The following is a 72,089-nucleotide window of genomic DNA, read 5'->3' as shown; positions in this document are numbered from 1 at the left end:
TAAAGTGCAGAAAATCAAAAGTTGAAGATATTTTTTTATCAAAGAATGCCCCTAACAAAATAAATTGGTTTTAAAAATATTCTTATTTTTGCAAATACATATATACACATGTGTATGTATGTCTGTGTGTGTGATGTGTATGAATGTAAAAAAGCAACTTATTGAACGTGAAAGGAACACTTTGTGCTTGGATGATGGAACTGGTCACATTTATCTCATGCTGGAATATTGGATTTGGATGCTCATACTTTTGACAGCTGAAGCCTCTAAATGAGTTGGCATTACAACATCGGTTTCAACTACCAAAGCCAGATTAATTAATAGAAAGTATCATTTCATCTCTAATCACTACCAAACTACTAAAAAGAGTTCTACATGATAGGCTTAATGAAAAAATGATAATGTGTATTTTCCTATTAGGAATGTTTTGGATTAACATTAAATAATTAAATGTCATAAATCTTCAACAAAAGTTTTTTAATGAAGTGATCATTCAGCAAGAAGAAAGCGTAAGTGAGTGAGTTACAAGGCCTAGCAATTCGATCGTTAGTCCCTTACAGTCTCCTGATTAGGTGGTCATTAGGAATTGTATAGGCATTTTGCTTCTCGGGCCGTTGGTTTTGATGCTTATCTGATTGGTGGTCTGCTTTCGTAGAAACTCAAGGCGACGTAGATGAGACAACTATCTTCCAGGAAAATGTACTGCAAAACAATAACACAAATAGTTTTCAAGATATTCCTGATGACACCTGGGAAAAAGGCACTGAGGTGAGTATCAATAATCTGCGTATTTTCTTAATGTTCCTTTGGTTGGTTTCTTGGGCGATGTCATGTTTAGAATTTTTTTAAAAAATTTGTCTGTCTGTAAGATTGTTCTTCTGAAAAAAGAGCCGGAAACTCAACCATCTCGCCCTTACCGGTATCTCAAAGTGACTTGTCTACCAACTGAAGCATGTGTTTTTTTGAAGTACTAACTACTGTTAAAATTTTCATCTTTGAAGTGGTTGCTTTGTGGTCAAGTGTTAGAGTTTATTGTAATACAACACCAACATTATTTGATTTCAAATTCAGAGCAATACCTTTTGTACTTTCTTCAAATTCTACTAATTTACCCGCCATTACTTCATCAAGACCATGAATACAAGCAATACCATCACCCACTTGAAGTACGGTACTGGTATTTACAATCTTGACTTCTCTATTATATTGTTCAATACATTCGCGGATAATATTACTAATTTCGTCGGCTCGAATGGTTACCATGAGTTTTTCTTTTGATATCTATCATATGCTATGGACTATTTTGAGAATCCTTTAATGTATAGTTTTTAGTAGAGATGGCACTCAATTTAAAAACTTCAGGAATTTTCTCCATAGCTCATAATTATATGTTTTTCCTAAAACGTGTCTATTACTTGTGAACCTTATAAATTTCTTGTTGACTTGGTTTTACAAGAAAGGCGCCATCATTAGGCCAAACAAGCTTGAAATGATTTCTGAATAAGCCGCACATATTTTCGTCTTTTGTTCACTTTCAACAAAAGGTTTGGTACTTAAATAACTTGAAGTATGGCTTAATAATAGAAACTTGTGTGGTTTCTACATTTACCATACCATGCCAACATGAGCAATATGCAGGAGGCTTCTCTTTCTTTGCAAGTAGAAGACCCCAAAGCAGATGTACTGGCTAATCAGAGACCTGACAGTAGTCATGCTAACTCTAATCCAAGGCAGATGATCTCGGAGGAACAGAGAGCTCGCATTGAAGCCAAGAAGTTGAAAGCGTTGGAGAGAGCTGCTGCTAGAGGCAGATCGTCACGCCCTGTTTGATGGCTCGGCTTTTCAGTCTTAATCTTGGAAATGTGATGTATTTTGTCGCGACTGGTGACTCGTTTTCATATGAATCGCGTTTCATATAGAAGTGGCATGGTGGCTCCAGGATATCTATAATCTATTTACTTCTGCTTATAAATACAGTTGATGTTGTAGACTTAAATATACATTGATTATGTGACAGCCACTTTGTGCTTCTTAGAAATGTTACTACGGTGCTGTTTTGGCATTTACAATTCACCTCTAACTATTAAAGGGACAAGTCTGAGTACATATTACTTATATTTTTGAAAACAAAGGGCTAGTAATTTTGCAAGGCAAATGATAGATTCGAAAAAATTTAAGTAGAGTTTGTAAAAGTTTATTTCAATTGTTTTCGAGTTTTTAATCCATAAAATTTTTTGGAAATTACATATTGAAGTTGGAAAACACTTAAAGCTTTTGTCAACAATAATATATGTTTGCAAACTCGAAAAATAAGTTATTAAATATTTTTTTTAATAATTTGTTAATAAACAAATCTATAACATTGTTTTAATGATTTTTTAACTTTTCTTTCACAAAATTAAATTTTGTTCGTATCGATGACATGAATTGCTTTACCAACTTTAGGGGCCACCATAAGCGACGTATTTCCCAAGCACCTAATCCAAATGGCGCACTCGGCACTCGTTTCAATCGCCGACTAAGAAGTTTAATTCAAACTTAGTTTTCAAAATAAATAATTAAATTCACCCAAAAATCAACTCGGCCAGCTAAAGTGGCAACTGTAGCAATCACAAGAAGGACAAAATTTGGCTATTTTCTTTGACTTTGACAATTCCATTTCCATCCACATTTAGTCATTGCCTACTTTTAACAACTCTACAAAAAATCAACACGTTTTTTTACCAAAATAAAAATAGATCTTTCTTGAAACAAAAAAAAAAAAAAAAAAAAATTTGTTTTGACTACTAGTACATGGCATATAACAAGAATTTGAAAATGTCAACTCCCGCAAAATTTCTCATTTCTAAAATTTTGTATATATGTATAATAATAATAGTTAAACAAGTGAAATGAGAAATCTAAAACAGTCATTTAGCTAGATTCAAGAATTAAAAGAGCAGAAGCACGACTGGAAACCATTTTTTTCTGTAACATATTCATAATTGTAACAAAAAAATAATTCAAATTCATAGACACATGTCCGGGAGTAACATCTTCCGTATTCGGTATTCATGCCAAAATTATATACACTGGATTTCATAACTTACTCATGATTAAATGGGAGAAGATCCATTGGGAATGAGACAATCAGTCTTGCACTGATGCGGTCGAAAGCTAGTCGTCGACTCAATGTTGTCGAGCCAAGTTACTAACTGCTGAGTACAAGGCCTTATCCTAGGACTCTCACTCAAGCAAAGACAAGCAATCTCGAAAACAGCCAACATTTCCTCTGTGTATTGTTTGTCATAAATGAAAGGATCAAACACTTCGGTTTCCCTTTTCTCCCTTTTCATCTGGATCACCCACGAGATTAAATCACGGTATTCTTTCGGTCTACACATGTCCATGGGTCTCTTGCTGGTTAAAAGCTCCAAAAGAACCACCCCGAAACTATATATATCTCCCTTGTAAGTAGCAACAGAGGCTTGGCTATACTCAGGAGGGATGTAGCCCAGTGTTCCGACAAGATCAGTTGAGACATGGGTGTCATATGGAAGAATGAGCCTTGCAAGACCAAAATCAGCCAAATGAGCTTCAAATTTCTCGTTCAAAAGGATGTTGCTCGACTTGATATCTCGGTGAAGGATGCGAGGTTCACAAGATTGATGCAAGTAAGCAAGGCCCCTCGCTGATCCTTGAGCAATCTTCAACCTGGTTTTCCAATCCAAATAGGGAGGGCCATCATTTTTCTCATGCAACCAATAATCGAGGCTGCCATTCTCCATGTACGAGTATATCAGCAGCCTGTCATTCTTGTACTTGCTATATCCCTGAAGATGAACAAGATTTGGATGTTGAGCTCTCGAAAGAGTCTCTATTTCAGCATGAAATTCCCTCTCCATCTGACAAAACTCGCCTGAGAGGCGTTTTATCGCCAACTTCCTTCCACAAGGGAGGATGGCCCTATAGACCAAACCGAATCCGCCACAGCCGATGATATTGGACTGATCAAAATTATCAGTAGCCTTCAAAAGGTCATCCAGAAAAATTTCTCTATCATTCTCGTTCTGACGAAGGAAAACAAGACTTGAACCTAAGTCATCAAAATCCTTCTCATTAGCAAGACCATCCTCCATTTCTGGATCCACAACTTTTCGCCTTATCCCCCGTAAAATAATGACAACGGTGATAGCAAGAAAACTAACGGTTCCCAGTCCAATTCCAACGGCCATTGCTATGATAGCACCTCTTGGTCGTTTCTTTGATTTTTCAGGTAATGTGCTGGAGACTCGGACACAAGGATGAGAAGCATGTTCGCCACACAGCAGTGGGTTCCCTTCAAAGCTTGAGTTGGGAAAGGTACTGAACTGAACTCCAGGGGGGATTTGCCCGGAGAGATCATTGTGAGCGACACTGAACTTTGACAGAAAGCTAAGGCTACTCAAAGAAGACGGTATTGTTCCGTTTAAATTATTGAAAGACAAATCCAAAGTCTCAAGGCTCCTCATGCCAGACAAACTGCTTGGAATCGGTCCAGATAAATTATTACATTTCAAATCGAATATATGCAACTCTTTCAGATTGCCGAACTCTGGCCAGATTGGTCCAGTAAGAAAGTTATTGCCTAGTTCCAGAGTGGGAGGAAAACTGAGGATTTGTTTATAAGGGTACCCTCTGAGACTTGTGTTCTTTTTCACGAAAAATGTAAAATCTGGTGAAGGTTCCTCCAGCGTAATATTACCGTATATAAGGGTCTGCAGTGTAGTAAGTTCTTTTGGAATGTTCCCCGTAAAAGAGTTGTTCGACAAATCCAAGTAAAACAACGATGAAAAGTTTCCAAACCAAGACGGAATGGTACCCTCCAAGAGATTCCATGACAAATCTAACAGTTGCAATTTTGTGCAGCCTTGCAACCACTGGGGAATAATACCAGTGAGTCTGCAATTGGCAATAACTAGAGCCCTGAGTCCCGAAAACTGTAGACTAGGATAACTAGGCATTGATTCACCATGAAAATTCAATGTAAGAACTAGAGTGGTCAAGTTCTTGCAGTGTTGTAAAATCTCCAGTGCAGCAGTAAGGTTCAAAACACTAGAATTTGAAAGGGAAAGGTAAGAAAGAGACTGAAAATTCATGAAACTTTCAGGGACTTGCCCCTTGAAGTTAATCTTGGCAAAATTTATGGCTTTCAATCTTGGACAGGCTGGAAGATTATCAGGGATGTTACCATGAAACTGATTGGTAGCCAAATCAAGTGAAACAAGATTGACCATTGCTGTACAGTTGAAATCAATGGTACCACCTAAAGAATTGTTTCTCAAACTAAGAGAAGTAAGAGTTCCAGAACTTGTCAATGAAGTTGGCAGTGTACCATTAAAATAATTCGATTGAGCCGAAAATGATTTCAAACTCAGAAAGTTGTGAAAAACATCTGGAATGTTTCCTGAGAACTCATTGAAGGATAAATCCAGGTGAACAAGATTTGAAAGATTACCAATGAGACCACTGAGCTGCCCGGAAAACCGATTTTCTTGAAGAGCCAAGTTTCTCAAATTCGAAAGACGGAACAGGTCTTCAGGCAATCTGCCAGAAAGATCATTTGCGCCTACCAAAAAATCCTGCAATAAAGTACAATTCCCAAGCCCCGGCGTAAGAATCATACCGAAATAATTGTCTTCCAAATTCATAACAGAAATCTTGGCTGAATTGCTGCAAATCCCAACAGGAACAGGGCCTGTCATCGAATTTTCGGAAACATCAAGAACCCTGATAGAGGGCAGGTTTATGTCGCCAGGAAACCACCCAGAAATGCGATTATAGCTCAAATCCAAGACTTCTAACAAAGGCAAATGGAACAGTGATCCAGGGACAGGGCCTTTAATAAGATTATGCGTAAGATTAAGGGTTCTGAGCTGGTCCAAATTCCCTAAAGATTCCGACAGTTTCCCGGAAATCCTCTTCCTCCCAAGATCCAACTCAACCACCCTACCGGTGACATTAGGATCCATCAGACCAAGAGATGACGAGGAATTGCAAGTGATACCTGCCCAACTGCAGCAATCGCGTGAAGATGAATCGATGTCCCATCCTTCAACTCCAAACTCCAGGTTCTTGGAGAAATCCACCAACGCAACAAAATCATTAGGGTTGCATATCAAGCTCTGGGAATTGAGAATCTTTGCTTGCAAAGAAAACCCGAAGATTACAAAGATAACACAAAATCTGAGCACAGTCATCTCACAGAAATGGAATAAAAAGGGACACAAAAGCACCCTCGAATCAAGAATCTGTGCTTGCCATTTATTCTTTCGATCCAAGAACATGCAGTTCCAAGAACTGAACCAAAGGAATGGCAACCGAAAAAGGAGAGCTTTACCACAAATGGGTTAGGACTATAGGAGGAAGAAGAAAGCAACAATGAGTAGTGGCTGAATTATAAAATAAAAACAATAATAATTACAGTTGGGGAAGAAGAACTGATTATCTTTTTGACTTCAAGAACCACTTCGTTGGTCCAAATGAGGCAGCTGTAGAATGGTGCGCTGCTGCCTTTTCTTCTTCTCATACACACACATATATATACATACATATCATGTATGTATATGTATATGTGCGTGGTAGAAAAAAGATGGTGCGTTGGTTGGGAAGCGAGTGTTGGTATTAAAAGTAAAACGCATTCGCCGTTATATTTGGACAGCTGACTTTACTTCATTATGCAACGGAACGAAAAGGGAAACGAAGGAATGAATTAAGTTGAAATGAAAACATGACACAAACATAAAGAAAGGGATCGAATTTTCCAAATAGCTAGATATTCATTTATGATGTTAAAAGAAAATTAAATATAATATAATATAATTAGATATTTTGTGGATTATAACAAAATTATTTTGATTATAAATTGTTGTTTTAGCATTGACAAGTAACCATTTTTATGGACTTTTGTCTATTGCATCTCAGCTACATCAAATGGCAAAGACTGACTTTTGTATTCTCAACTAGTTGAGCGTCAAGTTCGGTGTCGAGATTTCAAGTTCGATTCTCACCAAAATTTTTACTCTTTGAGTCTTTTGTAACATATTGCATATATTTACAGTTTACGATGGGAAATGTGAATTCCACTTCAAAAAAATCAGTAAAGGAGGAGCCAATAGTTATCATACATGATAAAAATGGTCCATGATTGTAGTAAACACAATCATGTATTCTAATTTATTTATAAAAAAAAAAAAACCATATCATAACTTTCACCTAATATATCACAAAGTTTAAGTTGACGAGATAATTACACAATGAAACCACTAGTATCTACTTTTAATTTTACTATGGAAAAAATAAAGAGCACAAAGAATTTATCGAAATTTTATAATTAAGTGCACCATGAGTCTTCATCTTATTAACGTGAGTGCGTTTCATTAGAAATGATGGTTTGTCACTTTGGTGGTGTAATTTAAATGTTTATTGTCAATGCTTCCTTTTTATTACAATGTCCTATTCACTTCCATTGTTTATATATATAGTGGCCACTCGATTACAATACTTAAATGACTGTATTAATTTGTACTCTATTTTGTGCTATATGTGTTTCACAATCGTATTTAAAAAAAAATTTAAAATGAAGTCATTATGGGTTGTAGATAAAATAAAGCCAATAGTAAGAATTTGATAATTTTTTGGCATTTGATAGTAGACTTTGACATTACAAGGGTCCAAACTTACAATTGGACTAGATTTTGTCGCTTTAATTATATCATAATCGGAGTGCAGGAAAGGTGGAAGGTTTTGACTTTTGAAAGGAAAATTAGGATCAAATACTTGAAAAATGGAATTATTCAAACATTATCAAGTTTTTTATTCCTTAAAAAAGGAAAGAAAATAAAAATGGTGACATTATTCCTCAACAATGATTTTTTTTTTTGGGTGAATTTTTGTGTGTGTTGAAAATCACTAAATCTAATGAATATTATTTATTTGACGTCGATACTATCATATGTAAAACCTATAATACATATATTCAAATCGACTTAAGCAAAATGAAAAATTATTTTCTTTCAATTTTGAAATATTGAATGTTGTTTTGGTTTATTTTTTTATATTTATTAATGTGCGTAATATGAGCTTCATTTGTATCATATGAGACATATAATAGAGAATCGATGTCAGTTACTTCCTCCATCAGTCCATCTCATTCATTTAGGCTTGTTTGTGTTCATATATATTAAGAAAGTGCTTGAAAAAATAAATTTTGTAAAGTAATTTTTAATTTTGCACTTATTTCATGAAGATTTAAATGGAATAAATTAGTTGTATAAATAGTTAATGATATTAATTTAAATTAATAAGAGTAAATTGGTAAAAAAAATTAAAAAAATAATATGAAAATAGAAACTAGACTATATAATTGGGATGAATGAAAAAAAAATGTAACATAAATGAATGAGACAGGTGGGTAAGTAATATTCGATAAATTTAGTGATTTTCAATTAAAAAGTAAAAAAATTCAAGTTACTAAATGGAAATCTAATTTTAACAAATTACATGGCTAAAATCCAAAATAAAATACCAAATTAGAGTACTAAAACCCTAATTGTCCCACTTAATTAATATTATGAAAAATTCGCATGAATCCCACTATTGAAACTTTTCTGTCAAAAAGTCTTATGCAATAAAAGTCGGGCTATAGCATCTAGGTCCAATTAAAATCTTAATTGTCGTAAAATTCTCTATAAAAATTTAATAGTCTAATATGTCCTTGAACTTTTTAAAATTTTGCTCACAGCACCCCTCCAACCAATATTGCAATTGCATGCTTTGTGATGCATTTATTTATGACATTTTAATGTTTTTTTTTAACATGATTTGACTCAATTGCCAATTTTGAGAATAAATATTAGTTTGCTTCTTTAGACCATGTTTAGATGCATTTTTTTAAAAAATATATATTTTTAAATCTTCATTGATCTTCGTTCTTTCAAAACAAATTACATTTGAGACACATTATTCCAAAGATCAATATTTATGACAACTTTGATAATATCACTTTGTATCAATATATAATGATTTCTCAAAATTATATAATATAACTCTAAAATAATATATATTTGTCCAAATGTCTAATACATTATTAAAAATAAAATACAACATATGTCAAATAAAATCATGTTAAAACTTTCTCAGGGCTAAATTATATATATATATATATATATTGTATGAATATTTAATTTTTTCCCCTTATAAATTGATAATGTTACTCTTTAATTGATTAATTATATATTTAATAAATTCATTAATAATTTCCATTTTGAAATTAAAATCTAAGAATATTAATTACTCAAAAAATTATAATTAAATATATATATCATTAATATAAAAAATTATAGAATTAAATATTGATTGTTAATTCTATTCTATTCTATTCTATTATATTCTCATCTTAATTTATATTTTATTTTAAACTCTTGAAAACAAGTTATGTTTTGTTTTAAATTCTAAATTTTTGTATCTCATATTTTTAAATTTTAAGCTAAAAATTAATTATGTAATTAATCATAATATTTTATTAAAAAGATATAGCCACTTCGTAAATTGTTATTTTAAAATAAAATATCATTTATCAATACTTTAACATTCTTCAAAATAATTGTAATTAATTAGTTTTTTAACATCTTTCTTCTTCATCAAGATCTCTCTCAAGTTACATTACATGGACACTGACGTCTTCTCCAGCTCCTATCAGTTATCACTATCAACTGTGAGTTCTCGCCTTTCTTCATCCTCCATTTCCACCAGATCAAAGACGGACTCGATATATATATACTCCTCCCAGGATTTTCCTGACGGCCTCTTTGTCATGAATTCCTTCGTCAAGTTGGAGGAGCATCGAATCACCTCTTCTTCTCCAGGCCGTATTGGAATTAGTTTGTTCGTATTCTGAAGCTGAAGCTAATATTTCCAGTAGACCCTTCAACTAATTTGTATAACTGATCCTGATGTAATAATAAGAAGCAATCATGCCAAGATTCAATGGTGACAGCAAAAATTCATCCTCTACGGCAACACGTTTACTTGCTTCTAGATCACTGAGTGAATTCTTTCCACAAGTTCGGACTGCAAAATTTTTTTTTTCCAAAGTACTAGACACGGATACGGTTACGACACGCCGACGTGTCGTTGACTTTTTTATGTTTGTCCAGTCGTGTTATGACTTAGCCGAAGAATTCAATTGTTTAGAAGAATCACAATTTCTGAAGCAATTCACGCAAATCGATTCGAAACACAAAACGATAAAAGAAAAACACGATAACAACACAATTACTTGGTTCGAATTGTGATCAATCCTACATCCAAGGTTCTGGGAATAATCCCATTCAAATCCACTATATACCAAGAGTATTAATCGATACAACCCTCACACGAGAACCAATATAATCTTGACTAAGAACAAGGAAGAAAGAACTTAGCAATATAATCCAGAATCCAGAAGCAACTCCTGATCTTGTGCAATAGAGAAGATGATGAGCTCGATTCTGATTATGTGTTTCTCGAATTATCCCAGAGAGTTCGATTCTCTTCTTGCCTCTTTCAACCGATCTGAAGATTTCATAGATCTGTTAATTAAACCTGCTTAGGACTTATATCTTAAGTCCTTTAACCAACTTAACAGATTAATGAAACTAACTCCTAACTCGATCTCAGCCGTTGGATTAGACTTAACTTCCAAGAATAAATCCAAGCCATCCAATGACAACTAATTAGAAGTCTACTGTATTCTCCACAAATCTCCACCTTGGACTGAAATTAGATGTTCATAGTAGATTTAAACAATGAGATCCCAATAAGCTAGTTCCAACTTATTCCAGCATATGAAGCATACTCAATGTTCCTTGAAGTTTGCTAACCGGTATTACCTTCTTCATCATGTCTGCCGGATTAAATGAGGTATCAATCTTCAGAATATTCACAGTTCCTTGTGCAATGATATCTCTCACAAAGTGTAATCTAACATCAATATATTTTGTTCTCTCGTGAAACATTGAGTTCTTTGACAGATGTATAGCACTTTGAGAATCACAAGAAATTGCAACCTTTTGTTCAAAGCCTAACTCAGAAACAAATCCTTTTATCCATAGACCTTCCTTGACTGCTTCAGTTAAAGAGATATACTCAGCTTCTGTTGTAGACAAAGCTACAACATTTTGAAGACTTGATTTCCAACTAACTATGTTTCCACCAACAGTAAAAACATAACCATAAATTGATATTTTTTTATCAAGGTCAGAAGCATAATCAGAGTCACAATATCCTTTGACCTCACAAGCAACTGCAGAGTGATTCAAATATACCAACTTCATACTTGATGATCCCTTTAAATATCTAAATAACCAATTGACTGCTTGCCAATGTGTTCTACTTGGTTTGCTCATGAATCGACTTACAAGGCCCAGTCCATAAGAGATATCAGGCCTAGTTGATACCATCAAATACATAATGCTACCCACTGCATTTGAGTATGGTATATTTCTCATGTGAGCTGATTCTATCTCCTCTTGATCACCTTCTACAACCATTAGCTTGAAATGAGCGCTCACTGGAGTGCTAACTATCTTAGCTTCTGTCATATTAAAGATGCTAAGAATTTTATTAACATACCTTTCTTGAGACAACATTAGAGTACCTTGCTTCCTGTTTCTGCAAATTTAAACTCCCAAAATCTGTTTAGTTGGTCCAAGATCTTTCATCTCAAATTCAATATTGAGAAGTTGTTTTAAATTTTGTATCTCAGTGTGATCTTTACATGCTATAAGCATATCATCCACATAAATCAAAAATAGATGTATAACATACTAGGCAGCTGTCTAAAGTACACACAGCTATCATATTTTGACCTAGTAAATCCTTGTAACAACATAAACTCATCAAAACATTTATACCACTGTCTGGGAGATTGCCTTAGTCCATAGAGAGCTTTCTGTAATAAACAAACTTTTCCAGCTTTAAAGTCAACCTCAAAACCTTCTGGTTGTGTCATGTATATTCTCTCTTCTAAGCTTCCATGTAAGAAGACTGTCTTAACATCCAATTGTTCAAGCTCCATGCCTAGTGAAGCTGTAACTGATAGCGAAATTCTAATAGAGGTATGTTTTACCACTGGAAAAAACACCCCATAGTAATTTATTCCTTCGACTTGTGAAAATCTCTTTGATACTAATCTAGCTTTATACCTTGGTCTTTCAACTCCTGGTATTCCTGGTTTTCTCTTAAACACCCATTTACACCCTATGATCTTCTTATCTTTTGGTTTATCAACCAGCACCCATGTTTTGTTCTTCATAAGTGATGTATATTCTTCCTTCATTGCTATCTTCCACTGATTACAGTCTTTGCATCTCATAGCTTCAGTGTAAGTTGTTGGATCTTCTAAGTCCATTAAGTCAGCCACATTGAGTGCAAAGGCAGTGAATTCAGATGAAACAAATCTGGATGGTGGTTTAAGTTCTCTTCTTACTCGATCTCTAGCAAGAAGATATTTATCAAGAGATTGATCTTGATTTGATTCATCTTGATCTCCTCGTTTTTCATCCATCATAGCACCACTTTGATTTGCTGCTGCATTTTCATCATGTTGAACTTTAGATAAGTTTTCTGGTGTATTATGATTTGCTCCACCTTCATCTTTATCTGCCTCAGTTTTGAGATTTTGCAAATAATCACTGTCAAGAAGGTTCTGCTCAGCTTGATTAGAGCTGGCTGTTTCTGTACCATGCTTGTTAGTTTTATAGAATTCATGTTCATTGAAAATAACATCCTGACTAATTATACATTTGAGATCATCAAGTAACCAAACTTTATAGCCTTTAACACCTATTGGATAGCCAAGAAAAATTCCTCTCTTTGCTCTAGGATTTAGCTTGCCTTGGTTCGAATGAGTAAATACAATTCAACCAAAAATTCTAAGATGTTTATACACTGGTGTTTGTTGTGAGTATTTTTTCTCAGGAACCATAAGATCGATGGCAGAAGATGGTGACAGATTTATCAAATAACAAGCTGTTGAAGCAGCTTCTGCCCAGAATTTTGGAGTTAAACCACTCTCATTTAACATGCATCTAACTTTGTCCATAATAGTTCTATTCATGCGTTCTGCAACACCATTTTATTGCGGTGTATAAGTACAAGTTCTATGTCTCATTATACCATTTTTAGCACAGAAATCATTGAACTCATGGTTACAAAACTCAAGGCCATTATCTGTCCTTAGTATTTTTATTTTATTACATGGTTGATTTTCAACAAGTGTTTTCCGCTCAAAAAACTTATTAAAAGCTTCATCTTTTGTTCTTAGAAAATAAATCCACACTTTTCTAGAAAAATCATCAATCAAAGAAATAAAATATTGACATTTTGAAAGTGAGAGTGGTACCGTAGGTGCTCCCCATAAATCTGCATGGATGTAATCAAGAGCTTGCTTTGTGTTGTGAGTAGCTGTACTAAACTTGAGTCTGTGAGCTTTACCAAGTACACAGTTTTCACAGAAGTTTAGGTTGCTTATCCGTTCTGTACCAAGGAGCCCTTGTCTACTTATCTCTTGAAGTCCTCTAAGACTCATATGACCGAGTCTTTTGTGCCAAAGATGAGTGTTGTCTTTTGTTGGTATAGTTACATTCACCTCTGCTGGTAAAGTGGTTCCTTGAAGTACATAAAGGCCTTGAGTTAAAGTTCCTTTCATCACAACTAGTGAACCTTTGATTACCTTAAGGATGTCATTTTGGGCTTTGTAACTTAGTCCTTTTAGATCCAGTGTACCTAAGGAAATCAGATTCCGTTTCAAGTCAGGAATGTATCTTACATCAGTTATCATCTTCACAATACCATCCCACATTCTTAATCTTATTGATCCAATGCCATGAATCTTGCATGATTCATTGTTACCCAGCAGTACATAACCATCCTCAACTTGTCTTAAATCTGAAAACCAATCTTTTCTTGGAGTCATATGGTAAGAACAGCCTGAGTCAAGATCCAATCCTCCTTTGTATCCTCAGATGAAATGGTTAGAACTTCAGCAAGTTCATATTCTTTCAATACATTTGCTGAATCAGTAATCGAGGCTGCTTCTTGCCCCTGACTTTGTTTTCTAGAAGGGAAGAACCTCCTGATGTGTCCTTCCTTCTTGCAAGACCAACATACCCTTTTAGGCCTTGACTTGGATCTTGATCGAGGTCTCCATTTGCCATTTTGTTCTTTTCTTTCCACTGATCTACCCCTCACATTCAGTCCGTCACCAACTGGTTTATGAAGTTTGCCATTTGCTTTCAAGTCTAACTCCTTGGAATATGCGGCACCTGTCACTTCTTCAAGGGTGAGATCTTATCTTCCATACTTAAGAGTATCCCTTAGCTGGTCATATGCTTTAGGCAGGGAGTTCAGTAGAAAAATGGCTTGATCCTCATCATCAATGGTCACATCCATGTTTTCCAGATCTGCCAACAGCTTAGTGAATTCATCAATTTTTTCATCTACTGTCTTACTTTCATCCATTTTGTAACTGTAGAATTTTTGCTTCAGATATATCCTATTAGGCAGAGTCTTTGTCATGTAAAATTGCTCTAGTTTCAACCACATATCGGCAGCTGTTTTTTCCCATACAACTTTTCTTAGGATTTGATCGCTTAGACTGAGAACGATCGTGTTCCTAGCCTTTTTCAAGATCTCTGCCTTATTTTCTTTTGAGTCTGGAATCTTGGATTCCCCATGTAAGGCTTCATCCAAACCCAAATTACCAAGATGAGCTACCATCTTCTCCCTCCAAAGATTAAAATCATTCTTTCCATCGAACTTCTCCACATCATACCTCGATGTGTGAATTGCTAACGAATGTCCTTTGTCAGTAGACATCTCCTGTCAGAAGTGATCACAAACAAGATAAAGAGATATGAAGATATATTTAAAAAAAAACAGTAACATAGAGGATACAGTAGCACCCCAAATGAAAATTCTTTAGCCCCAAGATCTTGATCTTGAGGCTCTGATACCACTTGTTATGACTTAGCCGAAGAATTAAATTGTTTAGAAGAATCACAATTTCTGAGCAATTCACGCAAATCGATTCGAAACACAAAACGATAAAATAAAAACACGATAACAACACAATTACTTGATTCGGATTGTGATCAATCCTACATCCAAGGTTCTGGGAATAATCCCATTCAAATCTACTATAAACCAAGAGTATTAATCGATACAACCCTCACACGAGAACCAATATAATCTTGACTAAGAACAAGGAAGAAAGAACTTAGTAATATAATCCAGAATCCAGAAGCAACTCTTGATCTTGTGCAATAGAGAAGATGATGAGCTCGATTTTGATTATGTGTTTCTTGAATTATCCCAGAGAATTCGATTCTCTTCTTGCCTCTTTCAACCGATCTGAAGATTTGATAGATCTGTTAATTAACCCTGCTTAGGACTTATATCTTAAGTCCTTTAACCAACTTAACAGATTAATGAAACTAATTCCTAACTCGATCTCAGCCGTTGGATTAGACTTAACTTCCAAGAATAAATCCAAGCCATACAATGACAACTAATTAGAAGTCTACTGTATTCTCCACAAGTCGGATACGACATGGACACGTCAAGGATATGTTTTCGGATACGTTTTTGGCAAAATTGCAAATTATTAAAAGTTTTTGGGGTTAAATTGGAAAAAATTAAATTTTTGAGTACTAATTAATAAATAAATTAAATGAATTGGGCTTAAAATCCCTAAATTAAATAATTAATAGTTAGTTTCTGTTCTTTCTTGTTTGACTTCTCGCATCGTTGATCATCACAATTCAAAACACCACTCTTTGAAGTTCGCCGCCGCCGCCTGCCTGCCGGTTTCTGGAAAGATTATTAAAATATTGTTTTCTATCTCTATAATTTTATTTTTAATACTAAATTTATATATAATATTTATATATTTTTTAATAATTGTCGTATCCTAGCCATATCGTATCTTATATTTTCCAAATTTGTCGTATCGTTGTATCCGTATCGTATCCGATACGATACCCGTATCCGTACAACACAGTCTGATAGTTGTCTGTGACTAAGGGCATCCCCAATGACAGCTCTTTGAGCTGCCATTTGAGTGAGTTGGCACAAAAAGATCTTCTCCCATAGCTCTTTGATTTGCAGTCCAAATCAGAGCGCCCTTTGCACTTTACTTTTTATTTTTAATTTATTATTTAATAATATATATTATTATCGTTAATATGTATATATATATATATTTATTTATTTATTTGTAATAAATAAATGTATAAAATAAATTGGTAGTTGTTTTTTTAAAAATAAAAATATGTATTTAACCTTACAAAAACTTTGAAATTGAATTAAAATTATATTTATTTTTTATGAAATACAATTATTAAATATTTATAAAAATTAAGTTTATTTTTTAATGATAAAAAATACACAATTTCATTAATAAAAATAAACTATTTATTTAAATTATGTATATATAAATATATAAAATAAATTGAAATTTGAGATATTTGAATTGAGTGTGGGGTCAAAAAAGTTGTTTGTGTTTTTTTGTTATAGTGAAGAATTAATTAAGATTTTATGTTTTTGAGGTGACGTTGATGTGGCGGAGTGATAAGCACGAAAAAGCTCTCCGCAGCTCTTTACTATTGTGGATGCCCAAACACCCTGAAGATTATAGTAGTTCGGATTCTGAGCGAGCCTTCTGTACATAAATGTCCAAGTGATGTAGTCCACGACATCTTGTTTGTTTTGAATCACTCAAACCACAACTAGGGATGACAATGTGTCGAGTCTAAACCCGATCCCGCATCAAACCCGTTCCGACGGGGAGGGTCTAGACCCGCCTAAATGGGTCCACAAGCGGGTTCGAGACGGGTCCCGAGTTTGGCCAAATCCTCTCCAGATCCGCCCCGCCAAAGTATATATATATATATATATATATATATATATATATATATAAATTTAAAATATACATGTATATATATATAAATATAAAATATATATATTAATAATATGTAATTATATTTTTATACTAAATAATTAATATATTATTCATAATTTGAGTGTATAATATTATTGGATTGAAATAAATTTATTTTATCATGATAGATTTAGTATAAAAATGTATCATTATAATGTTTGTTGGCTAATAATTATTAATTAATTACAAATTGATAAATTTTAACTTGTGAAAATATTTTTTTTGTCTTAAATATTATAAATATATATTTGCAATTAAATTTAATGATTTTCATTAATTTTTAAACTTTTAAAATTTAAAATTTTAAATTTAAAATTTTAAATTTATTTAATTTCTGACGGGTCCAACCCAGATTGGACCCACTGGGTTTGCGGGGCGGGTCCAAAGTGTGGAGACCCCGGGTGCGGACTACAACACCACAAAGCAATAAACCAAACCGAAGTAAATTTTTTTAAAATATACACGGACTCCGTGCACACCTTCGTGCTAGGGTACGTGCATACATAAAAGTTCAAACCCAAGAGCCCACAGACCCAGGCACGGAGGTCTGTACAGGGTCCGTGCACAGCTAAATTTTGTTGTCCAAAAACTGTTCAAAGCCAAGGGCACACGAACCCGTGCACGGAGGGATGCATGTGGTCCGTGCCTTATTATTCTTTGCATGATGGTTCAACCCCGAGGGCACACGGACCTAGGCATGAAGGTCTGTCCGGGGTCCGTGCCCTCCTAAAATTTCATTTTTCAAAACTTGCTCTAGATTTCAGAATGGTGCTAATACAGTACAAAAATCAAATCTGATCATAAAAGGAATTCTAACATATTCAAACAAGTAGAAATCCAACATGTTCAATAGATACATTTATTCAACATATTTTAAAATGAGTTCAACATCGACTCAACTACTAAACCCAAGCTCCACCGCTACTCTCAAATATTTTGCTATCACGGTCGTCTCTGACTTGTTCCTGTCCCACTTATTGTCATGCACACATACAAAACACAACAATAACCAGATAAATCTGGTGAGAATAATATTCACAGTATAAACGACATAACATGAAACGTAATAATCATAATGCAATGCATCTTTAGAAACAAGACTATCAAATCTGTTATCAAAGAATTCATGGTTCTTGGGATCCCGGGAAGAAAGATCTTAAACATAACCACCGACTCTCCCACTTGAGGCGGCGTCCAGTATCTCAATCCCCTGACTTTGGCGCAATGATAATGAGTCATATAGCTCTAGGAGTAAATCTACATCCCTTGCTACTCAACTATAGCTCCCGAAACGTCTTCTGCAATCTATGCCATTCTGCCTTCTTAGCTTTTAGGTTATGGCTCAAGATGAATGCAACATAACTTTGATGCATTAAGCTATAAAAATGAATGCAAAACATGTTAATCAAATAAGAACATCTCATCAAGCAAACATATTCAATTTCAGCAAGTAAGAGCAAGCAAGTAATCAAGTATGTGGTTTCAAAGGGAAACTCGAGAATCTTATCTATCTCGAGTGTTCTATCCCGCCTTGAATGATATTTATACCTTTAATCTTGATTCTTAAGGTGCTCCAAATCTGGACACTACAACAAGAACTATTATCACTGCTCAAGTTTATATCTCAATCTTCAAAGTAGAAAATGGTTGCAAACCTTGCTCACTCGCCTTCTTGGCTCGGATTCTGATTTTATCGAGTTCGTAAAGCTTTGTTAAATCTGAAAATGTAGTGTTCATAAGCAAATAATATCAGTTTACAACTCAAGTAATTCTCAGCTCAATCAACAAGACTTAAAACTCAATCAATTTTTTAACCGATGGCGTAACAACTATAAACCGACAATCCAAATTATATCTATATCACTCCAACAATCCAATACAACTCATACACATCTCATATAATCAAAAACAACTCAAATAGCAGCATATCAGAAGTACCCCTTTTTCGAAAATAATCTGAAAATTCATAACAATTCCAAACGTTGTTCTTTTCCCGATCCGTCTTCGAATATACAATCCATGCTAACTCAAGAACATATACAACCAATCAAAATATGATTCCATCCACTTATAAAACTTCAAACATGATAAAAATTAATAAAAATTACGGCAAAACGTAGCCTTTGAAGCGATGATCGCGAATATATGTTCAATTCTGAAATCTGACGGATGGATTGAAAAATAGGATCTTTAAAAGATCAAATTTGGCTAAAATCTGAAATGAAGAAGATGGTATCGGTCCCTTGGTCTAAAAATTTGATGAAAATATGAGGATACTCATATTCTTAACATGTGTGCCATTAAAAAATAGCTTATTTGCACTTTGGTCCCTGAATTCTTCATTATTTGTAAATAAGTCCTCGATCAATCTTTTTAATTCAATTTCAATCCTAAATAATTTAAAAATATTGGAATTTAAATCTAAACTCCAAAAGTTCTCAAATTAAATATTCTCGAATTAAAATTAAATAATCTCGGGCTTTACAATGCTCTCCCTATAAGATATGATTTCGTCTTCGAAATCGCATGCAATATGTACACATATAAAATAATGCCATAACATAAATACTGAATAAGAACTCACATCAGTAAAATAACTCTGGAAATCTCTATCTCATATGGTTTTCTGTGTCTTTCTGGGCGTATTGTAGTACATGAGGATGATACTCTAAGAAATGAGATTCTATCTCAAGCACATCGTACCAAGTTGAGTATTCATCCAGGGAGCAATAAGATGTACAAGGATTTGCGAACTCGGTTTTGATGGAAAGGAATAAAACAAAGTGTGTATCAGTATGTGTCCAAGTGCCTGGTGTGTCAATAAGTTAAAGCGGAACATCGACGGCCTGGAGGATTGCTTCACGGTTTGCCTATTCCTGAGTGGAAATGGGAGTTGATCATGATAAACTTTGTGACCTAATTGCCGGTATCCTAGAGGAATTGTGATGCTATCTGGGTTGTGGTGGATCGACTCACCAAGTCAGCACACTTCATTCCGTATAACCGAGATTACACTTTTGATCTGATGACTCGCTTGTACATTCAGGAGATTTTGAGATTCCATGGAGTACCTTTGAGTATTGTCAGTGATAGAGACCCCAGGTTTACTTCTAGATTCTGGGGGAGTTTCCAGCGTGCATTGGGCACTACACTCAGTTTGAGTATTGCTTATCACCCAGAGACCGATGGTCAGTCAGAGCGCACTATCCGTACTCTTAAGGATATGTTGCGAGCTTGTGCTATAGATTTTGGTCCAGCATGGCAAGATCAATTGTCACTGATTTAATTTGCGTACAACAACAGTTATCACAGAAGTATTGGCATGACACCATTTGAGGCGTTGTACGGTCGGAGATGTCGTAATCCACTGTTCTGGAAAGAAGTGAGGGAGCGACAAGTTGAGGGACTAGAATTGGTTCAACAGGCTGCAGATATAGTTGGACAGATCAAGAAACGGATTAAGACTGCACAAGATCGACAAGATAGTTATGCCAACAGTAAGCGTCGACCTTTGAAATTTCAGGTAGCTGAGAAAATATTCCTGAGAGTTTCACCTTTTCGCAGGATTTTGAGATTTGGTCTCAAATGAAAGCTATCTCCAAGGTTTATTGGTCCATTTGAGATTTTGGAAAGTGTTGGAGATCTAGCTTACAGATTGGATTTACCACCGTATTTTTCTAGTATCCACGATGTGTTCCATGTATCGTTATTGCGACGGTATGTAGCAGATGAATCTCATATATTGCAGCCATCGGAAGTACAGTTGGATACAAATTTGACATATGTGGAAAGACCCTTGTGTATCATGGGTCATAAGAACATGGTGTTGTGTAACAAGATCATTCCTCTTGTTCTAGTTCAATGGCAGCGCCGAGGCACTGAGGAAGCCACCTGGAAACTAGAGAGCCGCATGCGTTTAGAGCATCCTGAATTATTCTGATTGTATTTTCTTGATGTATCTTGTAAATGCTCTATGTTTATAAAGAATGTTTTGATAATTGTTCAGTTTGCATACTTAAGATTTATCGAGGACGAAAATATCTCAAGTGTGGGAGAATGTAGTAGCCCAATTCTATTTTATAAGATTAATTTTCTAATTATGTTTAGATTAAATAAATCATGATTAAGGATATTTATATGATCAATCAGACCAAATAATTGGATCCAGAACATCCAAAAGTGGTAAATGGGCTTAATTAGGCATGGACAAGTTTAGAAGATCCGAACTAGGTTCAAAGGTCTGAACAGATCGGAACAAGCAAAGCAGTTCGGAAGCAACGGGACGATCGGAACGTCCGAAGAGGGATCAGAGCTTCCGATCGTGGTCATTCCGAAAGTTTCATGCATGCAAGGATCGGAACTTTCGATCATGCTCTATAAATAGGCCCTCCGAGATTCACATTTTCACACCAAAATCTCAAGTTCTTTCCTCCTCTTTGAGTGTTTGGGAGTGTTTCCAGCCTTCCTAGGCTTGGTCCGGGAGTTGGCGAGGTGCTCCGGAGTTGTAACGAAGTGGTGCCCAAGTTTTGGGGCAGTCGTCATCAGCGGGCTGACGATGGACGGAGGTATTCCTAAGTTCCCTATAAATAGTTAGAGAGTATGCAATAAATTAGTTAAGGATTTTAGAACAAGATTATGATGCATGGTAATTTTGTATTGTAGTACTGACTATAGGCTTGGAAAATAGAGCTGGTGTAGCTTGCCTAGTAACTAAGGTACGAAAGTCATGTTCGAGATATCCTGACTGAGTATGCATGTATTATGTGTTGCATGATTTATATGACATTATTTATATGACATGATTTTATCTGCATATATTATGTCACGTTATTATGCTTCAAGCATGATCATCTTGAGCTTGTACCCTTGCAATATCCTGTAGTAGGGTTCTTACCCTATCTTGTTAGTGGATGGTTGGACACGTGAAATCGTTTCAGGTCACCGTTATTCCACTGTCGGATATGTGAACCACCTCCTGGGGCGACGGCGCAGAGTGCTACATACCCAGGGCCCAAGTTTGTTTTTGACCAGAGATTCTTGACCTCGAGTCTTGGTAACATGTACACTTGCATACATGCACATTTAATATTGTATACTCATACTCTCGTACTGAGCGTTTTATGTTCACGTCCTCGTACTATTTTTGGACACCCTATTTCATGGGGCAGGTCTCAGACTTGATGGAGCTGGAGGCTCAGGGAGACCATAGTTGCAGGATGGAAGCAGTGGTGGAGATAGGTTCCAGTAGGGTTTTTAAGCACTTAGTTTGTATTGTGGATACACTTTTCGATATGGTTGTATAACATTTTGCTTATTTCTCTTGGGTTTGTATAATTATTAACTTTTCGCTATTTTGCTCTGATTATGATTTAATTAAGTTAAATTAATGCTTAAGTTCTTGATTAATAAGTGATCACGGTGCGGGTCACTATAACTGGGGACCAGTCTAAGAATTATATAGGCATAATACAAGATGTCCTCAAACTTGACAGCGATTTACCAAACGAATCGGTGCCTGACGATACTCCGACTGGTCCACTAGCAGAAGTTTCAGGTGAATCAATTTTTGAAACTCATACTCCATCATCCAAACCTTTTATAGGTGCAACCTCAAAGATGAAGAAGAGGAAAAAACTTACTGAACTGGGTGAATCCATTGTTGAAGCAATCAACAACCTAGCTCACATCACCAAAGACACCATGGCAGATTTGGTCAAGCAATTGGCAGCGGAGGAGAAGATATCGGATGCACAAGATATGGTCTTGGAAATTCTTCAAGGGATAAATGAACTATTGGAGGAGGACTAATTTTGAGCTATGTGACTGTTGTTCCACAACCACGATGACTTGGCTCTATTCAAATGTCTTGGTGAGAAAAGGAGGATATTTTTGGTGAAAGGTTATTGGGTAGCGAGTAAACGTTAAAAAAAATGCTGCAGCGTAATGTATGTATGTTTCAAGTCCCTGCTGACTTTATTCCTTACTATATTTTTTGGGTACGTGGTCATCGTAACTGATTGAGGTACTCTACTGTTGTGTTTATTTATTTTTGTATTTCGGGAAATGAACTCGTAAGCCATACTGAATGGTAGCGCAAGCAGCATGCTAGTGACGAGGTTGTTTATACGTTGTACTTGTTTTAAGGGTTGTTAATGAATGGTTTGTATGGATCTTGACAGTCTTTGCTAGTGTTTTGTTATCTAGTTTCCAAACAGAACCGTGAAATGATTCAAATTCTAGACTTGTTAACATTGTGTATGGTCTATGTATCAAAATGTATTTTATCTAATGTTCTGATTCAATGGGTTGTGGTGAAAATCAGAGATTGTGAAGTATAAAGTGTAGTTGTCGGAATTATGAATTTTATTTGGAAATTAAGTTTGTGTTCTGTGTAAGGTTACTCCTATGTTTTTGAATTTTTTGTTTTAAAATTTTTGGCTATTCCATTTTTTTGGTTGTACTGAACAGTACGAAACCATGTAGTCATCTCTAAGCATTTTTTTTCCGGGTTGTATATGATGCGAGTTGTCCAATTTCTATAGTCAAGTTGGCATCTGTATTGTAATGTTGTCGTTGTGTAAAATCGTGCATTAAGATTCTAAATTGTGTACTTATTAGCAAAGTAATTACCTTCTAATATTAATGCATTGTTTTTTACTTTTTAATAAAACATTACCTAACCACATATATTGTCCATCATATTTGAGCTACATTCTTTATATTTTAGATTGGGAACCAATTTTATATTTTGTATTCAAAACTATCTAGTACTTGTTAATTATAGCAAATATTTGATATATCACATAATATTAACATAGGCGTGTTGAAATTAATCTTCCATAAACCAAGAAATTACAAATTAATGATTTCCGAAGAAAATAGAAAGAACACATATATTGATCACTTCATAAGTATAATACTACACATAAGTACAGTACATTTCAAAAACATAATAAATGCAACACACGGTTTTTAATGACATAATACCTACACAAATGCACTTTCTTGCGAACCAACTTTAGCACTACCAACATTATACAACAGAGAGGTAGTCAAAAGTGATGCTAGTGTACCAAAATAGTTAAGCATGTTGGAAGACAACTTCATTTTCTGTGAAACTCAGCCACATTCTTCATTGGAAGTGTCAAGTACGATCACAGAAATTGGACGATCCTCTTCATTCTCCTCATTCTTATCATAAACTTTGCGGCCGAAGTCTTGGGTCAGGGATAGTGATCTTCATGCCCTGCACATGTTCGTACTCTGGGAGCTTTGGTTGAATGAGTTTTATTTTCTTGATACCTTTATCTGCTGCATATGATGTCCATGTGTTTGAACATGCTTTCCTTTGGCAATCTTCTTCACAACAACCTCGTCCAAAGGGTTCTCGTCCTCCAAGCACAGGTCAACGAATGGAATTCGGTACGAGCTTGTCACTGTATCTTCCCAACAATTCTTAGAACTCACAGACATCTTCTATTACCAGGATGAAGAAGAAAGTAGACTGTTTTCAAATAGAACTCAGGGTAGGAGTGCAATGAAGTAAAAAAATGGCTATTTAAAAGAAGATCTAAAGGAGTTATTAATTGTCTAACTACTGAAATTTAATAGCAGTCATTCAAATAGCGACAATTTTATTATGGCATCATGTTGTCAATGTCACTCAATCACAAGATTTTCAAATATACTCTTTTCAATCTTCAGCACCCCGAACTCGGTTCAAATTAGTTATGTAACAGAGGGTACCAACACATAATAAATAAATATGAATGAGAAGGAACAATGGAATTGTCATGCATTTTTAAGTACCAACTTTAAATCAAACAAAAAATATCAGTGACAACAATACTTGAATATATATATCAATATGTACAGATATTAATGTGTGTTAATATTAACGATTTCAACACGGATATAAAAAGAATTGTCATAAGCAACCTTAGTTGTAGTGACCCTGCATGGAATCACCTACTAACTGGCAACTAATAGCATGCATTAAACTTAATACAACAAAATACTTAACAGAGTAAAAACGTGCGGAAACATAATCCATAATTTACATATCAGCTTAATATAATCCAGGCTTAAATCTGTAGTGATACAACCATATCGAAATTCTTAAAAGTAAACATTATACAGCTAATAAATTGTGTTGTATAAAAACTTTCAAAGCTCCTGCTCCCTAGTCCTGCCTTGAACTACCAGCTCCGTCCATCCTGCGACCTGCCCCATGGAATAGGGTGTCCAAGATAACAACTAGGACGTGAGCGCTACGCCCAGTACATAGACATGAGTAAACATATGTATATAATGCATGCAACATGATGACTGGTACAGGGTCATCTGAAAAGTCATGCTCAGAACCGGCGCCATATGAGTGCTGCCACCGCACGGATCAACCTCTGGGTGCAACCACACTCGTCTAGTATACCAGAGTAGACAGACATAAATGCCCCCGCCGTCGCGGTACTCTCAGTGACAGACTATCGAGTATAGAGCTGAGCGGCTCTATAATCAGGTATAACAAGGTATAGGCTCAACGTGTATATGCACATGATATATGAGTATAGAAAACGGTAAATCATACATCATGCCATATAATAATGCCAAATAAATGCAACATATAAACATGTATACTCGCTGGCAATCTCAGTCAATGTGTACGTACCTCTAGGCTAGATCAAGTATAATAGATCCTAGGTTCCAAGCCTATATTCAAAAGTTCACCGTATCACTACATAAATTCTATAAGCCTTAACTAAGCTAATAAGTACTCCCAAAACTTAAATAGATTCCCGGACCATACCTTCGTCCGTAGTTAGCCCTTTGGAGTCGCTAGTCCTGAATGACTATAACCTCACCGTGGTTATTTCAGAACCTCACTATTAACCGATAGGGCCCTCAAGTGTATATCTCACACTATATAATTGAAGAAGGAAACGCGGGAATTCGTATTTAAAAACTGAAGCAAATGAGCCCTATTTATAGCCAAAATCTTGGCAACGATCGGAACCACCGATCTCGGGATCGGAGCTTCCGATTCCAGCTCATTCTGTGCATGTCCGACACGTCGGGATCGGAACCACCGTTCCGGAATCGGAACTTCCGATCGAACCCCCCGATCAACACTTGTCAAAACTCACGGCTGAGTCATCGAGCATTGCTGGCTGGCTGAGATCGGAACCTCCGTTCCTGATCGGAACGTCCGATCCCCGTGCATCCGATCTGCTTCCGAAGTGGTCAGGATCGGAGCTTCCGAACTGGGATCGGAGCTTCCGATCTGGCCCAAAGTCAAAAGCCCAAATTCCTCTTCCGAAGTCCAATAACACTCCGAAATAGATCAATTACCAACCCTTAATCATGTTTAACATATTATTATCTTAAAATGGGTTCCGGGTTACTACATTCTCCCCACCTTTAGATATTTCGTCCGCGAAATAACATCTAAAGATAAATCAAGATAACAATATGAAACAACAAACCATGTCTTATTACAACAACGGTAATTACATCTTATATGGTAATCAAAAATACAAAGCAAACAACTCAGGATATTCTGCTCGCATACGACTCTCAGTTTCCCAAGTTGCTTCTTCAACGCCTCGGCGCTGCCACTGTACCATCACAAGTGGTATAATCTTGTTCCGAAGAACTTTCTCCTTCCTGTCTAGGATACAGATTGGTCGTTCAACAAAAGACAGATCTGGCTCTAGCTGAATATCAGTAGATTGAATCACATGAGATTCATCAGCTATGTACTGTCGAAACAACGACACATGAAAAACATTGTGTATACTGGAAAGAGATGGCGGTAAAGCCAAACGATAAGCAACATCTCCGATCTTCTCCAGTATCTGGAAAGGCCCAATGTAACGAGGAGACAACTTGCCCTTCACACCGAATCTCATCACCTTCCTGAAAGGTGATATCCGGAGAAATACATATTCACCAGGCTCAAACTGAAGTGGCCTACGGCGAATATTCGCATAACTGGCTTGTCTATCTTGAGCAACTTTGATCCTATACTTGATCAAATCTACCTTGTCTACAATCTGCTGCACCAATTCAGGACCCTCGACTTGCCGTTCCCCGACTTCATCCCAGAATAACGGAGTAGGACACCGTCGACCATACAATGCCTCGAAAGGTGCCATATCAATACTACGATGATAACTGTTATTGTAGGCAAATTCAATCAAAGGTAACTGATCCTGCCAAGATAAACCAAAGTCCATGACAGAAGAACGTAGCATATCCTCCAACGTACGAATAGTGCGCTCTGACTGCCCGTCAGTCTCCGGATGATACGCAGTGCTCAAACTCAGAGTGGTACCCAACGCCTGCTGAAAACTACCCCAAAAACGTGAAGTAAATCGCGGATCTCTATCACTGACAATACTCACTGGAATCCCATGTAATCGCACAATCTCCTGGATATATAAGCGTGCCATGCGATCATAAGAATACTCCCGGTTATAAGGAATGAAATGTGCTGATTTCATCAAACGATCAACAACGACCCAGATAGCATCACACTGACGTGACGTCATAGGTAAGTGGGTGAAAAAATCCATAGTTACGTGCTCCCACTTCCATTCGGGAATCTCAAGATTCTGCAGTAATCCACCTGGTCGTCGATGTTCAGCCTTGACCTGTTGACAAACCAAACATCTCGAAACAAACTGATAAACACTTCGCTTCATTCCCTTCCACCAGAATCTAGTTCGCAAGTCCTTATACATTTTCATACTTCCAGGATGAACGGATAATCGACTCCTGTGAGCTTGAGATAGAATATCATTTCTGAGCTCCGCAACATTAGGTACAACCACTCTATTGGATAGGCACAATAAACCATCTGCCTGAAAATGGAATCCAGATGTATTAACTTCATTGGCTAGACGTGCCAATCGCTGAGTCTTAACATCAGATATCTGAGCATCTCTGATCCGAGAATACAATACCGGCTCAGATAGAATAGTATACAAACGAATCACATTCCTCCCTTTCTTGTGCTTGAGCGTAAAACTCAATGAACAGCACTCTTGAATCATATGAGATATTTCATTAGTCTGAAGTGCAGACAGTCTCACCTGCCGACTCAAGGCATCAGCAGTGAGATTAGCAGAACCTGGATGATATTTGATTTCACAATCATAATCCTTCAGGAGATCCATCCAGCGTCTCTGTCGCATATTCAATTCTGCCTGAGTGAATAAATACTTCAAACTCTTGTGATCCGTAAATATCTCAAATTTCTCGCCATAAAGATAATGTCTCCAAATCTTGAGCGCAAATACAATGGCGGCTAACTCGAGATCATGCACTGGATAATTACTCTCATGCAACTTCAACTGTCGAGAAGCATAGGCAATAACATGTCCATGCTGTGTCAAAACACATCCTAACCCCTGACCAGAGGCATCAGTATAGACAACATAACCTCCTGATCCAGAAGGTAGAGCTAGCACAGGTGCAGTAGTAAGACGTCTACGCAGCTCGTGAAATGACTCCTCACAATCCGAGGACCAAATGAAGGCAACATCTTTCCGTGTAAGCTGAGTCAAAGGCCTGGCCAACTGTGAAAAATTCTCGATGAACCGACGGTAATATCCCGCTATACCCAAGAAACTACGAATCTCAGCAACCGTCGTCGGTCGAGACCAGTTCAGCACTGCCTCTATCTTACTAGGATCAACAGATATCCCTTCATTAGAAATCACATGACCGAGAAATACTACCCGATCAAGCCAGAATTCACACTTGCTCAATTTCGCATATAGCTGCTTATCTCGTAACGTCTGTAGAACAATTCTCAAATGCTGTGCATGCTCATCCTTATTATGAGAATAGACAATAATATCATCTATAAAGACGATGACAAATCTATCCAGATAATCTCGAAATATCTGATTCATCAGATTCATAAAGACTGCCGGTGCATTCGTCAAACCGAATGGCATCACCAGAAACTCATAATGCCCGTATCTGGTCCTGAAAGCAGTCGTAGATATATCTGAGTCTCGTACCCGCATCTGATGGTATCCAGATCTCAGATCTATCTTAGAATAAACAGAAGTACCCTGTAGTTGATCAAACAGATCATCAATCCGCGGCAAAGGATACTTATTCTTGATGGTGACACGATTCAACTGCCTGTAATCAATACATAATCGCATCGATCCATCCTTCTTTTTGACAAACAAAACAGGTGCTCCCCACGGAGAAACACTCGGACGAATATATCCCTTATCAAGAAGATCTTGCAACTGCTGTTTCAATTCCCTCATCTCTGACGGTGCCAGACGATAAGGTGCTCGGGATATAGGTGTAGTTCCTGGTACTAGATCAATACCAAATTCAACCTCTCGAACCGGAGAAAAACCAGGAATCTCATCAGGGAATACGTCAGGAAACTCGCTGACAACCGGTAGCTGATCAATACCCGTACTACTCATGGACATATCAACTGCATAGATGAGGTAGCCCTCCCCACCTGACTCCAAGACATGACATGCCTTCAGTGCCAAAACAAGTGGCATCGGAGGTCGCGCACCCTCACCATAAAAGTACCAACTATCACCCTCAACAGGATGAAACTGTACCAGACGCTGATAACAATCCACAGTAGCGTGATACAAAGTCAGCATATCTCTTAACGAAGCGACTAGAAATAAAGGAATGCGATGCTCCCGTATCAATTAATACAAGTGCAGGAATACCACATAACAAGAAGTTACCTGCCAACATGCGATCGCTTCCCTCAGTAGCCTGCTCCTGAGACAGAGCAAACACCTGCCCTTGAGTCTGGGGACGAAAACCAGAAGAACTCTGTGGTGCTGGCTGCTGACGTGGAAAAATAGAAGCCTGAGATCCAACCTGGGATCCCGATCCACTAGCAGAACCCATGCGCTGAGGACAATCTCTCCGCAGATGTCCCTGCTGACCACAAATATAACAAGCCCCAGTAGCTCTCCGACATGAAGCTGCAGGATGCTTCCCACCACAGTGGCTACAAAACTCCTCCTTCTTCTTCTTCTTCCCAAAACGGAACATACCTCGTGAACCACGAGAACCAGACGAAGTAGTAGGAGTAGAAGAAGACGTAGGTACAGATGGCACAACAGATTGAGCTCGAGGCTCAATAAATCCACTAGGCTGTGCTGGCATCATCAACTGTCCACGCCTGTTGCTGGTCTCCACAAGACGGCAACGGTTCACCAAAGTCTCATAAGATACCGGGTCATCACAGACGACAACCTGAGAGTAGATATCTTGGTTCAGGCCTTGCAGAAAGATATCATATTTCGACGCATCACTCTCATTGATATGGGGACTGAAAGGTAGCAGATCAAGAAATCGCTGTTGATACTGATCAATAGTCATTGATCCTTGCCTCAAAGTAAGCAACTCCATAGATCGTGCTTGGCGAACAGCTGGAGGAAAATATAATTTCTGAAACTCCCGACAGAAATCCCCCCAAGTAACCTGTCCCCTCTCAGTACGTGCCTGAGCAACCTTGGCATCCCACCAAAAACGTGCTCTATCCTCTAGAACGAATTCTAGAACTTCCAGTTTATGTTCCTCAGTACACTCAAAAGCTCGGAACGTGCTCTCAAGTTTAGACATCCAGCTTCTAGCTTGTTCAGGATTCTCACCTCCCACTAAGGGTTTCGGTCCTACCTGCATAAACTTATTAATAGTATAGCGACGTCGACCCTCATGAGAACGATGTTGATCATCCTGATGATGATGGCGACGATGATGATGACCACTTCCCTGGCCAACACTACCGTGACTCTCGTCAGCCATATCCTGAAAAAATTGCACATTAAAATCCCAAATGCGCAAAAATTACTAAACTAAATCCCAAGTACTAATCCCAAAATCTATGCATGCTCTGATACCAAAAAAATGTAGTGACCCTGCATGGAATCACCTACTAACTGGAAACTAATAGCATGCATTAAACTTAATACAACAAAATACTTAACAGAGTAAAAACGTGCGAAAACATAATCCATAATTTACATATCAGCTTAATATAATCCAGGCTTAAATATGTAGTGATACAACCATATCGAAATTCTTAAAAGTAAACATTATACAGCTAATAAATCGTGTTGTATAAAAACTTTCAAAGCTCCTGCTCCCTAGTCCTGCCTTGAACTACCAGCTCCGTCCATCCTGCGACCTGCCCCATGGAATAGGGTGTCCAAGATAACAACTAGGACGTGAGCGCTACGCCCAGTACATAGACATGAGTAAACATATGTATATAATGCATGCAACATGATGACTGGTACAGGGTCATCTGAAAAGTCATGCTCAGAACCGGCGCCATATGAGTGCTGCCACCGCACGGATCAACCTCTGGGTGCAACCACACTCGTCTAGTACACCAGAGTAGACAGACATAAATACCCCCGCCGTCGCGGTACTCTCAGTGACAGAATATCGAGTATAGAGCTGAGCGGCTCTATAATCAGGTATAACAAGGTATAGGCTCAACGTGTATATGCACATGATATATGAGTATAGAAAACGGTAAATCATACATCATGCCATATAATAATGCCAAATAAATGCAACATATAAACATGTATACTCGCTGGCAATCTCAGTCAATGTGTACGTACCTCTAGGCTAGATCAAGTATAATAGATCCTAGGTTCCAAGCCTATATTCAAAAGTTCACCGTATCACTACATAAATTCTATAAGCCTTAACTAAGCTAATAAGTACTCCCAAAACTTAAATAGATTCCCGGACCATACCTTCGTCCGTAGTTAGCCCTTTGGAGTCGCTAGTCCTGAATGACTATAACCTCACCGTGGTTATTTCAGAACCTCACTATTAACCGATAGGGCCCTCAAGTGTATATCTCACACTATATAATTGAAGAAGGAAACGCGGGAATTCGTATTTCAAAACTGAAGCAAATGAGCCCTATTTATAGCCAAAATCTTGGCAACGATCGGAACCACCGATCTCGGGATCGGAGCTTCCGATTCCAGCTCATTCTGTGCATGTCCGACACGTCGGGATTGGAACCACCGTTCCGGGATCGGAACTTCCGATCGAACCCCCCGATCAACACTTGTCAAAACTCACGGCTGAGTCATCGAGCATTGCTGGCTGGCTGAGATCGGAACCTCCGTTCCTGATCGGAACGTCCGATCCCCGTGCATCTGATCTGCTTCCGAAGTGGTCAGGATCGGAGCTTCCGAACTGGGATCGGAGCTTCCGATCTGGCCCAAAGTCAAAAGCCCAAATTCCTCTTCCGAAGTCCAATAACACTCCGAAATAGATCAATTACCAACCCTTAATCATGTTTAACATATTATTATCTTAAAATAGGTTCCGGGTTACTACATTAGTGATGCTTAATTGGGTAATAATAGGAAACATAACTAGTAATTCAATAAATAGTAATGACACATCTAGTAACCCATTAACCACCAAGTGATGACTTAATTAAATAAACTCAGATGGAGATCCTACATTGTGATTATCGGAATTTATCAAAATATTAGGTACGAAATGAAGAAAATGGAAGAAAATCTCGAGTACCTTAGCCGATACCATCACCGAATAAAATACACAAGAACTTGCCAACTTCACATCTTTAATCGTGGATGTCGAAAACGAATCGAAAGGCAGAGGAGAAATGATTGGCCATGTCATGTGAACCGTAATCGATACCGGCAAATTTTAACTCACATACATACATGTATATATGCAACTCTTGCTACAAGTTGTACAAATAACACTCGGAACAAATATTTAGACATGATTGATTTACATAAAATCTTCACACACAAAAGTTTATACGAACATACTACACCATCATCAAAAGAACAAATTAAGTCACAAATTCAGAATTACAGATAACAACAAAGAAGTGGCAGTAAGGCTCAACCATGAACGTAGTAGCACTATATGAATCTATGTCTCCGAACTAGGTTGCATTTCAAGTAGTATCGCACCGTCGCCTAACTTCTCCATTTCCATAGAATTACTCTCAATTTCACGTGCTAGATTGGATTGTTCTTTAACTAATTGAGTTAATTTCCTACTTTTCACCTCATCAGCAGTAGAACTTTTTCTTGGAGTTGACGTCGAATATTTTTGGTCAATGGGAGGTGGATGTTCGACTGATTGCTTCAGAAAGAACTCAAACGCAGCCTCTGCCTTATTCTTATTGTCGTAACCTTCGTGACAAGCACCGAAAAATCGAATAATTTGTGCATTTGTGTCAGATCATTTGTTGTACAGTTCCATTTTGCTACCCAAGAAAACAACATATGTTTTAGGCTACATTTCAAAAATATTTAATTGTAAGCAACACAAGAGTAATCCACACTTCAATTACAGTGTCGTATAAAACGACTGGTAATTTGGTAACCCTAGCAAGAAATTACTTGCTTACATAATTACGAATAATAATGTAGAACGAAATGGATCATCTTCACCTAATCCAAATTTGATAAATTCACACATAACCTATCCAAAATGTAACAACACTTGGGTCAATGACGTCAAGTGCAGAAGTGTAAAAAATCTTACAGATCTGGAAATTTTAACGTATAAAAAACAAAAATCAGATGTAAATTTAGGAAAGGAAGTTAGGGCATTTCAGGGAACGTCTCGGTTTCACATCAAATACCTTACAGATCGCCGACGCGTTCTCCTGGTTGGAAGTTTTGACCGTACAGATTGGCGACGCACATGAAATACCTTACAGAAAAACAGATTTGGTAGGTATTGTATGTTGTAATTGTGAGATACATGAAGGGGCATTTGGGTAAGTTAAAAAACACAATTCTTATCCATCGAATAATAAACGAACCAAACACAAATTTTTTTTTATCATCAATAATTATTATATATACATATCCATAAAATAATCCACCAATCACTATATATTTTTGTAGTGACCCACACCGTGATCACCTACTAATCAGAAGCTTAAGCATGCAATTAAACGTTAAATAATCTTAATCAGAGTAATTGCGGAATTAAAAAGAACTATATACCAAAAAATAAAACCTAGTGGTCAACCCTGCTATCCAGACTTGGTCACCACCTAATCTTCCTGACCTTAGAAGAAACAACCTGTATCTGCCCCGTTGAATGGGGTATCCAGATAACAAAAAAATAACCGGAAGTGAGCCTAACACGCTCAGTACGAGAGTATGAGTATACAATATTAAATGTGCATGAATGAAAATGAACTGGGTACCAAGACACTCAGGTCAAGAATATCTGATCAAGAACAAACTTGAGCTCTAGTATGTGCCATGCTGAGCCGCCGCTACAGGAGGTGACCGACATACCCAGATGCTCTGATGGTGACCTAACACAAGTACACGTGTCCAACCAATCATCGGTGACCTGACACGAGCTCATGTGTCCAACTGATATTGGTGACCTAACACGAATCTATGTGTCCAACCATCTACTCACAGGATAGGGTAAAAAAAAACCATTACAGGATACCATAAGGATACATGCTCAATATGTTCATGTATGCAACATGCAGTCATGACATGTTGTATATAAAGGCATACAAAACATGTAGTCACATAATACATGCAAACACATAATATATGCATACTCAATCTGAATATCTCGAATAATACTTCCGTACCTTACTAAGGCAGATCCTAGAAGCTCCCCCTCTAGGTCCAAGCCTACCATGCAGCACTACAATACATAATTACCATGTATTACATAGCATGCCAAACATCACCTAACATACTTTAAAAGCCTTAATTAAACTATAGTCTACTCCCTATTTCCTATAGGGAACCAAAGTCATACCTTCGTCCGTCGTCAACCTGCTGATGATGCATGCCCCAGAGTCTGGGCATAGCCTAGCTACGACCCCTAGACGCCTCGCCAGAGCTCCGCTGCCTGGACACCTCTACGGACAACTTGCCAGAGCTTCGCCACCTGACCACTACTACGGACACTGTCCGTTAACTAAAAACTACTACCTATTCCAATTAAAATAAGAGTACCCAAAAGCTCTTAAAATAGAGCTAACATGGGCCAAGTAAAAAGGTAAGAATGCCTCAAATGTGGCCTCCTCGTCCCCTTTTTATAGGCCAGGATCGAAAGTTCCGATCGCACGGTCGGAAGCTCCGATCTCCTACATGCGGCTACTTGTTCAAACCACCTTGACACCTGTTTCTGGTCGAGATCGGAAGCTCCGATCTGCTCGGAAGCTCCGAACTGTTTATCATGCTTCCGAACTGGTTTTGGACCCCCGGGACCAATCCTATCATTTTTGGATGTTTCGGATATGATTTTCCACTTATTTTCACCAAATAATGACTTCTTAAACATGTTTTGACATTTTTAAAATTATATGTCATTTTCTAACATGTTTGAAATCACTAAATTTTGTAAAATGGAACCGAGCTACTACACTCAAACGAGACCTAAATTATCATATCATTCGAACCAAGTATTGCATGAGATTATGATCCGAATATAAAAGATCCAAGACCATGAAATTAGAAATCCCTTTTAAAATAAGGGGTAATAAAGTCAATCAAAAACATATCAAGTCTAGTCACACGTCCTAGTGGAATCCCTTTTAAAATAAGGGGTAATAAAGTCAATCTAAAACATATCAAGCTAGCTCAGTCACACGTCCTAATGGGATGTTTCATCCATAAAATTATTATATGTGAACTTTCAAAAATAACCCTATCCAATAAATTAAATAATAAATAAAAAATTATTTAGCAATTTCAATTTATTTTCATACAAATTTCTCACCATTTCATACTTCACGATAGAAATATTTTAATTTCAAAAACTAATTCTTACATATGTTATTTGTTTGAGATTCGTTTCTTATTATTTTTTTAAAAAAATTAACAACTTTTATTCATAAATTATGTTTTAAGAGTCAATTATGAATAAATCCCCAAACCCAAACCTTTCTTTCTCCCAATTTCCTCCCTTAAAGATTCTTTCTTTGCACTCTCTAAGGACCACAAAACTTGATTATTTTAATATTTAATTCTTGTACTCAATATGGGTGGTTTTGTGCTTAGATCTGAAGGTTTTATACTTATATCTAAAGATCTCTGTGCTTATATCTCATGTTTTAATGCTTATTTTGGTACAAAGAATTATGTGCAAAAAATGGGGTTTTGTGCTTAGATCTGAAGGTTTTATACTTATATCTAAAGATCTCTGTGCTTATATCTCATGTTTTAATGCTTATTTTGGTACAAAGAATTATGTGCAAAAAATGGTATCAGAGCTTTAGGTTAAATATTCAGACTTAATATTATTCGTTAACTCATACTTTTCTTTGTTGAGGAAAAGATTTTTACAAAAGATGACTTCAAACGAAGGTTTGAATCAAGAGGATTTTATTTATATGAAATCCTATAAACAAGTTAATATGTTCATAATAGATTACTTACGACAGAAAGATGATTTCTAACTCTCAATTTTTAGAAATTACCCCAGATTCCTCTAAACTCTCCGGAGATCTTAGAGAAATTCAAAAAATGATACAATATTACAGCAATCAGCTGTATGAAATACCTCGGCAGATTGAAGGAATCCTTAAGAAACAAGAAGAAATTCTTGTAACCCTAAAGGATCTTCAAACTAAAATCACAAATCTAGAACAAACTTCAGGTTCTAGAAAAGAAAATACAGGAGGAAGGTTACCACTCTCGTTTGGTACCGAACCGTTGTTACATCAGAAAGGTAAAACCAAAATGGTTCAAAAACCTTTAACTGATGATGAAAGGATGATTAATCTTATAAAAGCAGTATCAGAGAAAAACACTATCTGATGACTACTTTAGAGAGATTAAATCTCGAGGATCTACAAGATCTTCGCGGATTCTTTTGCGAATCTCAAAGTAGTAGATCTAAAAATGAACTCCCCTGAGGGTGAACAATCCATAGGAAATCCCCCAAGATATGCGGTTAAAACAGAAGAACCACATAGTGAGTTTCAGGTTGGAGAAAATTCACATCCAGCAGGAACCAGATCAAGAAGGAGTAAAATCCCACTCCATCAAACTCCTTACGGAAAAACTGTTTTAGATCCAATACATCCTTACGGGGTTATGTTAAACCTTGATGTTTTGGACTTCAAAAATAGAGAAGATCTTATAGATGATTGGACGTCAGCGATGAGAATTGCAGCAGGGACATTAGATCTCAATAAAGAAGGATTCATTAAACTTCTAGAAATGAGTCTAATGGGATCTGTCAAGATTGCTTGGGAGATGACTATGCCAGATACGAAGGAATCAATCTTAGCAAGAGAATCCCTCAGCGAAATTGGAGAAAGAATGGCCACCCTATTTAAAGCACAATTCATAGGGGTAGACTATTTCAACAATCAAGATACAGAGAAAAAGAGAAGATATATTCAAGCTCTGTATAGCCTCGAGTTACATGATATCTGTTTAGTTGATGAATACATTATGTTATTCACTAAATACAGATGGAATTCAGAAGTCGAGGAAAATGTAGCTATTCAGCTATTTTTCGCAAAAATGCCAAGTCCCTGGAGAGAAATGCTGATTAAAGAATACGTTCCAGGTCATCTTGACACTTTGGCAAGACGCGTGTCCTTTTTGAAAGGAAAATTGGTAGAATGGTGCCATATGGCAGCATTACAGAAGAACTACAAGAAAATGAGGGGTATAAATAAACGTACACCTTTATGTTGTAAAGATAATGATCTTCCAACGATCATTGGAAACAGATCACAGGGATTTAAAAGGAAGAAATTCAGAAGTAATCCCTACAATAAAAGAATGAGAAGTTCTTGGAAACCAAGAACATTTTGGTCCAAACAAAAGGCCAGATCTTATAGGTCAGGAAGAAGAAGTGGACCTACAAGAACATCCCTAGTAACAAGCTCATCACAAAGCAGGGGAAGAACACCATCAAGAAGAACTTTCAGAAGAACTCATACAAAAGCAAGTGAAAGTTTCAAGGATTGCAACTGCTGGACATGTGAAGCAAGAGGACATATATCTACAAATTGTCCAGAAAACGAGAAAAAAAGAGTTAAACTCTTTGAATCAACACCAGATATGGATGATGCGGTCTTCTTTCAAGATCTAGTCCAAGTATATCAATTTGAGGATATCCCCTCAGATGAAAGCATATACGAAGAAGAGATATTGTTTAGTCAAGAAGATTCTGAGGATGGATCAGAATCAGAATCAAAATAAAGAAGAAGTGTTTCGGCATGAAACACATGAAAGTTTGGCTGGATTCTTTAGCCAAACCACGATATCTCATAATATGGTCCAAAGGATTATGAGAAAAAATCCAACGTTACAAAAGTACCAGGGATTTTCGGCAGGACAAGTAGAAAGAGTCTTAGGCAACCTAGGGCTTAGACAAAGAAGACATAATTTGATTTACAAAGTATCCAGAAGAGAAATGGCAATCCCCATGGAGTTAACAAGTAATCAAATAGAGATGCAGTTAATTCCTTTTGAAGAAATAAGAGAGGAATTGCAAAATTTGAAAGGTGAGGTAGCAAGGACGATGTCTTGGATTCATATTGGAGCAATCCAAATAATGATCAAGGCAACTTTTAAAGAAGGAATAGATTCACCCATAGATATCGTAGTATGCGATAAAAGAATGGGGAATATTCAAGATGCTGTCCTGGGTACTATCTCAGGAAATCTTTGTGCAGGAAAAATTGTAGGAGTTATCTATCCAAGAATAGCCTACAATTTAGCTGACAGAGACTTTAGTCGAGCCTTGACATTGCATCAAAACTTCAAGGAAAAGAGACTAATGAAGGAAGGTAATAGACCATATTCTATTACATATCAAATTTCATATGCTCTTTCTAATACTCATCATTCTGAATTATTTATTAGAAATGAGTTCATTGAAATTCCAGAGATCTTTGGGAAAGTTGCTCATGCAATATACCCAGAAAGAATCGAGTTTCATTTAATTCAGGAAACAGACATTCAAATCCAAGACAGACCGGTTCTATACAGAGACCTTAAAATAGAACCTCGAAGGTTATCTTTTCAAGGAAACTGAATGACAAGTAGGAGATGGGACAAATCTCCTATTCAAGAAATTCCACCAGAAAAAAAGAGTTTTCTATAATAGGAAAACTTAGATCTCCAGAAGGATGGAAAGAAGTGAAAATAGTATTTGATATTACAAGTCATCGGAACCAGTTCCCTTGTAACTCGATTTACTATTTGGAACAACATGAAAAAGGAACTTACCAAGGATTGATAAATATTGGAGAATTGGAAGTTCAAATATGTGGAATTCCAGGAAAAGAAGTGGATCAACTCATTCTTGGCCTAGAGTTTTTGGAGGACCATAAACCATGGAAACGCCTTGAAAAAGGAATAGAGTTCATGGCAAAAGAAAAGACTTGGAGGATTCAATAAGAATTCTACGAAATGGAAAACCAAGAGAATTGGATAAGGGACAATCCCTTAATCAGATTCGAGAACTCTGTTTACAAACAGAGGAAGAAGCAGCTGTTGAAATTAGTAAGTCATGAACATGATTTACTAGATCGCATTGAAGAGGTAGAAAGGAGTAATCATACTCTACCTTCTGAAGCCTTAGGAAGACTAAATGTGAATAGTCTTAATCGGATTACTGAGTTACAACACAGTCTGTTAAAAATGGCAGGGCCATTTAGTAATCCCTTTAAAAAATGACAACAAGTCCTTTCTCCATATACATTCCGATAGGGATATTGTATGAACAATATAAGGCTGAATACTTTACAGCTTATATTGATTCGGGAGCAGGAATTTGTATAGTAAAAAGAGGAGTCTTCCCTGAAAAATGTGAAGAAGATTTGCCAAAAATTGCTGGACGAGATTTCTCTCGAAGAATTTTAATTCTTTGCAAAGGAATAAAACAAGCAGAGATCCTTATAGGAGGAGCAGGTCAGACACCTTGGTACAAGGTAAAGACACCACCAATCTATTTCCATGATACAGGAGCTGATATCCTGTTAGGAAATAACTTCTTACAAATGTTTAAGAAGTACTCACAAGACAATTAGTCAAGAAGACTTATGTTCACTACAATTTGTGATCATAAAATTATCGTTCAAAGACTCAAAGTTGCTTTTTATCGACAATTGCCGATAATATTTCGTAGCCAGCGTGGTGATAAGGGACAACTTTTTCACCCAAAAATGAAAGATCCAAGAAGGTTTGGAGAAACCATGTTGAAAATAACAACAGAACAAGAACTCCAAACAAAGGATATGGAGCTTCTCAAGGTAACTCTAAATCATAGAGATATAGAGTTAGAAAATAAGGTATCCCTTGAAGATGTCAAAAAGAGGCTCAAAGAAAGTTATAATGAGCATCCTTTGGCATGGTGGGATAGAAATCAACTCAAATCCAGTCTTACTCTAAAGGAAGGCAAAGAGTATGAATTCGTCAGATATAAGCCTATCCCGATGAACATAACAGATCAAAGGGATATGAGAATGATTATCAAGGAACATTTGGACCTTGGTCTAATCAAAGAAGGAGTTTCACCATATAGTAGCCCAGGTTTTCTGGTTAGAAATCATGGTAAAATAAAAAGAGGAAAACCCAGGTTAGTTATTAACTACCAAGGTATTAATAAAATCCTGGAGTTTGACGGGTACTTCATACCTAGTAGAGAACATCTAATTAGCTGTGTACGAAATGCTAGAGTGTTCTCAAAATTTGATTGTAAGTCTGGATTCTACCAGATAAGAATGGAAGAAGGCAGTAAGAAATTCACAGCCTTCTCTACTCCACAAGGACACTATATTTGGAAAGTTATGCCTATGGGATTGGCTAATGCACCCCAGATATTTCAAAGAAAGATGGATAACCTTTTTAAAGATTATTTCAACTTTATGTTTGTTTATATTGATGATATTCTTATAGCATCAAAAAATATAGACGAACACGTTAAACACTTAGAGATTTTCTCTAAAATTTGTAAACAAGAAGGACTGGTGTTATCTGAAAAGAAAGCAGTCATAACAACAAGGAAAATTGAATTTCTCGGTATTGAGATTGATGAAACTGGAATAATTCTACAACCCCATATTGTGAAAAAGGTAAAGAATTTTCCAGATAAACTCAAAGATGTAAAACAACTCCAGAGTTTTCTTGGAGTAGTTAATTTTGCAGGGATGTTCATTAACAATCTAGCAATATACAGAAATGTGTTCAGTCCTTTGTTAAAAAAGGATGCTAGGTTTATATGGACCGATGACCATACTAAAGGGGTAAACCAATTAAAAGAGATATGTAAGAATCTCCCAAAAATAGCTATACCCGTAGATGAAGATGATCTGGTATTATTTACGGATGCCAGCGACGATTGGTGGGCGGCAGTCCTTACCAAAATCACTCCAGATGGGAAAATACCATGCAGATACTGTAGCGGTCTTTTTTCAGAATCTGAGGCCATTAGATGGCATATCAACGAGAAGGAATTTTATGCGGTTAAAAGGGCTTTTGAAAAATGGCCATTATTTTTACTTGCTAAAAAATTCACTCTGAAGGTTGATAACACCCAGGTAAAAGCTTTCCTAAAGAATAAGATTGAATCTAAACCTGAGAAAGCTAGGTTATTAAGATGGCAAGCATTATGTCAAAATTATATTTTTGATATTGTTATTATTAAATCTCATGAAAATATTCTTGCAGATTTTTTAACAAGAGATGAAAGGCAGTGACGTGGATTCCATCCTGAAAATGCAGAGGCATCTCAGGGAACACCTTGGGTTGCTTCAAAACGAGTTCAACCAGTTAGCCATTAATGCTGAAATGGCCGGCATGTTACAACAAGCTGATCGGATCAAAGTATCTAATCGAATTACAGGATGTATGCAAGCTCAAACACAACTATGGGCTGCTATTCAAGGGCCAATTGTGAAGGCTATAGAGAAACCATTGGTTTCTCATAAACAAGATATACTAAAACCATTGGTTTTACAAGAACAAGAAATACAACCACCAGTTGTGAAACAAGATGTTGAGGAATCTAAAACTCAAGAAACAAGAGTTAATCTATCATCAGCCTTTGATGATCTGAATGAAGCAACAATTGATGAGGATAACTCATCAAGTCAACCCTCCGCCTCTGGGGTAAAAGAGGAAGAGATCAATCTTAGGCCCAACACTGACAAGGGCAAATCTAAGATTGATACTAATCCATCTATTATTTCTCCATTCCAGGTTTATCAACAGAAGTGGGAGAAATTGAATACAAGGAATGAAATCAACCCGAACACTTGCAGGGTTGATGTTGCAGGAATATATCCAAGGGTTTGGCTAAAAAACAATGTCAATCCTAAAGATGTAAAACTCTGGTATGAATTTGGGGCTTTGGCCTCAGTTTATACAACGTCACCAAGCTTTCTGGAGATATCACAGTTACCAAAATGGATTCAGGAAGCAGTCCAAGAAACATGGGCAAATAATGATCATTTGTCCAGAGGAGATGTGCTTGAGTTATATTTTTTCAGTGCAGCTCCAGAACCAACAGTGAAAGGATCACACGAACCCTTTCATTTTATCAAGCTGAGGAGACCTGATATAAACAGTCATAAATTTATCAAGGATCCTAAAACTGAAGAAATACCCTTGGTGTCCACTTTCGGGGAAAATGAGATCTCAACCAGAAGGGCATGGGGTATTTGGGCCTGTCTTACTGAGATGGACAAAGTCAAGTTTCCATTCAAATTTTATCAGAATTCTGTGAACGGATCGTTCCTGTTGAACACAATGACAGAAAAAACTACAGCATTTGCGGAAGAACTCTTCGAAAAGAAGAGAAATCTTTTGTGGAACAACAAGCTGCCGGGGAGTAAAGAAACTCGCCGAAAATTTTGTAACATGACTCATATTGGACGATGGTCAGAGAATATCTGCCCAGAATGCCCAAATCAGAAGGAGCCAGAATTTGGAAAAACCTTTAGACCCCGAACGGATCGAAAGGATTTTTCCGAGACAAGCAAAGGTGGACAAGGACCACCAAAGATGCGTTTTCACAGGGGTCTACTTCAAAAGCAAAAGATGCCCCGATAACAATAAAGCAGACATGTGAGGAGAATAAAGCCAAAAGAAAGTGGCAGACATGTGATTCCTCCACTAGTAAAAGATGCCATCAATAATGACATAAAAAATTCAAGACAGCTGCCTCCTCCACTAGTAAAAGATGCCATCAATAATGACATAAAGAAATACAAGACAGCTGTAAGATTTCCTGAAGTTTCTCGGTGAAACGAGTGGAACTACAGCTATAAATACAGGCATTTGAGGAAGCTGAAGATATCGATCATTCCCTTCGGTTTTCTTACGAATAAAATTGTTGTAATATTTCTCTTTCTATTGTAATAAGTTTTCGTTTATGTATTTCAAGAACGAGGCTACTATGAGTAGCTAAACAAGTTGTCTTCTCCTCTTCAAAGGAGTTGATTTATGTAATAATATTATGTCTGAATAATTTTTCTAAAGTCTCTTGTTCTTTCATGTTCATATTTTATAATTAAATTTATATACCATACGCCTTAAGGTAGAAAATGAATTAAGGCTGTGTTGGGTGTCGTTGAAGGAGCTTGTGCAGAAACCATCTGTTGCGACTGCGTGGTTGGAGTGTGAGGAGCACTTCGTAAAACTCGGCAGGTATGACCCGACGACATTATGGTCAAAGAGGTATTTAAATTTGATTTACTTTACGGAAGCATGTTGGACCCTAATCTAAAGTATATAGGCTGGAAACCTTGCGCAACCAATAGTTCTTCACGACATGAACTGGTTCGATAGGTAAAACAATGCCAAAGTACAAAAGATTAGTTAAATACTTGTTTAATCAAAATTGGGGACCACTAGGGAGTGCAAACTAAAAAATTTGAATGTAGGGAGTTAAGAAATTTATGTTTAGGTTTAGGAATTTTAAAATAATTATCCCATGTTTTAATCTCCTCAAAAATTTTATTTTATTTTTTTAAATCCAATAACTTGATAAATACACGTATTGCGTGTGTAAGAGGATACTATAATAGAATAGATGACAGTGTCGGGCTTTGGAGACAATCACAGGCCGATGAAAACCAACCGAACATGAGACAAAGGCTCATTTCCTATACAATCCTCGTTTTTATCAAACGTGCCCTTATTCCCAAACTTACCCCTAGGGGTTTTATCAAAGGAATTGGACAAAAAAAATGCAGCCAGAAGATTGAGAAGAAACCTTTTTGGCATCAATCATTTACCTAATTTTTGTTCCATGCTTGTGTAAAGGTTAAATCGAACTCATTCGTTTCTTCTTGTTCTGTTTTTTTCTTCATTTTAAGGTTCTACCGTTTTACCTTCCTTTTTACGGTTTTTTTCAGCCTTTGTCTGACGTAGTTGAGAATCATTCGTTTTGATAGTTCGTTTTATTAGTCGTTTGTGTTAATGTACAGTATTTTCTATGAAAAAATCTTGTGTTCTTTGTCGAGAGATTGCAGATATGGAAGATACATAGGAGTTAGTCGATTATGTTTTTGAAGTTTTCGATATTCTTTTGTTTGTCAACTGTCCAGGATGAAAATTTAATCAATTAACTTTTCTTAGATTTTCTCTTAAATAGTAAACCTTTGTGCCATATCTCCATGATTTGTTTATAGTTTCATGTAATGCTATTCCTAGATATGAATTATTCAGTGACATGTTTTTTTTAGTGAATTTTTTGGAATGAACCATTGGCATGAAAAAAGATGAAATGACAGAAAGAATCCCAAATGCACGATTAAAAAAATGCTTTCTTGGTCTGGTCTTCCTAGTAATGACCGGGATATTATTTGGTTTGGCAATATAGTATGGTTATTCATTAAGGTTCTTAACATTGCTTGCTTATCTCTGTTATTCTCTGTTATTTTTACATGACGGTTAAATTTTTATAATTTATCATGCCATGTTTTATGACGTCATGAAAATTAGTTAATCTCGTGATTCCAAATTTTATCAAAGAAGCTAGCAATTATGTATCTTGATCTTAATGTATATATATAAATAATATGTTAGAGAATATAAAATTTTCTCTTATCCTTTATTATTGTAAGTTGCGTCATGTGCCAAGCACACTACCCTTACTGTTACCTTTAATCTTCAAGTAACAGTGAGGACTATTTTTGTGGTATTGAAAAGATTAAGGATTAAATTTTGTCACGATAAAATGTATATGGAAAATGTTAAACTTGTGAAGTATGAAGACTAAAAAAGTGTTTTTCCCAACCTTGAGAAATGTATGATGACTTTTCTGAAGTTATGTAGCTAAGGTGGTGTGACTGACTTTGACATCAACTATTATTGATGCATGCAGGTCATCGAGCAAGGTCACTCTGGAGTTGGCACAAGTGCTTCTACTGCACCATTTGTGCTGTCTCCTGCTCCTCCATTCACATCTCATCCTTGGTCAATCATGCCTGGAAAAGCGGAACATGCCATAGGTCCTCCTTGGCCCCTGCCTGTTGCTATCCCGGATCAAAACTTGTCTCTTACTGGAAATGTCTCTCTTGATAGGAGTGTGCGCCCAAACCAGAGCAATCCTTCACTTATAGCTGTATGTGTTTGCTTCATTCCCAAACTGTATGCATTTGCTCTATTCCCCCGTTTCAAGGTTGATGCCTCGCTAGGTAAAATCTAGGCTCTGAGCTTGAAATGTGACTAATGCTTGACAAATAATTCATTTTAGTGTCTATTGACTTGGTTCATCAGGAACATAATTGTTTTCTTAGTCAAAACCAGTGTCAATGAATTAAATTGCACCAATGACACCAGCGCTGTTGTAACCATGCTGCAGAGCTGTCATGTGTAATTTGTTATTTTGTAAGATCCTTCCTGAAAACGGCACAAAATAGCATGTCTGTCTTTGGTACCGTATCACAGAGAATGTGTTTTTTTACTGGTTTTAGTTGGATCTACAATTGGTGAGTTATACATTTTTCGATTGATGAAATCGTTTTTAATTTTCTCATCTCGCTAATTCCTAATGTTTATCTTTTAATTTTGGACCTTTGGTTTAGATCTTTCGTGAATACATATATATATATATATTTTGTTTATCATTGTAATATCCAAAGATGAGGCTCAATCCTATTTTAGATCTTATATAAAGGTTGGGATACATCTTAACCTTTGTCACTTGGCTGTTTGTTTTTTCTTTTTTCCCTGAAAGAGAGAGATTCCTGCTGATTGGATAGACCTTTTTTTAAAGATGAAGTGGCTTTTTACCAAAATCTGGAAAAAGATTGAGTTATCTTTGGAGGCAATGAAAGGATAACATCGTCTGGGGAGGGAAAAATGTTTGATACGAGGAAAATGATGCCAAAGAGATATTGCACAATCTTAAAATCAGCTGTTGTCCCTCATCACCTACACCTACATGGATATTATTATTCTTGTTGACTATTTTTGACCATTTTTGATTAGTTTTATTAATACAATGTGCGATTAACAAAAGTTGCATTGATTTACATTTTACTATTGGACACCAATATTCTTAATCTAAACTTGCATGTTTATAACCTGCTATAGTTTACTTTAGTTCTTATCAGTGCTTTGATACCTAAAAAAAGATCTTGTCAGTGCTTTGGTCTAATGAGCCTGGGTTTGTTTCTGGCTATAGAATCTAAGAGCTGAAGGCACTCAAGAAGTCAATGCCATAGCTTCTGCACCGGCTTTCACACTTCCCACATCTCAGCTTGCTCATACAAATTTAAGTACATTAACAACTCAATTTATTTCCAACAATCAGAACAATTCATCTATGTGGATGTCCCCAGTACCAGCTTTTCAGACTTCTACTGCAATGCCTAGAACTCCTGCTACACCTGGACCCCCTGGAATTGCTCCTGCCTTTCCTTCCATTCCATTCATCACAAGTCAGCCTTCAGCCATGAATTCCACTACACTCCCAATAAACTTCATGCCTGCAGCTCCTGTTCTTCCTAACCCTCCCATTCAGCATCAAACAGTCACTCCTTATGTTTCTCCATCTCCCCAGCCTGCTCCACCTGGACTATGGTTGCAGTCTCAGCAAATCAGTGGCCCCGTAAGATCACCATTTTCACCATATGCTGATGGTATTCCTGGTCCTTATCCTATTCTAAATCGCGTTGTGCCACCCCTTTTTGATGTTCAACCCCCTGGAGTTTTTCCTTTGGTATCTTCTACTGGAGGCCCAACGCAATCTATTAGTTCTGGTGGGCATTCAGCGGTTGCTTCAGTGCAGTCAGAGTTACCCCCCGGAACTGGTATACCGGAACATCAGTTTGAGTATCTCTGCATTTCTGTCATTGATATGTGTCTTGCATTTAATGATGCATGCTTGTTCTGCAGATAACAGTAAACATGCCGGTAATGATCAAACCAATCACGAATCTTCCGGAAAAGAACACCTGGATGCCTGGGCCACTCACTGGACAGAAACTGGGACTAAATACTATTATAATGCTTTGACGGGGGAGTCCACCTATGAGAAACCTAATGGTTTCAAAGGCGAGGTACTACTGGTGTTGCCTGTTGCCATATCTCTGAGCATCATTGCTGCCACGGAGGATTTAATTTAGTTTTTGTACTTTGCTTTCTTTTTTCATTTCCCTTTGGTCTCTTACTTCCATCCATAGACAGTTATAATCATTCTGTAAATATGGGGAAAAGACATGTACTTTTACAAATGAAAGACTGAGGTTGTTGGGATTGAAGTGCTCTGAGGATGGTATTTACATTCCATCAAAAGAATTTTTTGTTGTATTTACATTCCATCAAAAGAATTTTTTGTTTATCACCATTTTTTATTTGGCATGTTTCTTTGCTATTATCATTATTACTGACATACCTTGATGCAAAGCTGTACTTGTCACACTACTTATCATGAATACAAGTGTTTATCAGATGAAGGATTCAATTTTTTATGCTCCCAAACTATTTATGCAAAACTGCCATGGTTTTTCGGTCCCTACATTGAGAATTTTAGATTAAAAACTGACCTATGCTCTTATGAATGCTAGATTTGCTACAAAATCTTTTTTCTAGTTTATGAGTAAATCAATTATCTTGTCCACATGGTTTTAGATTTGAAACTTTGGAATTATCATTTGAAAATGTGAAGGACCTGTAAAATTTGGTTGACTGTTACTGTTGGTAGATTCAAATACTATTTGTTGCTTCTTGTGTGGTACGAGTGTGATTTATCTGGTGGATGGGTTTCAATGTTAAGGGTTTTGTTACAGTTTCATAGATCCGTAGATGAAATCTTTAGGCAAGTCTCAGTGGCCATGCTTACATTTCACCAAACAAGAAAAAGTGGCATGCATTTATTGATCACTTATTTTGGGATATAATATACCACTTGGTTGTCTTTCATGAAATCAATTTGGTTGTCTCTAACATATTGATAATTTTCCCATTTTTTTAATGTGCAACTCTTAAAAGCTGACTTATTGCTGGATGAAGGGTAATTTGCAATTTAATTTAGACTACGCCATACCTCATATCATATTGTTAACTTGCAATATTGTTTCTGTCTCAACTTCTTATTAAGTTTATATTTTTAATGCAGCCTGATAAAGAAACTGTGCAGCCAATTCCAGTCTCATGGTGAGTTCCTTGCAAACAACAAGGAACATGATTGCCTCTAATTTAACCTTGTCTATATTATTAACCATTAGATTCAGTATGAATTATGAGGCAATTCCAATCTTACTATCCCTGAATTCTCTTAACTTCTTTAGACTCTTTGAAGGCAAATCATTTCAGTGTTGAATTAGTATGTTGATGTGTTTTACGGGCTCCGTGTGCGGATATCTTATCCGCTTTTTGTATACGTGACACTAAATTCCATATATTAATAAAATCTCGTTTCCTATTAAAAAAAAGTATGTTGACGTGTTTATAGTCATAGTTCGAGAAATGATTCATTTGATCATAAAACTAAATTTTCAAGTGTGAGTTATCTCAGATACTATTAAGAATATACATCAAATTATTAAAAATGAAGACAACTAATCGAAGACCCTGAATCATACTTATTACATTTAATGGCTTCAATATCTGTAAGATGAGGACTTTTAGTGTTCCCGAATTATTACTGAGGGGTCTATGGTTCAGATGACGAATAATCGAAGAAGGATGGTTTAAAATCATGTAAACTGAGAAAGAGAGAGCTGGAATGAAGGGGTAGGGATAGGCTAAAGGTACACGAAGCTCAAAATACTTTCAAGGTATATTAGGCAGACAGGCTTGCTTCCTATCAAGCTTGTCCACTTGTGACCTGTCGAAATCTATGAATCACATTTGGTTCAAGCTGATCTTATTTGTATAAAGTGCATTATGTTCTATGTGAAATTTATGAGCTGCTATTTTAATTGCCGTTGCTTTAGAGACACTTGGAATTTTTCTGTTGCAATGAGCAAAATGTTTTGCGTTCGGAATGTAGAATGTTTCTGAGGTTTTGTAATCCTGGATAAGCTGTCAATTTGGGTTTTTTTTTATTGAGCAGCTTGTCATTGAACTTTCACTTTTACTTTCATTATTGTGAATCTTTCATGGAAGAAATGTTCGGCATAATTTTTTTGTTGCCTTGGTCGAAATAATTGGTTGTTGCATCTAATCTATCATTTGTCATGCTATCAGGGAAAAGTTGGCAGGCACTGATTGGACACTGGTCACCACTAACAATGGCAAGAAGTATTACTACAACTCTACAACTAAGGTATTGTCAAAAGACCAAAGCTGTTTGTGGATCACGAAACAAAACTAGAGACCATAAGTGATGAAGTAAGTAGTTAGTTCACAACACAAGCACTTGTGTACATAAGAAATGCATATCAGCAAGCCTGCATATGTTAGTCATTGGAAATCATCACCCTGACCCAGGTCTGGGATAATGTACATACAAAGACTTAACCTTGGCAGGTCAACCTGCACATGTTATATACTTGCTTGCTTATGGTGATTATGAAACTAAATTCCACTGCAGAGAAAAAACATCAAAGATGAAAACATGCGCCTGCAGAACTTTTAGAAAATTTTAAGGCGGCTTCTCCAACCAATGAGCGTGAACCTACTTTGGAATTTTGTTCTCCACGTATTTTTTGCTTACTTATTGGCATCCATCCCTTTCACTTCACATCTTTGATCTGTTGATGCAATGTTGTGATATCCGGTAGCAGAATCTCCTCCTGCTCTGAGTTGTTATGAGGGATCTCTTGTTGTGGCCTGTAATTAAGTGTTAACAACCTATAGGATTACCTACATAAAAATCTTTATAGTGGAATGAATGTTAACTTGATATGCATGTAAGTTGTCAGAGTCCATCAATGTGGAAATAGATAGTTATGAGTATGTATGTGACTATGCTCTTAAAGGATAAATGCTATGCATATTGTCGCTTGTTAACTATGCATATTGTCGCTTGTTAACACTTTGCCTTTAATAGTCATTGGTAACGACTTGGAGTGTTTTTGTTGACATCTTCTTTAATGAATTTGACTTGTCTTTTGACTCTTTTAACATCATTACTTGTTTTTAATCAGTTAAGTAGCTGGCAAATACCTAATGAGGTAATTGACTTGCAAAAGAAGCAGGCATCCGATTCCTTGAAAGCCCAATCACTCTCGGGGACAAATACCAATGTGGTAACTGAAAAAGGATCAGGTCCTGTTAGTTTAAGCACGCCCGCCGCTGATAGTGGTGGTCGTGAGTCCACGACGCTCAGACCGTCGAATTCCTCAGGTTCATCTTCTGCATTGGATCTCATAAAAAAGAAGTTGCAGGATTCCGGAACCCCAGATACTTCTCCCATGAGTGCAGCTCCATTGGAACTAAATGGTTCAAAATCAATTGAGGCTACCATCAAAGGTCCCCAAAATGAGAACAACAGAGAAAAGCGGAAGGATGCTAATGGCAATGGTGATTTGTCTGACACATCTTCTGATTCAGAAGATGAAGATAGAGGTCCCTCCAAGGAGGAATGTGTCGTCCAATTTAAGGTAGTCTTGTTTTTGCAAGTTTAAAATTTACTTTTCGGAAGATCTTAATTTGGTTATTTGTACTTGGCCTTGAATCTTATGTTTCGGAAACTTTGTGAGCCATATCTTTAGTTGAATTTTCCATTCAACCAAGAGGGAACAATCATAAAAGAACTTTGTATGAAATTAGTTTTTCAACAATTGATTTCATGACACTAATATTTTTTTAGTTAAGTTGTGGTCATATTCTGCATCTTGGGTTTACTCATCTGAGTTTTCAATTTATTAGGAAATGCTCAAGGAACGGGGAGTGGCACCATTCTCTAAATGGGAGAAAGAACTTCCTAAAATTGTGTTTGATCCACGCTTCAAGGTTTGTTGATCGCATTGTAATAAGTTACTTTTTCCTGGCTTGGGGCATGTCTCTATTTATGTAGCAATTTGATGTATGTTTGGTGTACTTGTGGTTTACATTTGCATTTAAATAAACCTGTTTATTGGTGCTTATTAGTTATTACATAAGTTACTTGGAAAAGTTGCTGCGTCTGTTGTCCCTCTTTCATCTCTGTGCTGATTTCTTGAATTGCTTGATTACTCACATTTTGAATAGCATCTTTTTTTTTTGATAGGAAACATATGTATTATATATAAAAGAAAGTGATAGATTACAAAAAGTGGACCAGCGATCCACGCTAGCTAGCTATATTCAAAGCCAAAAAGTGCTTCTAACAATCTAGATCAAAGCCAATTTCCAATCTCTATACAAGTCTAACATAGACAAAGATTTAAAGTTAGAACCCTTGAGAGCCCACGTGGCAACTCTCAGTTTGATTTTATCCCAAGTTTCCTTCTCTGATTCTTCACTATCTACAAAAACTCTTCCGTTCCTCTCCAACCAAATCGACCAACACACGCAATGAACCACTACTAGCCAAAGAACTCTCCCTTTTTCACCTAGCAAACCTCCTAGATCAGTGGCAAAAAGATCTTTCGTTGTTTTCGGGATTACCCAATATAATCCCAATTCCTTGAGGACCAGGTTCCACAAGTTCCCTGAATACGGGCAGTGAATAATCATGTGGTCTTGAGTTTCTCCTCCTTGCTTGCATAGAACACACCTGTTTGGGCTAAGGGACATGTTTGGGAGCCTCTTTTGAATCAAATCACAGGTAGGCAGTCTTTCCAACGCAGCTGTCCATGAGAAAACCTGAACCTTTGTCGGAATGGTGGCTTTCCAGATTGGGTAGAAAAGAGGGAAGCTTGGGAAACGCTCCTCTGGAAAGAAAGACTCGAAGAAGGACTTTACCGAAAAGACTCCGGAACTGTCCCAAACCCATTTCCTCACATCCTCCGCTCCCTCTACTAGTTTAACCCCCCTCAAAACTTCCAGCAGGTTACCTAACTGGCTCAATTCATCATCCCTCAACTCACGTCTAAGATGCAAGTTCCAGGTCAAAGAGTTAGAGGGAAAAGACGAATCTCGACAAACGAAGAAAGAGATCTGCCTATTTTGCTCCCTAGATATCTGAAAGATATTAGGAAATAGGTCCTTAAAACTAGAATTCCCCACCCAGCAGTCTTCCCAGAATCGAAATCTATCTCCCCCTAGAACCACTGCCCTCACAGAGTGACTGAAAGCCATATACGTCCTTGATATGAATTTCCACGGACTTCTAAACGTGTTATGTCTAGCCAATCCCGCATCCCATCCATTCTCTTGAACTCCATATTTGCTCGCTATGACTTTCTTCCAAAAAGTGTCCCCCTCCGATGAAAATCTCCACCACCATTTACCCAACAGAGCCTTGTTCCGAAGGCATAGGTTACCTATTCCCAATCCTCCTCTATCTTTAGGTCTACAAACTTTGTCCCAACCTACCAGGTGGCAATGAGCCTCCCCATCCGGTCCATCCCATAAGAAGTTCCGCATAAGTTTCTCCATATCCTCTGCAACACCTCTTGGGATCCGAAACAGCGACAAGTAGTACACGGGGAGAGCACTCATTACTGCCGAGATTAGCGTTAGTCTGCCACCTCTCGAAAGGAAAGCTTTCTTCCATCCAGCTAACCTTTTGGACATCTTGAAGGTTACTGGCTCCCAGAATGAGACCCTTAAGGGGTTCCCTCCCAATGGCACTCCTAGGTATTGAATAGGCCATGCTTCCACCCCACAGCCGATCTCCCTAGCCAACCCTTCCTCAACTTCTTTATCACAATTACAGCTCAAGAGGGCACTTTTGTCCTTATTGATTTTCAAACCGGACATATCACAAAAAACAACCAGAATATCCATCAGCAGCCTCACGTGATCCTCATTAAGCGCAAAAAACAAAGCGTCATCGGCAAATTGAATGTGAGAGACCTCAACTCTATCCCTCCCTATCTCCCAACCTCTAAAGATGTTTGACGCCTTTGCCTTGTCAATCAAGCGTCCCAAAACATCCGCCACCAAGTTAAATAAGAACGGGGACAGCGGGTCTCCCTGTCGTAACCCTTTCTTCCCCTTAAAAGTGCCAGTCGGTCTCCCGTTGACAATAACCGAAAATTTTACATTGTTGAGGCATCCATTAATCCATTTCCTCCATCTATTCCCAAATCCTTTCTTAAGGAGAACAAAATCCAGAAATCTCCAATTAACGTTGTCATAAGCCTTCTCAAAGTCAGCCTTGAAAACCCAGCCTTTTTTCTTTTTCATTCTGAATTCCTCCACTGTCTCATTCGCTATCAAACAGCAATCTAAGATTTGACGGCCTTCAATGAATGCACACTGTGAATGTGCAATTGTGATCTCAAGCACCTTCTTAAGACGCGAAGCTAGCACCTTAGCAATTATCTTGTAAAGACTAGTGACTAGGCTAATCGGTCTAAAGTCCCTAATGCGTAGTGACTCTTTCTTTTTTGGTACTAAACAAATGTATGTCTCATTCGTTACTCCATTCACAACACCTCCCTCATAAAATTCCTTAAACACTCTCTTTAAGTCCTCTTTAATCGTTAGCCAACACTCCTTAAAAACTTCCATTGAGAAACCATCCGGTCCCGGAGCTTTTGATCCTTCACAATCAAACACTGCTTTTTTAATTTCCTCCTCTGTAAAAGGTAGCTCGAGCTGCTCCATAGAATCTCCGTCAATTGCGCTCCATTCGACCCCTTCAATACCCCACCCCCCTCTCTCTGGTTCGCTATAGAGTTTTGTGAAAAACTCTATAATTGCTGATCTGATAATTTCTTTATTGGAGCTCACAGTTCCGTCTTCCAATTCCAACCTCTCTATACTTGTCCTGCTTCTCCGTTGGCTAAGTAACGAATGGAAAAACTTTGAGTTACAATCCCCTTCCTTTACCCATTTGACTTTTGCCTTCTGGGCTTCCATTTGCAATTTCCTACATGTTAACTCCTCTAACTCAGCTTTGACAGCTCTTCTTTCCTCCGCCACAGTATCCGATCCCGTACCTTCCCATTCTTGAGTATCCAGCATTTGAATCTTGTTTTCCAGCTCATATCTCCTCAAGTCTAGGTTTCCAAAAGTTTGTACATTCCACCTCTTAATCTCCGATTTCGTTCCCTTCAGTTTGCTCATAAATTTGTAGCCTTCCCATCCTTGAGGATTCTGATTCGACCACCAGTTGTTGAATTCCTCCTTGAAGGTCTTGTGCTTAAGCCAAATATTTTCAAATCTGAAGGGTGTAGGCCCCCACTCTTCCTTCGATGTATTCAGGATCTAAGGAAAGTGATCGGAAGTAATTCTCGGTAGCACTGATTGCCTTCCGCACCCAAACACCTCTTTCCATCCCCCGATAGCAAGAATCTATCCAGCCTACACCAAATGGGTGAAGCCCTCATATTTGACCAAGTGAATTTTGCGTTCAACAAGGGAGGATCATACAGTTCTAGCTCGTTAATCAAAGCGTCAAAAGCTCTCATGCTACTGGTTAACGTGCTGCTGTTCATTTTCTCGCTTAATGTTCTGACCACATTAAAATCTCCACCTACACACCATAACGGCCCACAAATCTCCTTCAAACCTGCTAATTCATCCCAAAAAATCTGTCGAGCTCTTGGTCCGCATGGCCCGTAGACTGCCGAAAACCACCACGTTGAGTTGGTATCCTTTACTATTTCAATAGATACAGAAAATTCCCCAATCAAATTATCCTTCACTATCACCGTCCGGGGATCCCACGCCACCAAAATGCCACCAGATCTGCCCAACGCCGGTAATTCCACCCATTCTATAAATCTTGATTTCCATAGGCTTGCTAAGTACCTCCTATCCACCCGCTGTCTTTTAGTTTCCAAAAGGACCACAATATCCGGCTTCTCTCTACGTAGTATTGTTCTAATCAGCCCTCTCCTACTGCTCGAGCCTCCCCCTCTAATGTTCCATGAAAAAATCCGCATAAAACAACTGTATCGCCCTAAGTAGACCACACCTTGGGACTCTTTAGTTTAAGACCACAGCTTCTGGAATTCCAAAGCTGACTCTTCGCACCTCCAATTTATCGAGACAATCTTTGATTAATTCCTCCTTAATAGCCGCCGAAACCCCAGCCTCCTCCTTTCTTGCTCGCTCCTTCGACGTTAATGGCTTATCAATCACCCTTGGGCTCGGTTCTACCCCCCCTGCACCTACCCCCCTCCCAACAGAAAACAAAAGATTTGAAGGGTTAAAAGGGCTGGGATTGACTGGAATCGCCAACGGATCCGACTTGGGTTCAGAATCGCTCACGTGTCCCTGTGAAGGAATAGAGTACGAACCTGTGTCTGGTGCGAAGATGCCCCTCATGTCCTCGAGACATGAGCTTGACGGGGAATTGACAAGGGATTCGCCTACTGCTGAACTATCGGTGAACGAATCAGAATCCTCCGAAGACAAATCGCCCCCTGTTTCTTGAAGAATCTCATCCTCAATAACCCCCAAGCAGTCACTTGTATGACCTTGTAAACCAATTCCTAACGGGTCTGTGTACCAATTCCCTTCACTGTTCCCAGCGTTTCCTGCAGCTCTTTCTTGTCTTCTTGAGTACACAAACCTAAAATGTGGAGATGAAGGACTCTCCAACCCTTTGCCCTTCTCTTTAGAATTCGTCTCTGTTGTAGCCTCTTCAAACGCCCTCAAGGGCTGAATTATTCTTCGTTGAAATTCGCCCACCACTTTTGGGCATAACCTTTTCAGAATTTTAACTTGACAACCTCCTAGAATAGGTTCTGAAGCCCATGATCTATCACTGCTGCCTCCTGCTTCCAAAGGGGTTCGATGCGGGATCCCCTTATCTGAAATATTCTCCACTATCACGTCCTTTTCACTATTCCGGTTGTTAACAGCTACTTGCCCCTTAAGCCTATCTGCTAGATGCACTGTTTCGGTCTTTTTCATTCCTTGTTTACCATCGACTTCCAAAGAGGGATCCTTTCCTAATACTACTGCTTCCTTCCCTGCTCGTCGTCCTATTATCCCTTTAGGTCCGTTCATCACTGCTTGAGCGTACGAGCGCTTTTCATAATACTCGTAAGCTGCTGGGTTAACCGTTACCACTTCAAGTCGCACCATCAAGAGGCCTCGATGTGTTGGAATTTGCACAAAGCCGTTGATGAATCCTCCTTGTGGCCCGACCACCTTAATTTTGGCAGCCGACAAATCTCGAAGAAAGATGGTGTCTTGGCTAATATCCAGTAATCCTCCACACAGTTCCCCCACCCTCCTGAATAGATCATTTGACCATAAATCCCAAGGCAAGCCAAAGATCCTAACCCAGCTATTGCAGCAAGCAAACATCTCTACTTCACTATTGATCTCTGCTCTCCAACTTTCAAAAAACAGCGTCACCCCTCTATCAAAATAGCCTTTCTTCAACCCCACGAAATAAGACGCCTCCTCTGCATTTCTAGGCCACCATGCTGCCTTATTGGCCTGGAATGGGAATATCTCTATCTTTCTCTTAACATCCTGGCTTAAAACAGAAACCACCGCCTCCCAAGAAATATTGACCCGTGCCTTGGTGATGATGATAGCTTTCTGCCACTCCTTTACTGAGCAGGGGCGGATATTCTCGTTAGCCAAGAGGTGTTGCGTTTCCATGTTCTCCATCTTCTTGGTTTCTCGCTGCTTCGAACAATCGACTCCCTTTCTATCTCTGCCATAAGCCGAGGTATTGGTGTTCTCCCTTTGTAAAAAGAAGCGTAGATGATTGGCCAGCTTAATCCAGCCACCCTCTGCACGACCACTGGGGATGATTACACGCTGCTTGACGCCCCCCTGCGCTATTTTCAACACTTCCAGAAACCTGCCTCTATTGTTGAAGTACTTGTGCGTGGATACCACAGCTTCCTGCCCTCTGAACTTGTTGAAGACGGGGCTAGAGATAGGATTCTTTATGAACTCCCAAAGTTTCGCCCAAAGCCACTTCGCGGAAATGACGTCTAACTCCAGAGGGAAACTCGCATTCCTCGTTCTTTCGATCAGGCAAATCGAAGCCCCTTTCTGGCCCTTTCTGATAATGAACAGCTTCTGTTCGATTCTGACATCCTTCGTCACTAGTGTAGACCTTCTCTCGTAGGACCCCGATCTGTACTGGTTCTTCGCTTGTGTAGACCTTCTCTCGTGGAACCCCGATCTGAACTGCCCATGCCCAACCCACCTTGGCATCGTAGTCGGAAATGCTTCAAAGTCAAGATAAAGCTGGAAAAAGAAAGAAGAAAGGTTCTAGGAAGGAAGCGAAAAAAGGTTCGGGATTAGTAGGGAGATGGGAGGCAGGGAGGAGAGAGAAGAAAAGGGCGGGAAGAAGAGTTAAGGGCTAAGGCCGGTCGGATCTATGGTCGGAAATCTGAGGGGAAGAAGGAGGGAGGTGGGCTAGGCGTAGACATCGCGACGGGAGGGTTTTTCTTAGAGAGAGAAATTTTTTAGTGGTACAACTCATTCGCATTTTGAATAGCATCTTAGTAGACAGATGTTATGTAATAAGGCTGTTATAAGTTTGTCTGAGGTGTCGTCACTCAATAGCTGAGGCGATTTTTGTGGGCATAGTTGCACTGTTCATGCGAACAGTAATCTGGTATATTTTGTACAGAAATAGAAGTTTGGACAACAAACGATACACAAACCCTAGATAGGGATTAATTGTTCTAATAGCATGTTGATTTTATAACGGTAGAAATATATTTAAAAGATCATATATTACATAAAACTTTTGTGATTCAGCGAGAGAAACTTACGTCCACAACACAAAATAAAAAAAAGAGCTAAAACTCTGTTTAAGTGTCAACTATTAGGTGAAAATACATTGGAGTAAATATCTTGGAAATTTTTCCGTAACCTATGTCATATGAAAGAACATCAGAGATACATTGTAATTTTAATTGTATCAAATTTGATTTCATAATATTTTTTTTAAAGGTATTGATTACATAATAGATTCTTCGATTTAAAACAGATTCAAACAAGAGTTGACATGGAAATGAACGAGATGAATACCTTATGGCTATATTTGGTTTGAAGGATAGGGTTATTGAATGATTAGTAAATAAATGATTAAAAAATGATAGATAGAGAAATGTAATATATGATGATAAAATAGTATTATGTTTGGTATGACTTTTGTGAATGAAATACATCAAGGATTATTCTACTTTATGCCTAAAATACCCTTGGTCACTCATAAATTTACAAAATCCTTTATCACAAAGGAAATTATTTTTGGGTGAAGCAAAGGACATTTCTAGAATAAAATTGGTATATTAAAATATGGATTGTTAGTCCAAGGGGGTTAGGTGGTTTTAATTAACCACTTTTATTACCACTTAGTCATTGATTTGCTTGACAAATTGAGTTTACTAAAAAATTAACCAAACAAAAGTTTACCCCCAAAACCAAAACCACCTCTTTATCCCACATTATCCCCCATACCAAACACAGCCGCACGGGTATAAATAATCCTATTTGGAAGTTGTTAGTTCCGTTTTGAAAAAGCCACTGTGGGGTGACCATGCGAAGCAGTTTTCCATTCATATTAGATAATGGAATGCCTGAAGATTATATAAATTGGATGAGATATTGTACTTGATTAAAATTTTGAATGTGCCAGTAAGTGCAACCTATATTTTGCTTAGTAGATCAAGTTGTCATAGGAAGTGTCATTTTTTGATTTAAAAATAAAATATAACTTTTTTGCATCTTAATATCTCCCTCAAGTATGGAGTGGAGAGGCCCATCCATTAATTACATCAATTACATGGTCTGATTCAAACTTGATACATATGCTATGGCCATTCTCTCAAGAGTATGGGCACTTACTGATATTTATTTGTTTGAAAGAATGGATGATAATGCAAATTTTTATTAAACTCCACTCTATTTGTTTGTTTACTCTTGCTTTGTATGCATTTTCTATGCACGCGATAACGGAAATGTTCTTGCCATTGCTTTGCTGCATGAAATCATTTGCTGTTGCAGGCTATCCCAAGTCACAGTGCTCGAAGAACAATATTTGATCACTATGTTCGAACACGTGCTGAAGAGGAGCGGAAGGAAAAAAGAGCTGCTCAGAAGGCTGCTTTGGATGGTTTCAAGCAGTTGCTGGAAGAAGCGAAGGAGGTTTGATTCAATTGTCTCCCGTTAAAGTATTCTCTGTTTCTTATGGCATCTGATTACCGAAAACTTTAATTGAAGTGAGGGATCTAAGACAAACCCTTTGATTTTTAGGATATCAATCACAACACTGATTATCAATCCTTTAAAAGGAAATGGGGAGATGATGCCCGATTTCAGGCTTTGGACCGGAAAGAGAAGGAAATTTTATTGAATGAAAGGTATGATTCATTACTGAGCTGATTTGGACATGGCATGATTCATCCCTCAGTGTCAGGATTTTGATTTGGGTCATTAGACTGAAACGGATTAACTTGTTTTGTAGTTAGGAAGAGATAAAATTGAACCTTAGTCATCTTGCCTTCTATTATGATTTATGATGCATATACATATTAAATACAGAGACGTGTCATTTAGTTTAAGCACAATAGAAGGGAGAAAATAAAGATTGATTCTTCGTGTAATTGTTCTGGGTTCCAAGCATTGGATTGCGAGCAGTCCTATGCTTAGAAAGTGTAATTTAGCCTTAGTGGGTACATATAAGGTAAAGAGCATTAGAAGAATGCCATTTTTCATTTTAATTTCTCCACACTCCCCCTCAAGTTCGTGCAAAGACATATATCATGGACAACTTGTGAGTGAAATCTTCAAATTTGGTCTAACATGTCCCTTTGTCAAGGCATCGGCAATTTTGCTGCTCAAACGTGGCAAAAGGCACAAAAATGACACCACGTTCGTGTTGAACAGGGTTATTGACTATGCTAATGGCAGACTTATTATCACGGAATAACTTCATTGGGACTTCAAAGTCTAACTTCAACCCTTCAAGAACCCCTTTCAGCCACAATATTTCACACGCACCATCGGTCATAGCTCTCAGTCCTGCTTGATCATTACTTTTGTCCAAAATATGTTTTTACTTCTCCAAGTAGCGAGGTTTTCCTCAAACAAAGGTGCAGTAAACCGAAGTACATCTTCCATCAGAGACTCTCTGATTTCCTTTTTTAAATAACAAGCCTTTTCCAGGAGAGTCGAAGCCAAACTATGTTGAGGGACGTTCATCAAAATAAAAAGATGGTGATTTTCTGGTGAGATTGCTGAAGGATCCACCGGATGGAGAGGGTTTTTATCTCTCCGAAAAACATGCATCGAGTCTCGAAAATCTTATAAATATGTGGAGGCTTCATGAAGAGATGGTGAAGCTTTTATTATGAGGACATTAATTTCCAATGTAGAAAGAATTAAGAGAAATTGGTTGAATGAGAGTTAAATAAAAAGAACCAAGAACTGGGGTTTCTAGAGAGGATTAATACTTAATTAATGGGAAATGTTGGGAAAGATATTAAAATTATATTCTCACATGAAACTAGATGATTGTGATTTTATGAAGGACCGTCTATTTTTAATGGCTTAGGTAATTGTGCATTACATAGTGAGGTTTATTTTGGTCATTACTCGATAACGCGTCCATTACTCGATAATGCGTAAAAGTAATCCACTATAAAATAATACTGGACACCATGTAGTTTATCGTACAATATGATTTATCTTTAATCTTTCATTTTATTATCACGTCATTTCGCATCCTTCAATTGTACTATCCATCAAACCAAGCGGTATCTTAAGTTAATGCTTTGAGTATTAAGTAAAAAAAATGCTCTGTGTGACATTATGAGCAAAGCAAAGCACATCAAATCCTATTTCATATCTATACTCTCGGTTGTTTGCACATTAAACCAAGCGGTATCTTAAGTTACCTTTACAAATTTCATTGTAATTGATAAATGCTCTGGCAGAGACAATTGGACCAAACAAAGCTTGTTTAATCCTATGTCATGTGAAGGGACTTGCTTGTTTGGGTGATCCTTAACTTTTGTTTAAGTACATGAATACAACATGTACTCTTTGTCACCAGCAGATTTTGGGTTCTGGTGCAGGGTTCTTCCTCTCAAAAGGGCTGCGTATGAAAGAGCTCAAGCTGAGCGTACTGCTGCTACATCATCTTTCAAGTCGATGCTTCAGGATAACAGAGATATAACTTCTAGTTCCCGCTGGTCTAAGGTAGGGTTATTCCAAAGTTGATGCATTTGCTTGTATGCTGACATCAGTTTTTGAAGGGGTTGCAGAAAGAGATTTCCCCACCTAAATAATCTGGGAAAATGCAAACTTTTTTCCAGTTTTTTGTAAATAAATTGGAAAATTCGCCAAGTGTTGAAGGCTTGAAGCCCAAGGAGATGGGTTTTTTAACTTTTTTTTCAAAAAAAAAAAAACTGATGGGATTGCAATGACTTACATGAAATGGGTAATCATTTTGGTAGAACCTTTTCCCTTTGCCAATTTTCCTTATGTCATTAGAATTTAATTTCATTTTTAAACAATTTGTTTGCTGAAGGCTAGAGTATTTTAACTGTTCAGATAAACCTGATTGAGTTTTATATATGTTACTGCTGGTCCTATCTATGAAATAAGTAATATACCATCAGAGTTTCCGAGTATCAGATTCAGGTTGATTCGAATATGTTGAGATTTTTAAGGACTAAATTGATCCGAGACTAATTTATTCCTCGTTTTTTGCTAGTCTTGTGTAAATAAATTATGAGAAAGGCAAGCTAAAGGTGAAGCCCAAGGACATGGTGTTTTTAAATTGTCAAAACCTTAATACGGGTGTAATGGCTTATATGCTGAGTTGTTCAAGGACTAAATTGATCTGAGACTAATTTATTCCTCGTTTTTCGCTAGACTTGTGTAAATAAATTATGAGAAAGGCAAGCTAAAGGTGAAGCCCAAGGACATGGTGTTTTTTAATTGTCAAAACCTTAGTACGGGTGTAATGGCTTATCATGAAGTGAGCCATCAGTGTGGTAGAACCATTTTTCTTTGCTGTGATTTTTAAGTTGCTTACAGCTCACTATTTGATGCATCCCACTTCTAAATTGGACGAAAGGAACTTCTCACTATCTGAAAATGACTCTTGGTCTTTCTTACAATCAAAGAGGCGAATATTCTTTTGATGAACTATTTTTTACTGAGTTTGACTTGAGTAAAGTTCGAATTTGAGCTCCAATAGTTTGTTGAACGAAGTTATCAAGATTTATTGGAAAAAAGACTCGAATTATGACTCTGGTGAATGAATTCTTTTTAATTTTAATATATATATATACATACATACATACATACATACATACATACACACACACACACATATATATAAATATATATATAAACTATTAACAAATATACAAAGTTAGTGAGCTCTCAAGTAAAATAATTTGGGTTCAAATTCGACTCAAATTCGAACAAGTTTGGACTCGGGCTGATTTTGATAATTTTGAATATAATGAAGTAGTGTTTTAGTTAGGTCAAAAAGCTTGTGGGTGGGCACTACTTGTGAGTTTGATGGCCCATATTGCAAGCAGCAGGAGGAATTGAAGATGTTCTGATTTCTCAATTTTAATTGAGAACAAGTTTTTTATGAGTGATTGTTCAAATTCATGATATGGAAATTAAACGATAATTATAATTTCTTGTTAAAATTAGTTAGCAGTCTGTTTTTTAAGTTTTGAGATATGAAAATGCCATTTTTTCCTTAACTGAATGATGTTTTGATGCGATGAATTATGTTCCTTATCTGGTAGGTGAAGGATAGCCTAAAAAGTGATTCCAGATACAAGTCTGTCAATCACGAAGACAGAGAGAAGTTATTTAATGAATATATAGCGGAACTAAAGGCAGCTGAAGTAGAGATAGAGCGGAAGTGTAGGGCAAAAAAGGATGAGGAGGTTAGATTTGTGTGATTGCTACTTATGCTTGAACTCATCCATTGAACTTCCATTATATTTCCTTGTATATTCTGTCAGTGCCGATTCCACAAGAAAGGCTACTTATGCTGTATCTGTAACTTCGTAACTTTTGCACACAACTTTTTAGTTGTTGAGCTGAGTTTCACAACCGCTCTTCTTTGTCTTTATGTTTGCTACTCCCCTCCTTCCATCTCTCCATCATCCATGCATGCGTCCTGAGAAAGTTTTGGTTCGGGAATTTAAGAGGGTGTTTGGCGGAACTTATAAGCTCTTCAAATTTATTTGACAATTTTTTTTTCCAAACAGCTTATAAGCTGTCAAAATATGTTGTTTGACAGCTTATAAGTTGTTTTAAAAAAAGCTGGGTACCCCCTACTTTTTTTAAAAAGATCTTATTTTAATATTCTAGTTCTCCAAATTATCCTTGTATAATTTCTCAAATGCCCAACTATATTCTCCACAAATTTTGACAAGTTGTTCAACATTTTTTTTCGGCTTTGTTGCTAAGATCACGCATTTATTTTTCTCAAATGCTTAGGTCGATTCTACAATATATTCTATTTTTTATGCTTTCACTTTATTTTTTAAAATTAAATTTTAATTTTACAGATTAAAGATAATTTAGATATTTATTTTTAAAATTTTTTCCCAAAGAATATAAATTTTTTAAAATTATAAATATAATTTTTTTTATATTTTTTAATATATGTTTAATATTTATGATAATTTATATATATGTAATATACTAATATTTACATTACCTTCATAATATTTTACCATTTTTGGTAATTTTGACGATAAAAAGATTTTATAATGCCAAACACATCATCTTTGATTTGTTTAAAATAAGTTCACTTAAACACTTCAACAACTTAATTTTAAAATAAGATATCACAACTTATAAGTTGTTTTTAATAAGCTTAGCCAAAACACCTTATAAGTAGAGGTTCTTAACTTCTAATATACTTTTTGCGTTTCCATTTTTTTTATAGGAAAAATTGAAGGAAAGGGAAAGAGCATTACGCAAGCGAAAAGAAAGAGAAGAGCAAGAAGTTGAAAGGGTGAGATTGAAAGCTCGCAGAAAGGAGGCTGTTGAATCATATCAAGCCTTACTGGTAGAAACAATAAAGGATTTTCGGGTATGTGCACTCTGTATCTGGCTCGTTGTGATGTAGATAAAATATTGTTATTGTGGCATAGATGCAATATTGTTATTGGCAAAGGGTATGCATAATCTACTGTATCATCTAGTTGTTTTTAGATGGATTACTCTTGGTTAACTGTCATTTATAATTTCTGGGCCTGTTGAGTATTCTGTGCCTGTTAAGAATTTGCAAAATTCACTGAAAATTTTTATGTACTTTGTAGGTTGGTAGCATAATGGTCTTAAGAATGTGGTCAATATTTTTGTCAATAATATGACTGACTTATTCTATGGACAATGCAGTAAAAGAATGTGTACTTAGAGAAGGGCACCCATGAGTACTGTAATTGCACTTCAAACTTTTGCACCTTGTTTCATTGTTTCATGCTAAATGAAAAGTTAGTCTCGAAGTTAGATTGCTGATCCATATCAAGGCTTTCAATAAAGTAGCCACATCTCATTTTCTTTTCTCCTTTGATTCTGTACTATTGAAATGCTTTTACTTAATCAAACAACCATATCTTCACTTGTCATGGAATTTGATTTTAGAACTATCTTCCTAAACTCTGTTTTTCTTCTGCCTTTATAATGCTTTTCATTATTAATTGTTACTTTCTAGTGTTGTAAATGGCGGTAGGTGGTGGCAGGGCGATCAGTGACCGCCTACCACCTCAGCGGCCCCGCCACCACCTACCGCCTCAGCCACTTAGGCAGATGATTTTTTTTACTATTTATACATAATTATATATCATCATGCAATACAATTACAAATAGTCATCATTCATTATATATGTAATTAAATGATGTTTATGCATAAATAAGTTTCATACAATACAATTTATACAAGGCGCAAATAAATATATGAATGCTACTAACAAGATAATTAATAAAAATTCATCGCCATATTAATAGTAAAAAAGTAATATCATTAATAATTATTGGGTAGAGTGGGCTGGTGGTTGCGAGTGTGGTTCGCAAAGGCGGCGGTGGGCAGTTCGAGGCGGAAGGAGGTTGGGGTTGTAGGTGACTGGACTGGTGGGGCTATTTTTTTTGGAAGAGAAAGTACAAGTGTATTAATAATTAGGGTTTTTTTTCAAATTTTGTTGACTTCGACAGCCTCGCCCGCCCCTGCTCATCTTCTATTGCCTGTAGAACCACCTGACGCAAAAGCGGTGCAGTCAACGGCCATTTAGACATTGTTACTTTCTAATCTTTCATCTCCTCTCCTTGTAATATGATGTTATTCCCTGGGGGATGCTGTTGGAGATATTTTGCACGTTTTCATCCCGTACTTTTGCTGTGGAAAATGGAAAAAATAAACATTTCTCATTTGTCAGAGAGATTAACAAGGGGTACTAAAGCATATCATTTTGCTTGAACCATCTCCATAATTGTTACAATTGCCTCTGCCACCCACATATAATTACCATTATTATTGCTACAATATTGCAACTATAATTTTCAAGCAACAAATATTTCATTTCATTACTGCTATGTATTTAGGCGTCTTGGACAGAATCAAAGCCTAAGTTGGAGAAGGACCCGCAAGGGCGTGCGGCCAATCCTCATCTCGATAAATCAGACTTAGAGAAGCATTTCCGTGAGCACGTTAAATCCTTACATGAGGTCAGCAATCTTTATCTGATATCTTACAATTTTGATTCCTGGCTGTTAGTTTAATGCTCGATGTATCCGAACATCAATATCACCCTGATTTGTCTCTTTTCTGTTGCTTAACCTTTTGATACTTTTATACAACTTCTGTGCACAACACTGGCGGTTGCTGTTAAATGTTGTATTATTGTTTTGGAATTATGCCGGTGAGCATCCATTACATATTCAGCTATAATTATCCCGTACCGATTATCCGGATTGATTCCTTAATATTCACAACTGAGTGAGGACTGAGGATTAGTGGCGTTTCTTCCAATAGCATGCTTTGTACCATTTATCAAACCTATGGAAGTGTTGCTGTAGTTAATCACATCTCACAGGTTGCAACTAAGTCCAACTTTAAGGGGCATTGACTCGATTTACAAATATCTTTATGGTCTCATCGTCATTGTTTATGCTAGAGATGCGCGCTGGAGTTCAGAGCCCTGCTAATGGAAGTCGTAACTGTTGAAGCTGCAACTCAAGAAACGCAAGAGGGTAAGACAATTTTAAATTCCTGGTCCACGGCCAAACAGCTCTTGAAAAGCGATCCTCGATATAAGAAAATGCGAAGAAAAGAAAGAGAATCCTTGTGGCGTCGACATGCAGAGGATATCCAACGGAAGCAGAAGTCGTTGAACGATCAAGATGCGGAGAGGCATGCAGAACCAAAAACTAGAAACTCTGTCGACTCTGGGAAACATGTATCTGGATCGCGAAGAACCCATCATGACCATAGATAGCTCCTTTTCCCCACCTGTTAGTTAGAAGTTCTCGACGCAAAGTCCTTTTTTTCTTTTTCTATATTTACGTTCTTATCAATGACATTTTTTTTTTGTTTTCAAGGGCTTCGTTTTAGATGAGTTCTCAAATCTTATCTTGAGAATAGGCTAACATGCTCCACAGCCAGTTAAAGCCTTATGGATTGTTAACTTTTCGACCATAAATATCAAGTCTGTATTTTTTGTTTACTTGCTAAACGTGAAATTAATATCATTCATATAACGTTGACATTCAATGTATATATTTTATTGTATTCCAATCGCAGAAGAATAAACAATTATTAAAAGTTGAAAAGTTTATTATACCTTTCAATAGAGTAAAAAACAATTGTTGAAATGGTGAATTTGTATTTGAAATTATGTTTATGGTCCAATAAATATATATTGATGAGATTTTGGCCAATTTTCGGCTAAGTTATATCTAAATGCCATTTTGTCTTTTTTTATCGCAAAAATTAACATTCACACACGCAGACACACACACACAATATATATATATATATATATATATATATATATATATATATATATATATATGGTTTTGTTACATGCACCTTAGTATGCAGGATTTTTGTGTGCGACCACTAAAACCCACCAGCGGGTTTTAGTGATTTCTATATAAAAAAAATGAAACATTAAAACCAACTGGTGGGTTTTACTGGTCGCTCACGAAAAGCTTGCACACTAAGATGCGTTATATATATATATATATATAAATTTTCAGCTGTCCAATCAATGATGTCCAACTTGTCTATATATGAGAAGTTTTAAGCTGTCCAACAATTCCTGCCCATCTCGTCGAGTTTTAGTTGTTTTTTTTTATTTTTCGCATCACTAAAATACGGTACCGGGTTTTAGTGATGGAAGACGAGTTGGACATCATTGATTGGACAGCTGAAAATATATATATATATATATATATACAATTTTGCTATCCTGCCCACTCACCGTGCCCACCTAATGTGCCCACCATGAGGTGGGACTCAACTATTGGATGTGATGAATTGTGCGTCCAATAGTTGAGTGCCACCTCATGGTGGGCACATTATGTGGGCACGGTGGGTGGGCAGGATAGCAAAACTCTATATATATATATATATATATATATATATATATATATATATATATTTTCACAGTAAGCATATCTTTATATTATATAGGCAAGTGATTTTTTTTTTTGACATTTATAGGCAAGTGAATTTTAATCATGCATGTATTGAATTATGACATGTAATCCTGTAAAATCATTAAATTAATTATAGTCGTGTAATTATATATTTTGATGATTAATTTTTATCTTTTTCATCAAAAGTATGCAATTAAATTATCAATATAATTGTTTAATTTTTATAATTACGTGATTAAATAGCCCTCGTGATATGCGCGTGACTACGTAATTGTAAAAAATTAACAATGATATTAGTAATTCAATTACAATATTTTGATCAGGATTATAATTGATTGTCACAATATAGTTTCAGGACTATAAATGTGCAGTGACCTAAGTACCGTTTTACATGATTAAAATGATATCTAGTATACTAGCAGTTAGATAATGCAATGAGCCTATTAGACCTCGATACAATGTTAGTGGTATACCACATTTATCTTTGTCAAACTTAATAGATGGACCTCGATACAGTGTTACCTCAACTGGTATACCAACTTTATCTTTGTCAATCAACTAACAAAATATATGTGCGAAAGGAGGTCGACTTACAGATAGAACACAATGATGAAGGCTCGACTGAAATAAAGATAACACCAAAAATGTTTCTGGTTGTTCGGAGATTAATGACTCCTATGTCTAGGGGTGGTTTTTCGGTATATCGTACTGAAAAATATTGATATGAAAAAAATTCATACCGATACCGATAACAAAATTCCAAAATTTTGGTATAGAAAAAATCCATATTGATATCGTATAGATACCGAAAAAAAATTCGGAATACCGAAAAAATGTCTGTATATCGAAAATATTTCGGTACGGTATGACGAAAATTCGGTATTGTAGTCCGGTATGACAGCCCTACCTATGTCACCTCTTCTTCCTTTTGGAAAGGATTCACTAGAAGAATTGATTATTACAACTGATTTGCAAGACCTCAATTCAGTCAGGACTTAACACTGCCTCGATCGACTAAAGCTCCTAGCACTCAACTTAAATACTATACATAGTCCTCGACTGGTTGATGCTTACAAATATTACACTTTAAGAACTTAGCACAAAATAATCCTAACTTGATCAAATAAGTAGCTTTGAGCGTGCACTATATCAATTGTCGTAGGACTTGTGATTAGACCTGGACACGGTCCGGATTGAAACACTTGCCCTTAACTGGCCCATCCGTGGCCGGTTACAGGGATGGAAGCGGGGCGGGTTTGGCTAAACCCGATACCCGCCCCGCAAACCCGGTGGGTCTAATCCGGGTTAGACCCGTTGGATCCGCCAAAAATTAATATTTTAAAATTTATTAAATTAAAAAGTTTAAAAATTAAAAAAATCATTTAATTAAATTTCAAATATATATTGATAATATTTAAGACAAAAAATATTCTCACAAGTTAAAATTTATCAACTTGTAATTAATTAATAATTATTAGCCAAAAAATATTATAATTATATATTTTTATACTAAACATATCATAATAAAATAAATTTATTTAATCCAATAATATTATACACTCAAATTATGGATAAAATATTAATTTAGTATAAAAATATAATTATATATTATTAATATTACATATATATTTTATATTTATATATATAAATGTATATTTTAAATTTTTATACATATATATATATATATAGCGGGGCGGGTCCGGACGGGTTTGGCCAAACCGGGATGGGTTTGATGCGGGGTCGGGTTTAGACCCGACCCATTGCCATCCTTAGCCGGTTATGGTCCGGGTCACGGAACCAGTGGTCCGGGTTCAGGCCGATCCTTTAATTTTCTTTTAAAAAAGAATTTTTACTACGTGGGTTGTCCAGAAACTTTTTGTGGCACCCACGCGAAGGGGCACGTGGGCGTGCCCCCACTCCCCATTCCCCCGTGTGGGTTCCCAAATTTTTTTATTTATTTATTTTTTTAAAGACAACTTCTATTAAAAAAGAGAAACTCAAGATAAATACCCAATCACAAAGTGGAATTCATATTCAGTCCTTATGTCATAACATTATATTTTGCACTACCTAATATATCAAAATCTTTCTTTTTATTCCCTATTTAATTTTTTCCTTAATTTTATTTTATTCCCCTTTCTAATTTTATTTCTTTCTTTCACGTAATTTCTTTTCATTCTCTAGCCGCCCTATCCATCATGGCATCCCTTCTTTTGGCTCCCTAGCCACCCTTCTCCACCAATTTTCATCTTTCTCTCCTCCCACAATTTCTCTCCACCGATTTCCATCTATTATCTCCTCCCACAATTTCTCTCAACCGATTTCCATATGTAGAGAACCCACACAAAACCCATGGGCCGTAGGATCCCTCCGACTTGCGATACCTACTGACAACGGTTTGAAAGGGGGCGACGACGAGAGGCAACAAACCAAAACAAAGGAAATGAGGAAGTGGGTTTCTTCTGATCTGTTTGTTCTATTTGTCCCATTTTTTATGCAATTTGTGTTAGATTTTTTTAATCTTTCTTTTATTTATATATTTTGCATTATTGTGTTCATTATTGTTTTGCATTTGGTTATGTTGTCGATTTTGAAATATAGTAAATGGTTGTCATTGTTAATTTTTTTAGTAAATTGGGAAAAATCCCCAAAGCTAAACTTTTTTTGAAACTATAAAGTGGTTGTGCTTACTTCAAATACAAATAGTATTGTCAAGGTGCACAGAGAGTCAGCCGAAAAGGTCTATTTTGTGTTTATATATTGTGCATTGGTTGTGTTTGTTGATATTTTTTTTTAGCTATGAGGATTTGTTTATAAGAAAAAGTTGAACAATGAAACCAATAACACGCAATGTTTTCTCTACGTAATGACAATAAGCTTCTCGAAAGTCCTAATATTTATCTTCATTAATATTAAAACAATAACACTCTTTTTTTGTGAAGATATTTGAGTCAATATTGAAGGTGGTATGATGCTGCTAGAAAGTTGTTCCTACAATAAGAATTTGTTTATCTTTACAATAGAGGATGATGTGAGCTTAATGCAGATGTATTTACATATTGGAAAAAAATGTGATCAAATGAATCCTTCTTCAACCATCTTACAATATCTTTCACCTCACCAAAAGTTATATGTGACATTGAATGAAGACCAAGATGTTAGTAATATGATTCGATTTTTTTTGTCTACATAAAAGTAAATATCATTGACATGATATCAATCCGAAAAGAAGAAATTATTCCAATTGACAAGAATATTCTCAGGTAATTCATATCTTTCTTTGTTTGAAGTTGTGCTACACCCGAACATTAGAAATAAATAATTGAATTTATTTCGTTTCATTTATTTATACACTTAATAAGTACATTTTTATTTAAGATATGGATGTTGGTATTTCAAGTGATTTAATGAATTATTTCATTGTTGATTTTCTTTAAGGAATGAGTTTGATGTGGATGCTGGTTCTTCCGGTGTTTCTCAATATGAAATAGTTTTACAGAGTAACTCCATTGATACTTGGAGTCATTTGATTCATGGAGAGGAAAAAATTTCAAAAAATGCTGATGAGTTTCGAAAGTTTCTTAAAAACTATGCTATTGCTACCATGAGATTATTTGTGTATAAGAAAAATGACAGACAAAAAGTTTTCGTTGCTTGTAATGTCAATGGTTGTGCATGAAAAATATATGCATCTAAATATAAGGCAGATAAAAAATTTAGAATTAGAAAATGTTGTCTTCAACACGTATGTGGAGAGGAAAATTTTCGGATCAGGGGCCATCCAAAGCCTGATTCTGTTTGGGTGGCTAATATTGCTAAAGATAAATTGAGAGGGGAGCCATCATACCGACAATCTGCAATTGTAAGAGATATTAATAGGGAATATGACGTTGAATTTAAGTACCATACGACCTGATGGGCAAGAAAATAACAATGCATCAACTTTATGGGGCAAATAAAAGATGTTTTGGTAAATTGAGGTG

At 36.8% G+C, this 72,089-nt stretch overlaps 3 protein-coding genes across 5 annotated transcripts in view; 2 read left to right on the top strand and 1 right to left on the bottom strand.

The window, feature by feature from the left end:
* Positions 1–2,068, top strand: part of LOC140884828 (uncharacterized) — a 3,960-nt gene extending 1,892 nt beyond the window's left edge. The window contains exons 4-5 of the mRNA XM_073291701.1: positions 656–768; positions 1,639–2,068. Of these exons, the coding sequence (XP_073147802.1) occupies positions 656–768; positions 1,639–1,830 (305 nt within the window). The 3' untranslated portion in view covers positions 1,831–2,068. The remainder of the gene's footprint in view (positions 1–655; positions 769–1,638) is intronic.
* A 741-nt stretch (positions 2,069–2,809) lies between these two features.
* LOC140879710 (phytosulfokine receptor 1) lies at positions 2,810–6,595 on the bottom strand. The gene has a single exon (XM_073283564.1). It carries the CDS (start codon positions 6,303–6,305, stop codon positions 3,096–3,098), a length of 3,210 nt encoding a protein of 1,069 aa, XP_073139665.1. The 5' UTR covers positions 6,306–6,595; the 3' UTR covers positions 2,810–3,095.
* A 37,574-nt stretch (positions 6,596–44,169) lies between these two features.
* LOC140881572 (pre-mRNA-processing protein 40C) lies at positions 44,170–67,234 on the top strand. Of its 3 annotated transcripts, none has more exons than XM_073286990.1 (15): positions 44,170–44,304; positions 45,368–45,607; positions 46,673–47,300; positions 47,386–47,549; positions 48,608–48,645; positions 49,681–49,759; positions 50,583–51,038; positions 51,307–51,390; positions 59,467–59,607; positions 59,716–59,822; positions 61,539–61,662; positions 63,237–63,380; positions 64,394–64,540; positions 66,049–66,171; positions 66,621–67,234. In XM_073286990.1, exons 2-15 carry the CDS (start codon positions 45,467–45,469, stop codon positions 66,939–66,941), a joined length of 2,697 nt encoding a protein of 898 aa, XP_073143091.1. In that variant the 5' UTR covers positions 44,170–44,304; positions 45,368–45,466; the 3' UTR covers positions 66,942–67,234. The 3 variants fall into 3 exon arrangements, with proteins under 3 accessions (XP_073143091.1, XP_073143092.1, XP_073143093.1); XM_073286991.1 differs by having other exon boundaries at positions 44,238–44,357; XM_073286992.1 differs by lacking the exon at positions 44,170–44,304 and having other exon boundaries at positions 45,469–45,680.
* Positions 67,235–72,089: the final 4,855 nt, after the last annotated feature.

This window comes from Henckelia pumila, chromosome 2 (assembly GCF_033568475.1).
Source record: "Henckelia pumila isolate YLH828 chromosome 2, ASM3356847v2, whole genome shotgun sequence".
NCBI classification, from domain to species: Eukaryota; Viridiplantae; Streptophyta; class Magnoliopsida; order Lamiales; family Gesneriaceae; genus Henckelia; species Henckelia pumila.
This window is presented reverse-complemented; position numbering and strand designations above follow the sequence as displayed.

Excerpts from the sequence above, each read along its gene's own strand:
- LOC140879710 (XM_073283564.1), bottom strand. The coding sequence starts at position 6,305 with ATGTTCTTGGATCGAAAGAATAAATGGCAAGCACAGATTCTTGATTCG.
- LOC140881572 (XM_073286990.1), top strand. The coding sequence starts at position 45,467 with ATGCCTGGAAAAGCGGAACATGCCATAGGTCCTCCTTGGCCCCTGCCT. Across the intron at positions 47,301-47,385 it reads AGAGTTACCCCCCGGAACTG|ATAACAGTAAACATGCCGGT; the intron begins GTATACCGGAAC and ends CTTGTTCTGCAG. Across the intron at positions 51,391-59,466 it reads TGTTTGATCCACGCTTCAAG|GCTATCCCAAGTCACAGTGC; the intron begins GTTTGTTGATCG and ends TTGCTGTTGCAG.